The sequence below is a fragment of the Ascaphus truei genome, chromosome 5, assembly GCF_040206685.1.
Source record: "Ascaphus truei isolate aAscTru1 chromosome 5, aAscTru1.hap1, whole genome shotgun sequence".
NCBI classification, from domain to species: domain Eukaryota; kingdom Metazoa; phylum Chordata; class Amphibia; order Anura; family Ascaphidae; genus Ascaphus; species Ascaphus truei.
In genome coordinates, this window is record NC_134487.1 from 100027990 (window position 1) to 100100078 (window position 72089).

Here is a 72089-nt window from a genome sequence, read left to right on the forward strand (position 1 = left end):
CACAGACGATGCATGAAAAAACAAAATACAAGGAGAAAGGGCATACAGTGAAACTATTGGATAAGAAACCAAAGACTGTACAGATGGCACACATAATTCCCCCAAAGGGTAGGCACAGATAGACCACAACGGGTGTCACATGAAGATGACCACTCCAGACATTGTGTCTTCTCGGTGGAGGCTTGATTCTCAGTTCCAGCATGTGACGTCACTGCCAGTCATGACGTTCGTGCACCAGTCGGGTCTTAGTCTTTCGGTATCTCCACAGGCACCGATATTCTCGAAACGGAGGGTGAGTGGAAAGTCTCTTCAAGTGTTTAAACAACTAAGAGTAGCTTCATGTGTTACGCTCCTCCAGAGCTTCACCAGAGGTTATAATAGTCCGTATGTGCAGGTATCCTAATATTTATAGTCCCAAATATATGACATCATTATCATAATGACAGAAAGGGATTTGCCTCCTGGGTAAAGTCAAAATTCATATAAAAGCTATCCACTGGTTTTAGCTCTGCTGCTGAATGAAAATCTTGTATTTGGTAAACCTTGGGTGCCAAACAGACTTGTATCTGTAACTGCTGCTCTCATCAGGATCCTTCAGTACTGTAGACAGCTGTTTTGACATTTTGGGATTCACCAGTTTGAGAATTAAACCCGATGATTAAGATTATTTCACATAATATGAATGTCCCCCAAAAAACGTTAATTAGCCATGTTAGGCTATAAGTGCTTAAAGTTCATATTGTAATGCTATAGGAGATGCATTTTAAGAGTACTGTCTCTCCCTCATTATTTATAAAAACTTTCCTCCAGATTGACTCGGCCTGTACCCCATGCAGAAAAAGAGGTGTAACAATACGGTTTGACAAAAAAGATATTGTTTATTGCGGAAATAATCATTATTGATACCGTTGGCAGATACATAATTCTATCAGGAAAACTCAACGAGGCTGAGGTCATGATCGCTAACCTGTATTCGCATAAAAACTCCTGTAGGAGCTTCTTTGATGATCTGCAGAAAAAACAGAATAGGAAAAGTAATTATAGGAAGGGACTTCAACACGGTTTTTAACCAACATTTGGGTAGATCTAGCCAGAAACACATGGTCACTCCCTCTACCCTGTTAGGTGTTGCTCCAAATTGTTTATCAGCAAAGCTAAAATGCAATAAGACTGTATGGAACCCTCAGAGGTAACATGGAAACCCACAGGAGACAGGAGGCCGAAATACGGAAAAACTGACAGGGTTTATTGTTACACTAAAGTAAATAATACTGGGAAAACAAAATGGAATCTGCAAAATATGCAGAGAAACAAGCAAAAAGGTTAGCTGGAAGCATTGCAGTGCTACATGCAAAATGCAATAGTTCCAAGGGACAAATAATAAACAGTGGGCAAAATATAAGACAACAAACTCAGAGATATCTGTAGATCTGCAAAACTAGAATCCTGATGAAAATGCACAGTGAAAAATGCAGCGCTAGGGAACAAATAATGACCTGACTGCTGCCCTGAAAACAGAAAGTTGACAAGCAAAGAACTAGCAGATTGAGTGCAGATTGAGTGGGGTTTATACCAAGACTAAGATGGCAACTGGCTTTGTGAATTGTTCTGGGTCTGAATATGACTCCTCTGTGTGCCCGTACAGGTCTACGAGGAGTACTGCAGGAGGAAATCATGACAAACACTCTTGTAGACTCATGGAAGCATCTCCACCCTTGGCAAAAAATAATAAATTTTTCTCAGCTCCTCACAATGCATATTTTTAGGTCTGTTGGCCCTTCTAGCTTCAGCCACAATCCACCCCACAATCCACCTACAGTGTCAGATCACATACAGGTTCAACTCAGAGGCCTCATGCTGCCTACATCGTCCCCAATTTGGAGGCTAAATCATTCTCTAATTAATGTCCCTACGTACTGAAAATGGTAGGGTAAGACATTAAGACATCCTTAGTGAGCTTAACCTGTGCTTATCTGAACAAACAGAGAGGGCCTTGTGGTGGACAGGGTAGAAATACTATGAAAAGGGCAAAAGGTCTGATACGTTTTTGGCTAATAGACTAAGAAATAGACAAAATCAAACCCATGTTCATTCAATTAGACTGAAAAATTATTCAATAACTTCAAATCACAAATAGATTATAGAGGAAGTATATAAATTATATTCTAAATTATCTGATGGTCAGAACATTTCCAACAAAACATATACCCTCTCTAACATGAAGAGATTTCTTCTACAATGTGACCTCCTGCAAATAACAAATCCAGAACTACAAGCACTAAATAAACTAATCTCAACAGAAGAGGAAAAATTAGCTATAAAAGCACTTTAAGTGTCCGAAGCTCCAGGTCTGGACGGATACACTGGACTCTACTATAAAAAAAAGTGCATCTTTGTTAATCCACCACCTGACAAACCTATACAACAGCATCTTCCAAACAGGCAAGCTTCCTGAAGAAATGCTTACATTCACAATCTCTTTAATCTATAAATCAGGTAGAGACTCCACTAATTGCAATAACTACAGGCCTATTTCACTCATCAGCATTGACATCAAACTACTACAAAAAATATTGGCAGAAAGACTAAACAAAATAATAGACTAATATACCCTGATACACCCTGACCACGTTGGGTTTATACCTAGCGGACAAGTCATTAAATGAATACACAGAGTGAAGGATCTTAATATCCCTTCTATGCTTTTGCTTTTAGATATAGCAAAAGCATTTGATAGGGTTGACTGGATTTACTTGTTTGAAACCCTACATGCCTTTGGTCTCAATAATCAAAAATTAATCGGTGTGTTACATGGTTCCCCCTCAGCTACTGTATGTTTTACATGTGATTCATTCAAAGTATTGAACAGCACCAGACGGGGATGCCCCCTGTCCCCACTTCTTTTTTGCTTTTTCCATAGAACCTCAAGAATTATAACAATAAGGAAAGAGTCAAATATCTCGTGTAATAAAACTGAAAGCAGAAATATACTGTAAGGCCAGTTTATTTGCAGATGACATTCTGCTCACAGTAACAACCCCATTAAGATCTGTACCATATCTCTACAATGTTCTAGACAGGTCAGAAATCTGACTTCAAAGTTAACAACTCAAAATGTGGGAAGACAGTTTGCATGTTTGTTTTAATAGACGCAGCAGTTGCTTAGTTTTAAGGAAATGTAATTACCTAAGCTGTCAATGGATCTGTTCTCCCGTGATCAATCGGCAATCATCCTGCCTCCCGGGGTTCACAATATGGCTGCCTATTTCAAAAGAGCAAGTGCTGTGCCTTTGTAAATGCTAAAGCAACCCAAGGAAGCTTAATACATTAAAACTATTAAAAAGGGCACAAAGAGTGGGGAGATTTTTTTTTTTTAAATGCCGTAAGTATGATCTAATACTACACAACCACACAGGATTTTGAATGTAAGCTTAATACATTAAAACTCATTAAAAAGTTTATAAAGCGTGGGGGGGCGGAATAAAAAATTTATAATTTAATACTACACAACTAATTTATTTAAAAAAAAAACACCTATAAGATGTTGAATTTATTGTTGCTTTAAACATGAATCTCTCTAATGAAGTGGTCAAGCTCTTATCCTTACATTTTAACTTCAAATGACGCAATAAATATCCAACTTACTTACCGGTAGGTATAAACATGAACTCTTTTAGCTCCTTGTACCAAGAAAACTATATAAAATTATATACATCTCTTAAGAAAGACTTGGAGACTAGGTCTACGTATAAAATATTCTGGATTCGTAAAATTTAATCAGTTAAAATTACTTTATTGACAATAATACTTGACCTGTTTAGAACACTTCCTATCCCTCTAAGAACTGGACAGCTTGGAGCCATGCAGAAGGCAGTCAACCTCTATATCAGGGGAGGTAAGAAAGCAAGAGTTAACAAGCAGATTTGAGCCAGACCAGTTACAGGGGAGAGGCAGGGAGGGGAATGGGGTCGTTGGTGCCGTGTCGGTGGACATATTACAAAGCAGCCCAAGTGTCCTAATTGTCAGGGTGGCATGTTGTGCCATGGTTCATCAGGTGGGTGGAAATAGAAAAGGACTCATGGTGCCTTATAATATCGAAGCCCTAATGTGGGCCCCAAGGAACTATGTCCTCCAAAGCAAAATCTAACCCGGTCTTTGATCATAGTCTTTGAATCTGGGACTTGGTAAAGAATAGAAATAAACTTCAAAGCCTTAGAAACGTCCATGCAAACCCTTTTTGGTAATGTCATTTTTAAACCGGTTAAGGACCAGACACAATTTAATTGGTGGATCAAACAAAATGTCAATATAATTAAAGACTTAACTACTGGAGAAACACACATACTGGAGATCATGTTCAATCCTTTGAGGAATTAAAGATGCAATATAATATTCCTAGCTTAGAAAGTTTCAGATATCTGCAATTACGTCATTTCATTAATCCGTACTGTAATAATAAAATTACATAACCTGACCCCTTAAGCAAAGGGCTAATCTCATATCTTTATCAACCTGAAATGATTACAAAGTATAAGTACTGTACAGTATATAACAATGGGAAAGAGATCTCAATGAAACGCTAGATTTGTGGCAGGACATTTGGGGCATATCTAACACCCCTAATAACACTGTTATAAAAGAAAATGGGTACAAATTGCTGTATCGTTGCACGTATCACTCCAAAATGTAAATAAAATGTACACCCAATGTTCACCGTTATGCTTTAGAGGATGTGGGCAGACAGGCTCTGTAGAAGCATCTAGGACAATTAGCCACGGCCATCTAGCCACGGCTATTTCTCCGCCAGGACATTTGGCCGCCACAGATAATCAAACCCCTAACCCCTTACACTAAAAACAGTAACCAATGCCCGTTAAACTCAGAATAGCTTGGGGGACAATTCTTAAACCCGACAGCAAGAATCGGGCCACATAATCAGATCAGGGGAAGGAAAACAAAATATAAAAGTCACTATAACCTATGCAGACACTTTTTTCTTTATATTTACTTATTAAAAATATGTAAACGTCACTGGTCTCTCCCCCGCCCCCTCTCTCTCTCCCCCATCCTCTCTTTCCCCCTCACCCCTTTCTCTGTCCCTCTCCCCATCATCCATTTATCTATCTCTCTCATCACTCCTTTTTCTCCCCATCACCCCTTTCTCTCTCCCCTCCCACTCCCCCATTTCTCTCTCCTCTCCCAATCACCCCTTTCTCTCTTCCAAGCACCCCTCTCTCTCTCCCCCCAAACACCCCTTTCTCTCTCTCCCCCCAAACATCCCTTTCTCTTAATCCCTCTTCGTCACCCCTTTCTCTCTCTCCCAATCACCCCTTTCTCTATTTTCGTCTCCCAATACCCCATTCTCTCCTTCTCCCAATCACCTCTCTCTCTCCCTCCCTCCATCACCCCTTTCTTTCTCTCCCTGTCACCCCTTTCTCTCTCTCTCTCCCTCTCAATCACCCCTTTCTCTCTCCCCATCACCCCTTTCTCTCTACCTCTCCCCATCAGCCCTTTCTCTCTACCTCTCCCCATCAGCCCTTTCTTTCTTCCTCTCGCCATCACCTCTTTCTCTGCCTTCCGCATCACCCCTTTCTCTCTCTCTCTTTCTCCCTCTCTCAATCACACTTTCTCTCTCCTTCTCCCCATCACCCTTTCTCTCTCTCCCACTCGCCATCACCTCTCTCTCTTCCTCACATCACCCCTTTCTCTCTCCCCTTCCTTTCCCCCACTCTGGGGTGGGGGGCGATTTAGTGGGTGTGGGGGCAATCAGGGGACAATTGGGCAGGTGGTTTGGAAATGATCGGGCAAATGTGGGGGCGATTGGGCGGGCGGTTGTGGTGACGGTCAAGTGGGTGGACTCACCTGCTCACCAGCACCGCGTTTGCCAGACTCCTGGAATGCTGGCCTGCAGTGGACTGTCTGCTGATGGGGGCAGTAGACATTAAAAGACATAACCATAACCCCTTACCCTTAAAACCCCTAATCCTAAAGAGCGTAAACCGTAACCCCTAGCTCGGGAACAAAACATCAGTGGCTAAACGGTTGTGGCCAACTGTTCCTAAGCGGCTGAATGGCTGCGGTTAAACGGCTGTGGCTAATTGTCCATTTTTGCTGAAGAACACATATGGTGGAGTTGCCCGGAAATTGTGTCTCTCTGGCCTAGAATCTACTTTCTTAAAATAATTTACTCGATGCTCATCTTAAAACGGACCACTGGTCAGCATTGAACTGACCCACTTAAAATATTACCAGAAATAAACAAAAATCAATTATGCACATATTTACGCCCACTAGGCCAGCTTCCTCGAAGCAACAAGCCCCCCAGCTTCAAGTTGTTACGAATACAATTTGGCAAATCCTAAGTTATGAAAAAATAACAGGATTTCTAAATGATATTATTTAAAAAATCACTAAAGTATGAGGCCTATGGCTACAAAAAGAGGGCGGTTATAGGCTTGATACAGCACTGTTAACAATACAAAAAGAACAGTAGAACTCGATCTATGGAACGAATTACGCATTACATGCTGACAAAGTTATTGCGATTGTCAAAAATATGATTGGCGCCCAATTAATTATTATTTAACTACTGACATTATTTTGTTTTTCATTTAACGGTTTGTATTGATGTTCCCTTCCTATTTAAGTTGTCCAAATTGTTTGTGATACACCACCCTTTTCTTTTTATCCCCCCATTTTTCTTCTGCACCCCAATATATTTCTGAAACCCGAATAAAATCAAAACAAAAGAAAATGAGAACTATATATGTATGTATAATTATACTGACAGTGCTATGTGTAACAGGTTCAAACAAAGTCATTAATGACTTTATGAAAAATCAGAGAAGTAGTGTGTATGTATTTTCAAATAGTTTTTGGAAAGTTGATCATGACAATGATTGTAAATATTGTAACTCAGAGGTGACTGTGTCCTTATCTCTTCCTTATCATTTTCCTCTTACCTCATTGGCCCTCTGCTCAGATACATCTGATTACCTTTTCCCTAAGGAGGAGCAAACAAGTTTCACAATCACGTGCACCCTTCTCCTCCATAGGAGAGCCACCACTGTAATTGTAAACAAATTATTGGACTTATAAAAAAACGTATTTAAAAAAAACTCATACACACAGTACAATCTGGCCCCCGGTAGGACTACATCTTTGATACAACATTTCAGATGTTTATATTTGCATTGTTGTTGTGGTTTGTGGCGTGTGCTCAACGTGGACATACGAGCCAGCAGTATACTGGAGGTAGAGTTGCGGCCTGCTATCAAAATATCATTTGTGATACTTCAACAAAGAAAAACATGGTTTTGGTGACTGTAACACGTCTTTTGCAGTCTTTACGTATTCCTGACCTATTTGTGCTTTCATACTGACCTGTGCAAACCAGGATTGTCCCGGCTAAACAGGACATGTGGTATCATTATCCATAGCCTTTCCCAAGTTACTGTATTGGCCTGAATATAATGCTATGTTTTTTTCCTAAAAATGTCCTTCCGAAAACGGTACTGGTATTATATGCGCAGCCTAACACCTTTTATTTTCATGTAGAACACCTTCACAATGTAGGATTCGTATTACAGTATATGCGAGGTCGCACTATATTCGGGCCAATACGGTACTTTCGGCCCAGACTGTTGGGCTGTGCTGTCTTTTCTCAGAAGCCGGAAATTGTGGGGCTCTGCCTCTAAAGAAGAAAAAACATTACTAACCTACAGGGACTAATGCATTGTAACTCCCTACAAACACCAGAAATGGGTTACAGCTGTTTAATTCTGTAATTAGTAGGCAGAGAAAGCAGGCAAAATCACCTTATGAAACCTGGCTTACTTATACCTTACATGTATACAGTAGTCCCTTTCATGCATTATCTTGTTTTATGATGGTCAGAGTGCCATCTAGTGGTCTAATTTCTCATTGAAGGAACAAAATGCAAAGCAAAAATATATATGTACAGATGCAGAGGCTGCGTTTCACACACTTCACGCGTTGTATACCTCAGAATACCCATGTCATGACACGTGATTTCTTCCAACCGTAACGCCTTTAGACGCGAGTGCAGGCGAGTGCAAAAAATAGCATTTTAGTGTTCTGGTTTTTAAAAATCTGAAATTGACACAGTAGCACAGTACTGTACACATTACAATTCATTCATTTCATTGCACCCAAAGAAAGAGAATCCATGAAATTCAAACAAAGCAACCGCGATAAACACGTGTGCCTGGGGCGATTGGCCGCGTTTATGCCGCGTGGAGTACAGCACCGCACACGAAAACGGCTCCGTGATTTGTTCGAATAACGGCCGCTGCATCTGTAGGGCATACACAACAGAACAATAATATTTATTACAACATGATACCAAACAGTCCAACATTTCAGTGCCACAGCACCTCCATTCCAATTTTATGGCCATGCACTTTTTGCCTGATTAATGCCTATTTGATGCAATATCACAGGAAAGCTAACCTCCCCAAGATAGGCGAATATGAGATTCGGCTTGGGAGCAGAGGAAATAAAATGTAGGAGTAGGCCCATTTGTTTATACTGTACTGTATACTATATACTCTATACTTGTGAAATTACCGGGTTTAAATTTCCCTCCAAGAGAAAAAAAAATGGCTGCCAAATCCCGGGCCAATTGGAAGCCGCAACATCATGGGTTACGGCTCCCTATTGCATGACCACTTAAATCCCCTTTAACAATGTAACTTCACCGGTATCTCGGGAACCGGGACGTCTCCAGAGCTAAAAATATCGATGTACAGCTCCAGAGAACCCCCATGCTATAAAAAGAACTCAAAGTTAGTTAGTTAGTTAGTTAGTTAGTTAGTTAGTTAGTTAGTTAGTTAGTTAGTATTGCTGCTTTTATGTGAGCCAAACCTACTTCGTATTAGCATTGAGAAAAAGAGCATGGTAAAATAAAAACAAAAGAAAATGAGAACTATATATGTATGTATAATTATACTGACAGTGCTATGTGTAACAGGTTCAAACAAGGCCTAATGAGAGATTACTGCAAACGCCTCAGAATTAAGGCAGGGAGCATTGTGGCCAATAAATGTAATATGTATTTTCCCCCAAAAAAATATTACATTTCCTTGCTTCAAAAACAGAATGGATGCAGTCTTCCTAAAATGAATATATTTTCTTTTAAAAAAAGAAGCGGAACTGTCAGTGTGTAAATAATAAAAGTAGTTCCTGATTCCCCCCTAGCATGATCACATTTTAACCACAAGCTGAATGTAATGTAATGTTTCTGAAGCACAGAAAAAAGGGGGGGGGGGGAGGGGTTGCATTTTTTAGGGCCTCTTTGCATATAGCAACAGGTTGCATAAAGTAAAACAATTATGAGGATGATAATATAACACAGGCCACTAGATGTCACTCAAACTGTATTGTTTTTGTTAAATAGAATGTTGCTGGTATAGCAGTGGCTGGTCCAGCTATCTCTCTACCTACGTACCTTGTCATGTACGTTCTAATAAGATGTAGACAGTGACAGGCTATCCTATGGGGTTTTTCCCCTCCCCATGCTGAATTCTTGAGTGACAGGAGTGGAGTTGACACAGGGATCTGTGATAGCCAATGGCGGTACAAATACTGCGCCCTCCATCTTTGAGCTGCAGGAAGGAAGTGCCTAACTTATAGCTAAGTTCAGCCCCTTAGGGGTAAGACCGTGTGCTAGTTAGTTTTGGAGTAGGTTCCAGCCAGCCCCTGCATCGGGTAGGAGCTTGCAGTGTCTCCTCCCGGCCGGGAGTGAGACATGTGCTGAGCCCCTCATGGGCTGAGGCACTAATCGAATCCAGCCAGGCCTCACAACTACCCGCAGGCCATACCATCCAGAAGCCAGGGATCCACCCTATCTAATTGAAGCATGCGCTGCAATAACACCAGTAGTGGCTGCTGAAATAAAGAACAACCTCATTTGTACTTCGGGCTCCACTGCAGTCTGCGTGGAAGGAGGTAAATGAGAATAAGAATTGTCATAACGGGGACCCCCTTCAGTCATGCTGAAGCCCCATGTGTCTGGAGGCGCTGACACCGGGAAGAACAGAACCAGAAGGATCCCTAAAAGTCTGCCCTGTACCCCCACACCATCGCGGGAAACTCATCTCTCCTGTACCCAGCAGGTAACAAGCAGCACACCAGGCAGTCGCCTAGCCATAATCTCCCATAGGTGGGACGGGGGGGGGAGGGGACAGGACAGGGGGGACAGGACATGTGCTACAGTGGTCACAAATGCAGGCGTTTATAATGAACTTGTAAAACATCAGAAAGGGACATTTCAGACAGTGATAACTTTTTGGGGAATGTTTGCGCTTTGTTATTCTTTTGTTTGTCCAAATGAATATTATTTATAATGAAATGGGGTAACACTGACATAAACACCCACCACTAGACTAAATTATCTGCAGAATAAAATCAGCAAGTAAAACTGTTTGGCTGGAAATCATGCATGTTCTTCTGCCTTTAAAGGTGTGTTTGAAAAGAAAGAATCAAACAAATATCTTAGATACAAGTCTCCTTTCTAGGTCTGAGAGTAGTGGTTCAGAACTGCTGCAGCGCCCCTTCTACTGCTCCCTGCTTTCTCGTTTGGTAAGGTGGCCAATTGAATTGCCATTAATCCCAAAACAGGTTTTTTATACATGCCCTGTGTGAGTCCTGCGACAGCCGCTGAACTTTGGTTTATAAGGCCTCGGATATAGTGGGCACGCGACGGAGCGCGTGGCGTCACACGCGCCTGTCGACCGGGCGATCTGTGGCCTGAGAGCCACAGCGACGGGGAGGCGTGGCCATGACGTCACGAGGCTCATTCGCCCTCATTGGCTGAACCGATCGTGTGACAAAAACAAATTCTTTTGACTGCTGAAAACGCCGTCGCGCTTCACCGCGCGCTCTCTGGCCTGCTTCATAGAGGTGTGGCCTGTTGTTCACGCCGCACGCGGTCGCTCACACTATGGACGCGGCCTAAGACATCCCCCATCTCTTATGGTAGGCCTGTTAATCAATGTGGTCCTAAAGTCCCCCTTCCTCCTTACAATATAGTTCTAACAGCCCTGTGGCTACCCAATAACTGAGTCTTAAACCTAAAGCTCCTTGTGCCATGAATACCTCCCTAAGCATGCATGTTGATATTTAAAAAATATATATTAATAATAATATTTATCTCCAGGCCCACTGAGCAGTTTCCAGAAAGAAGAGTGTAAAGGTCGCACCTTAATTGGAGTACAATTGCTTACTTAGTCAAAATCTGAAAAGGCAATGTAAAGAAATCGTGCAGTAATCAATGGATATGTGAAATACAAATACAATGTGAAAGAAAAACACAATGTGAATTTTTATGTTGTTTTGATATATGTGCTAACATAGTGAACATTAAATATTAATGTGAAAAAAATGGAGCTCAAAACCTTATGGGGAACACTCCGGAGTTCTCCTCGTGGAGCAGTGTTGCAGAGTTTGGGGAATGCAGATGTTACCAAATATGAAAATTACAACATACAGTTGTGCAATATGTTCACTTGACCAACCGGAAGTCGCGATACCGAAAGTGTCAGAGACGGAGAGACGCCGGATGCTAGGCAGCGGTGAGAGTGCTGTGTCCAGACAACATTGTGCTGTATATGCTTATATTTATCTGACACTATGTAAGGGTCCATTTTTAAACACCTTTTAATATAAAGTATTTGTGGCACAGTTCACACTATGTCCTCCTCCTTCTTTTCATATTGAGATCATTACACCATATAAAGAAGACAGGCGAATTGGTTTTGGATCTATATGACACTGGTGATTCCAGGATCATTCTCTACCCTGAGAATACTTACCAAAGTGATCTGGAACATGCTGGTTTATATTTAAGAACATGTAAGTCCCCATTCTAAAAACCATCATCGGTAGTTCATGTTCAGCTGGGAATACATTGCACGTGTATTTTTGTGTTTTTCATATTTGGTGACATCTGCACTCCCCAACGTCTGTAACACTGTTCCACTGAGCAGTTTGCCAGGGCCAAAGACTCCGGCAATGACCTAGACCCGGCTGATTTGTTGATAAGGAGAGGGGGGAGGTGCCAGAAGGCTCAAAACAAACCGGGTGACATGGCGCTGGACAACTGAGCCCGATAATATGTTTTACACTGTTATAAGTGCTCAGTCCTCAGAAAACCCAAGAATGGCCATGTTTTTGGGATAACCTTGTGTCTATAGATTTTTATGCAATCTAAATGCATTTTCATGTGTGTTAAAGCCATTGGTCATTCTTGAAATGTGGTGAGGTTCCCCAAGCAGAAGGTTGCAAACCACTGCTGTAAAAGAAACAAACAAGTTATAGTGAGTAAAAAAGGGATATCATCTCCACCAGCATACAGATGCAGTAATGATAATGATCTTATGACTGAGCACATTCACATTTCAGACACATCCACAAACCTGCCTTACTCCATAATACATACACAATCTTAGCTAGCTTGAAACCCAGTCCCACAGTGTTATATATTTAATTGTGCCAGCTGGAGGGCTACAGAGCAAATTACCTCAAATATACAATAGTAAACACAGAAGCCCCAATGTACATCCAATATTATATGCTTTTTCTTCTCATAAGTATTAGGCCTGGGACATAGTGAAATAATCAGTGCGGAGGCGCGCTGAGGCTCAGGGAAAGCGGTGCTTTCCCTGGCCTTACACAGCGCGCCATCCGTGGGTGGGTCGGGGGCGAGCCAGTGATGTCACGGAGCTGGTTCACCCTCATTGGGCGAACCGCTCACGTGACCGGCCCTGCGCTCCGGCGAGTGCCAAATTTGAAAACTTGTTGAGACACACGCTTCCCCAAGCTCGCGGACGCGTGCGCGAGCCCCTGCTAAATCCGCTCTCATTGCGGCTGCAGGGGCTCAGTGCCAAGTGTGAGCGTGGCTCAGCACGGCTCAGCCTTGCTCACACCACTATGTCCCAGGCCCTAGTCATTTAGTTCAATCTCTTGTCCAAAATCTGTTAAGCAGCAACCACATCAAGGGTAGACCCTACACTATCCATGTTATAGTGTCCTTTGTATTTCCTCCACTGCATAGAGACAAGAGGAAACCAGACAATGATATAGGCAATAGCAATACTGTAGCAAAACTTACTGAGCTGATTCTGTAGATAATATAGTCTTGTGGTGGGTGTTTATGTCAGGGTTACTCCATTTCATTATAAATAATATTAATTTGTACATATATGGTGTCTATTAACAATTAGTAGCCAGACCTAACTTACAAATCTTAAAACACAAAGGTGGGGGTGTGCTTAGCATAGGCTCAACAATAGAGGAGTATTAGTACAAATACAGATAGACGTGTAGTTTAGTAACTCTTTGATTAAAACAATGGTGAACAGATCAAACATACTGCACCGACATACTTTATTCGAGCAAATACCCAGTATGTACCTGGCAGATACCTGGAATGCGCCGCTCCTCACCTCTGACAAGCCCCGTTGCGTTTGCCTTCCCAGCCTGGGTTCATGCCTGGCTGACGGGCGGCTGATCTGTTAAATGATAATGATTAGGATTTAATACACTGGCGACACACTTTATTCGAGCTCGGCTAGTCCCACGAATTCGGGTATACCCGGGTGTATTGAGGTTTGTGACTGTTTTCTGCCCGAGTGCATTGAGGTATTTTCCAGACAGGGATTGAAGCATTTTATTCCCGCTGGCTGCAATACTGCACAGTATATATATATATACTGCATTACAATTCATGAATTTATGCCATCTGGTAGACACGCGAAGCATTGCAGCCTATTAAATCCTAATCATTATCATTTAACAGATCAGCCGCCCGTCAGCCAGGCATGAACCCAGGCTGGGAAGGCAAACGCAACGGGGCTTGTCAGAGGTGAGGAGCGGCGCATTCCAGGTATCTGCCAGGTACATACTGGGTATTTGCTCGAATAAAGTGTGTCGGTGCAGTATATATATATACTGTGCAGTATTGCAGCCAGCGGGAATAAAATGCTTCAATCCCTGCCTGGAAAATACCTCAATGCACTCGGGCAGAAAACAGTCACAAACCTCAATACACCCGGGTATACCCGAATTCGTGGGACTAGCCGAGCTCGAATAAAGTGTGTCGCCAGTGTAATAAATGATAGCAATCCATCTAATGGAGAAGCATGGTCCGTAATATGTCTAGTTGTATAGCATAAGAGGAGGGTTGCAAACGTGGTGGTGGTCATGGCCATTTTGTAAGGGCACAAACATGCCAGCCCTCTTACAGCACTACCAGCCACAGATATAACATTCATGTGGGTACAGCGCTTATGTACATGTAACACCTCCCACCCCCGCTCCCATACGGGAGTTCTGCATGTTACGTGTACTCTGGTGCTGTCAGTTCACCTGCTGTAGACCAGGAAGCCTGACGGGTTCCTATAACGGGACATATCGGTACTTCCTCGGTGCAGCGCCTCCATCCTGTAGGGTAGCTGCCGGAGGCAAATAGTATCCCCTGCAGGAACCCCCTTTTCCAGTAATGACACAGAGAAGTGGAACCATTCACCTTTTATTTGCCGGGCCAGGACCTGATTCCATCTCTTGCAAGAGAGGTACTTCTTACATGACCACCACATAATATCTTCCCTCGCATGCCCAACCTTTGCTGAAGCTGTGATTGATTAAGCCACCTGTGCTGAAGCAGGGATAATCTTAAAACCTGACCTTATAGTGGCCCTTGAGGACTGAAGTTGAGCAACCCTGCTGTACTGTATGTATTGGGGGGGAGGTGTATTTATTTGAATGTATTGCACTTTTTTTCTTTCTGCACAGGATTGATACCGCAGGCCAGCGGACACCCACAGGGACCAACCGAAGGCCCTGCACACCGGGTGCGAGGACCAACCGAGGACCCCCTGGACACCTGTGGGGCCCCTGGACAACCTCTGGGAACAATCAAGGGACACCTGGACACCCGGGGACCACCCGGAGGCCTCTGGACACCCATGGGGCCTCTGGACACCCATGGGGCCCCTGGACACCCATGGGGACCACCTGGAGACCCCCGCCTGCCTCTGGTATCAATCCTATACAGAAAAAAAATATGCTTTTATGCATCTCTCAATTTTTTTAGCGAGAGATTTTATAGCCCGATAAACTTATTACTGCTTGGTGAATAGCTATTACTGGCAAAAAAAAGCGCGTTTGGCCTGTCGGTTGACTTTTTTGCCTCTGGCTGTTAATGGGTGTTAAGAAGCCATTATAGCGCTTATCACTGCTTTGTGAATAGGCCCCATAGTGTTTGTTCATGCTGCATGCATCTGGTATGTGTATCTAATGTGTGTACATATGTATATGGTGTGCGTGTTTATTGTACGTTTGTATGTGTATGGTGTGCATATATCTGTGTATGGTGTGTGTATCTGGTGTGCACCTCTGTGTATATGGTGAGCCTATCTGTGTATATGGTGTGTGTAAGTGGTATGCACCTCTGCGTATATAGTGAGCGTATCTGGGTATATGGTGTGTGTATGTGGTGTGCATCTTTGCGTATATAGTGAGCGTATCTGGGTATATGGTGTGTGTATGTGGTGTGCATCTTTGCGTATATGGTTAGCGTATCTGGGTATATGGTGTGTGTATGTGGTGTGCACCTCTGTGTATATGGTGTGTGGGCTGCCTAGTTCTTGAGCCAGTGTGTTGGGCTTCCACACAGGGCTAAAATTGTCCAGCCAGCCCCTGTAACACAGGCGTGGGAGGGAGGGTCCTGAAACACACTCCTTTGGTTTTCTTTTTTCCCCTGAAAAAAAAATATAGATGTTATGCACAATGTAGAGGCCAGTGTTTTTGGACTACTGCTACAGCAGCAGGGTCTAATGAGCCAATGCCTGCTGAATGAATAAGCAAGTGCTCAAGGCCACAAACTGAACAGCATCCTTCATGCACTCAGTCTTCAACATAGCATACTTGATTTGATTGAATAGTCTAATACTGTGGGTGGGAGGGGGTGGGGGGGAGGGGGGGTGGTGGTGATGTGGGGGGGGGTTGAGAGGGTGAATATATTAACCACTTCATGTAAAAATTGCCTAAAAAAGGCACCAGCATGTCCCCTATACATATAAATGAACAATGCATAAGAATATCACAAGAGCCCAAAATATTATTGCATTCATTATTTCATTATTCCAATATTGGCTCCTCTTATTGCTGGACAATCGCCCAAAGGTATATTAAAAATTGTTGACAACATTTCAAAGTAATACTGTGCCCCTGATGATTCAATTATAAAGTACAGCCTCAATCCCATGTAAAAATATACTGACGTACATTTCACATAAATAGTCAAAATTTTAAAGGCTAAATCAATACTGATCACTTCAAACGGTACACTCATTCTGGGGAAAAACAGCAAATGGAAAATAAAGAAAGGAAGAAAAAAAAGGGGAAAGAGGAGGAAGGGGGAGGGCAGGGGGAGATGGGGGGGGGGAGGAGGAGGGGGGATGGGAGGGGAAGAGGGGGGGAAGGGGTAAAAGAACCCTGTGCTCATGCTTGGAGAGTTGGTGATGTCACCGCTCTCCGCGGCAGCGTGGACGCAGCCTAATTTTGCAAGAGCGAGCTGTTGAAGTATGTAAGTATTTAGACTGCGCTTATAGTGCCGGCGACGCCGCCCGAAAACAAATGCATTGTCGCCGCCGTGTGCGCTTACGGGGCGACGTGATTTTTTGAAGCCGGCATTATTTGATTTTTCAGCGGCTGTCGCCTCGTGACAGCCTCTGAACCAATCAATGGCCTGGTCGCCAGCGTCGCCACAAAGCGAAATACAACTTTCGCTAGCGGCAACGTGTGACATCAAGCATCTCCTTCGCGGGCACTATACGCGCGGCCTTAGACATATTTGTATTTACATTGTATACTGTTTAATAAAGGGTTTTTTTTTCATGTGATTTTGATTACATCAGGCAGGGGGGCCCGAGAAATGTCATGGATGAAAAGGGGGGCTTGGCATAAAAAGTTTGCTCACCCCTGCTCTACAGTATCTTCACTATAAGATACTTGTATCTGAAGATGGATAACATTGGAAATTAAGAACTCTGATTCTGGGCCCTCACTGACATTACTAAGAGTGCCTAATAAGTTGTCTAATTCTTTGACTGGGCGTACATTAATTATTTAGTAAGATTAGGTGAATTTTTCTGCCACACATATTTTTTCCTTTGCTGCTGTTATGGGAGACCAGGACTCTGTTACGGGATCAAGCACCAGACAGGACACAGAGATCAAATAAATGGGTGTTTATTTCGGCCGGAGCCAACAGACTCAGCACTAAGTCACCTAACAAAGCTATACTCACTCCACACACGGAATACTGGGGGAATCCTAACAGTCCTACGTGCCAGGTGCCACTGAAATGGCGCATCTTCCACTCCTGTGTGGGATTGGGAACTCCAGGCAGCGCTGGATGCAAGTCACAGGCAGGAAAGTTTAAATCGCCTGCTTCAGAAAGGTACACAGCCTCATGGGCACAACCTCAGAGTACACCAATTAGTCCATCTACACGCCAGTCTAGGAAAGATCTGTGGAACGGAGATCGGACGCCCCTATTCTAGATTCCCGCCTCCATAGGATATCATGGAGAATGGGTGGCGACCAATCACAGCGTGGATGCTGAGTGTGGGACCAATCACAGCACGGATGCTACGTGGGCCAATCGCAGAGCGAGTTACATAGGCCAATCAGGGCTGTGGGAAATTCAAACTAACTACCCACTGAGATCTGAGTAAGTTGGGTCTTACACTCAGGGTCCAGTTTCAGCTGGATACCTCCTGTGGAGATGGATGACTCACAGTCTAAGCTGAACAATGGCCCAGCCCTCAGAGTTCCGGTTCCCCAGGTTTGCGTTCACACCCCTCCCCCTCCAGTCCCAGCAATAGCCAGTTCTCCAGACGTGGGCTGAACAAGGGGTTTCTCAGTAATGCATATCCAGAGACCTTTAAAACACATTTTTATGCTTGCAGTTACCTGACATACTGAAAATAAAGCTTCACACATATAGATTACTGGGTGTAACACAACATGCTGGCCACAGGTAGATGGGTTTACAGGGCAATCGTGTATATCTATAAGATGAATAGGGGCCAGAGACCATGCTTAACCTTTAATATGCCTGTACCCCTATCGTCACAGCTGCAAAACAAGATTTTTTTGCTGCATCAAAGAGTGCTGAACACTATGCATTCTTTATGCACCTTGTCTTTAAAATAATTGATTTCATTGTTATTTCTAAATAATTAGTCTCATCCTCCTTCTAACTAGTATCTTGTCCTGTCTGGCTTGACAAAAGCATCCTGCACTCTCTCATGCACTATGCACTTATGCACAAATAGTCTTCGCTCCAATACTTGGCAAATTTGTGAATTTCTTAAAAAGTTACAGGAATTTTCGCAAATTGGATTTGCACTTTTGGGGACTTCAAATGGGTGAGCGGAACATTGTACAATTTCACTTCAGTTTAATTAACATGAGAAAATATGCTCTTGTCCTTAGCACAGCTGGCAGGTTCATGAGGTCTACTCATTTGGCCCATTTTAAAGCTTTGTCTTTAACATTCACCATTTTTGTAATTCTTTTTGGTTCTGTCCTTTATGGTTTTTTATCTATTTTTGTGTGTGTATATATATATATATAATATATATATATATATATATATATATATATATATATATATATATATATATATATATATATATATAATATACTTTAGCCTTAATATACCCTTTTCTTTCGCCATTATTAATTAATTCTTATACTTGAGAATGTTTTACTTCTAGATACCTTTTATTCTGTAGGATTACGTCTGTAGGATTATTATTTATGGGTGAGGGGATAACGGGGGCGCACATCATTTCTAGAATTTCCATATTTAGGGGCACTGCTAGCTTTATTCAGGGCCACCGCAAAAATACTGCGAGGGTCCAAAAACCCCAACTGTACCCATGTTTACTTTTTTTTATTATTCAAGGCTCGATGTAAAAATGTCCCCTCTTTCCTGACATGGGTGTCTGCCTCTTTACACTTTATACCTGTCATGGTCCAAGATCCATAAAAGTGACAATTGGGGATTCTTGACCATTGACACATTTTAGTTGAATAATAATTGAAATGTGTTATAATCAATATAATAGGGATCCCTACTGATTGAATTCGCTTTTACCATAGTGCCACCTAGCCACTGATGTTTGCATAACCGACATATTCAGTAATCCTTCCTAACAACCTTACATGTGGGTTTAAATATCTCTATAGAATACATATGAGCCTAGCCACTTGCCACATCCTCTTATCCAATAATGTTTATCTCTGAATATCAAGGACCAGTCCAAAAAGCCCCAACTTGCAGTGAAGAATCAATATATGCAGCATGTTGGTGATGACTTTTTAATGTTTCATTGATCTAATATGTTTAACCTTCTTTACTGAAAAAAAAGATGGTAAAATGTGAAAACAATGTAAAATGTATACACATTTGAATAATACTCTGTCGGTTCAATATAGAGTTGTTCTGAAACTCATTAATTTACATGTAGAAAGAAAGTACAACTGAAGTTAAAATAGTACATTTTTATTTGTTAAATGTAATCTACAAACATTAGCTTATATTCTACATTTCTAAACATTAGGTAACCAGTTCATAAATAACATAAAACACAAAAATATGCATGTTTTTGGATAATATTGTACCTTCCCAATCATCTTCTACATTAAACTATAGTCAAGATACCACATCTCTGAGGCTGTACAAAAGCACATAAATACATAGGTTAGTTGTGCACTAAAAAATAGAAACAAAGTACAGTAAATTGAACTCACATATTCCAGTGAAGAAGTAGAATATTTATTCTGTAGAATATGTAATGCAGATATTATGACAACATTTTTCACACCTCAAACACTGTCCTTCCTTAAATGTATGAGGTCCGAAACAATGTGATCATTATTTAATATTTTGCATTGGTACGAGTGAGTTCAATCTAAAAAAATGTGTTTACTATTCTATGAACCTATGGTTTTAAATAGCATGTTAATTGCACTGCACTCCCATGCCAACTGCCAAAGACTTGAACGGCAAGTAACATGGGATCGCAGTGAGATAACCCTCCAGAGGTTAGTAAATCTTCCCCTAATGTCTGGTTTTTAATTGTTTTCATACATGGTAATGTGTCAAATAGGGTGACCACACAAACACACAGTGGACTGAGCTGCAAAAAATGGATTCATACGAAGATCACCACAGTCCTGCCAACAGCTTTACTGCGACCCAGGTGTACGCTGCAGTACTGGGCCTCCGGTAAAGCTGTTGGTGGGTTGTTGAGCAGGGAGGGTGGGGTTACTGGCGACCTTTGTGGGTGTTTGGGTGCTGCCAGCCTATCAGCCATGGGTGGGGGAGACATACTGGTGGCTTATGAAGCTGGTGGTGGAGGGTGGGATTGGCAAGCATGTCAAGCTCGGGTGGGCCACCTGTAGCACACCATTATACATGGGCCGGCGGAAGAAAGGGCCCGGATGGCTGTGGAAGTTGTAGGATCAGCAAGCCGGGCCCCCCTCCCTGCTGGGGCCAGGACACTTGCCACAGCTCTCCCCCTTTCAACGGCCCTGAATAACCATCTTTAATGTAAGTTAATTATCACCTAATATTGCCATAGAACAGGTGCTGGTTTACATTTTAACATTTATTATGATACTGTAAGTACCACAGTTAGATAGGAAAGTTATCCTATATACATGGTTCCTTCACTAGCCACCTGCATTCAGATTACCAATGCCTTTAATTAAAATGTCTGTTTTTAAGTTCATTTGCAGTTGCACTCATTACCTTTGCTAAAGACTACTGAATTCAATTTATGCGCAATTCTGAAAAAAGCCCAGTAAAAATTCGGATGTTTCCAATAATTTCTGTTCTAAGTATCAACCGGTGAATTGGTTTGAAGCCTTGGCTGGGCAAACCTGTAGCAGATACAAGGGAAGAAGCACAATCAGGTCAGTGTAACAAGGAATGGAAACCGAACTGTGAAAATTAAATGCAAATAATACTTCCAGTCTCCATATCATTTTTCATGTAAGAAAGAAAAAGTATGTAAAATTCTGAATGTAATAAATGTCTAATAAAAGCTATTTTTCATTACTATTGTACCAGCCTAGAAAGTAATTTTCTCTAGTGAAATCAGGGCAGGGAACCACGACTATGCCAGCTAGAGGGGAACCTCTAGTGTCAATAATGTACACATTCCTCATTTTTAGATTCAAACCTATGAATGTATAATTATTAAACAAATGGGAGAACACATTTGTTTCTTTGCACCTTTTAACAAACTTGTTTAATTCGCATAGTGCTCTGTTATCCCAGAAAGCTTTGCAGAGTTAAGAGTATATCTATATATATATATATGAGTGAAATAATGTTTGGATGTCTGTTTGTGCCCTGTGTGATTGGCCGGCGGACGGCAACACCTCATTGGCCTGCGGGGTGGCCTGACGTCATGGCCACGCCTACGCAGGGCGTGACAGTCATCACCCTCACACCGCGTACGCCTCTTGGACTTACTCTCCATTTGGTGACTGCCAGGACACTGCCTCCTACTCCTCCATTTCATCACTGCTACTCCTCTCTGCATGCCTCACCGCCCATCCGCCCCGCCGTCATCCCACCTGTGTTAGCTGTGGCTGGCTACCAGGGGCGCCGCGCGCCAGACAACACCTCACCACCCCCACGCCGCCGTCCTCCCGACACCGTGTGCCACCCTCTGACCAAGAGCCACCCACCGTGCCTGAGCCTCCTGGTACCATTCACCCCCGCCGCTCCACACCCCAACCCGTCCCGCTGCCTCACACACTCCACGCGCGTTGTGGGGCCGCGCTGCTCCACCGGCGCTACCTTTCCTCCCGGCGCATCCGTTCCCCCTCGGTGCTCCCTTCCCCCTCAGCACGCGGGGCGGGGGAGCAGGGCAGTGGCGGGCGCGGCTGACTGTCACCTGGGGCGGGCGGTAGGGGAGACGGGGAGCCTCCTGCTAGGATCGCCGCCTTTCCTCCCCCCAATCCCCCTCCTCACCCCACCAGCACTCGCCACCATAGTTGCGCCTCTTACTCCTGTCTGTGTGTGTGTGTGTGTGTGTGTGTGTGTGTGTGTGTGTGTGTGTGTGTGTGTGTGTGTGTGTGTGTGTGTGTGTGTGTGTGTGTGTGTGTGTGTGTGTGTGTGTGTGTGTGTGACACTGTGTGTGTGTGTGTGTGACAGTCTGTGGTGGGGGCCGGGGGGTGATGTGGTGGGGGCCGGAGGGTGATGTGGTGGGGGCCGGGGGGTGATGTGGGGGCCGGGGGGTGATGTGGTGGGGGCCGGGGGGATGCAGACGGGGGGCAGTAATGTGAGGTGCAAGGGGGGGGAGAGTCATGTGAGGTGCAAGGGGGGGGAGAGTGATGTGAGGTGCAAGGGGCGGAGAGTGATGTGATGTGCAAGGCGGGGGACACTGATGTGGGGGCCAGGAGGGGTGGAGAGTGATGGAGTGCAGGGAGGGGAGACCGCAGATGTGAAGGAGGGGGGGACGGAGCTGTGAAGAGGGGGGGGGCGGAGCTGTGAAGGGGAACGGAGTTGTGAACGTGGGGGCCAGCCAGCTGTGAAGGGGGGTAAATCACAGGCAACGCCGGGTATATCAGCTAGTGTTTAATATTGTCACCTCTGACACCAAAGGGGTTTAATTAAAACACATAGAGGTGAATGTATAGAATGTGATAAATATATAATATAATACTACACCATGTTGCTACTAATAATGTACAATTTGTGACAAAAACTGCTTCATTTTAGACAGGGTTCTGAGATTATTTTTTTTATAACAATCAATCAATACAGCATTCTAAAAATACCTTAGAGACGCAAAATGTTCTCTCTCGTTTTTCTTCTTCTGAGGTGCTTTGTGCTGAGGTCCCATCGGGTCAGCCCATGATTTTGGACAACAAATACCAGTTACACTCAGATCAACTGTGCCATCCCTACAATAAAGTTGGAAATATTATTAACCCTAGTATTTTCAGGATGCCCTACCACCATTTATTATAATTATAGAGAAGGAATGCCATGTGTATTCAAACATAGACCTAACCTTAGCTTTGATTTCCAAATGTTCATATCTGAAGGACCTTTAGATACTTTATTCATAAATATTAATTCAACCAACCCTGAGAATGAGAACTATTTCAGTGGATTTGTGCATTTGTTAACCATTGCTTTTGCTGCATTTTCTAAATATTTCATGTATATGATATGAGTAAAAAAATTATTAAATAGTTAGTAGAAATGATTGCTTTGCTGACTGGAACTCAAGTGTTCAAGGTGTGTCTTCCCTCTTCGATCACTGGACAGCTCATGCCTAAAAACAGAAATAACTACTGTAATCCACTGTGTCCACAGGTTAATATCCTACATATCTTTAAAATCCCACCAATGTATTCTGCCAGGTTTTAAGTGAAGCAGGACATGCTTATTATTACATTTTCCTATTATCTCTGCAATGATTAATGCAGAGTGCATTACATATATTATTTGTCACTTCTGATATTAAGCAGTCCAACTAGACTCTAGTATTCAGCAGCATGTAGGGATATAAGGTGGGGAGAGTCTTGCCTAACAGCTAATAGTCATACCTATGTAACCTTATAATCTCAAACTACAATATGTTCACAGCACTCATAGACATCATTGCAACACTATTTTAAATCAGTTTTGCGCACCTTATACTTTTTCTTCTTAGATATATTGTACACAAATTAGGTTGCAGCATCTGGTTGAGATTTAGTAGTAACAATGGAAGATTACCAATCCAACATTTTTAATATGAGAGCAATGAGAGGTATAGATTCCTCTAAAATATTTGATGAGGATATTTCAATTGAAAATACTGTGGTGGAGATTGAAAACCTCTCAGACAATTTTTTTGCTCTAGAAAAACTTTTAATTAAAGAATCAAAGGATTGGTTGGATATATTAGCGTTAGAACAGTATATTGCAGTCCAGAGAATTCCTAGGGGCTTAAGGCTCTTTAAAACACCTACGATTGATTCAATAGATTAAACATTTATCAATGAGTGGAATGCAAAATTAGATTCTTGTTCTTTTGAACTAATACAATTATTGGTAAGCCATAGAAAGAAATCTTTGGCTAACGTTGAAATAGAAATTAAGAAAATGGAAGTAAAAATGGAACCTCAAAGATCCAATGAGGAATTTAAGAAGTTTGAAAATATATGGAAAAGTAAAATACGAACTATAGATAAAGAAATAAAACAGGTTAAACAGAAACAATATAGGCGAGACAAAGAAGACTATCTAACAAATAGTTATAGGAATTGGAAAGAGAGGGCCAATTCCCAAAAGAGACCACATAAATTAGAGAGAAAAAAAGAACCATTTTCTAAACCAGACAATAGAGGTAAAGTATATCCATCTAACCCTACTGCAAGTGGAAAAAAACATACTTATAAACGGGAAAAATAAGAATTGGAATGATAATAAAGGTAAATCTAGAGGATTCACCAATTATGGAGAGAGAGCAAATATAGCCAGTACCTCTAAGGGAGTTACAGAAAAACAAGCAGATGTAACATTAGATCAAGGGGACTGGTTAAAATTTCAATCAGCAAATAAATTTACACCCTAAGGCTGAGTCCATGGTCAGCGCCCCGTGCTGAGGTGCGCTGACGCTTGTCAGTGAGCCCCTGCCGCCGCAATGAGAGTGGCTTTAGCAGGGGCTCGCGCACGCTTCCGCAGGCGTGCGGAGGCGTAGCACTTAATTTTTTTTTAGTTTTGCCGCTCACGGGAGTGCAGGGCCGGTCACGTGAGCGGTTCGCCCAATGAGGGCGAACTAGCTCCGTGACGTCACTGCCCCGCCCCCCGACACTCCCCCAGACGGCGCACGAACTAAGGCCAGGGAAAGCACCCGCATTCCCTCAGCCTCAGCGCGCCTCTGCACGGCTGGAGTCACCATGGACTCAGCCTTAGAATGCTCTTCTCCTTTTTTAGAGATAGTCAGGAAACCCACTTTGGGGATAGAACTGGAGATGAAGAAAGTAAACGGGAAATCCTCAATGGTAAGGAAAAGAGAAAATTCACTAGAAGATGAGGAAGAGAGGTGAAAAAACAAAAATTAAAAAAGATTGCAAATTAGAAACAAAACCAGAAGGGATCTTTAATTTAAGTAAAAAAGTACTAACACAAGAACAAATACAGGTACTTAATAAAGGTCTCTCATATGCACTATCTAATAGAATGAGTTCATTTGATACATATATTGATGTGAGCAAATTTGTACGCAATCTCTCGTTAAAAAAGTACTTTATCAAACAGAAGTTACATACAACTGTTGGACAAAGTACACCTCCAGTTGCAGGAACTAGACGTATTCAATACACTTCATTTAAAAACAAATCACTGTTTTATCCCAGTTATTTAAAAGGGGGATGTTTAGATTTGTATCAGAAATTAGTACATGATGATTTGGACAAATTAGTCAAACAAATTAAACATATTAAAAAGAATTTAAATAAAAAACAGTATGATGCCATTAATGAGTTGTGAAAGGCATCTCGATTGTAATCAAATCGGCGGATAAGGGAGGAGGCATCGTGATCGTGGATAAGGAGTGTTACGTCGCTGAATCCCTTAGACAGCTGAATGATATAACAACTTACTCGAGACTGTCCTACAATCCTACAGAAACTTTCCAATGTGAATTAGAAAATATTTTAACACTGGGAATCAATAAACTGCTTATCAGTAAGGAAGAATTTGAGTTTATAGTCATAAAAAAACCAACACTACCAATTTTTTATTATTTACCAAAGTTACATAAAGATCCCATAAATCCTCCTGGGAGACCTATTATTTCAGGTGTTAACTCTATTACATCCAACCTTTCAGCTTATATTGATCATTTCCTCCAGAAACTGGTCAAGAAACTTCGGTCTCACATAAAAGACACCACACACGTATTAAACATATTAAAAGATATTATTTGGCAGGAATAATATTATTTGGTCACGTGTGATGTCACTTCATTATACACATTTATTGATCATGAGCACTGTTGTTTAGCAGCACATCATTTTTTACATTTAGAAGACACATACACGGATGCACAGATTGATTTTATTAATTGAATTAATTAATTTATTAATTGAATTCACATTAACTCCCATTTTTTTTTTATTTAATAAAGAATTATTTTTACAGATTAAGGGCACGGCAATAGGCACTAGGTTTGCCCCTAGCTATGACAATCTATTGATGGGGATGTGGGAAGACCAAAATATCTGGTTTCAGCATGGCTATGGTGCAAACCTAGTGCTATGGATTAGCTTTGTGGATGATATTTTCTTTATTTGGCATGGTGATCACAAGAGTTTATTGTTTTTTATTATTATTATTTAAATCATAACTCATATAACCTCACTTTCACACATAATTTTAGTTGAGTCTGGAGTTTCTTGACCTGTTAATCTACATAAAAGAAGGTCAAATCCACACAAAAACTTATCATAAACCTGTCAGTTGTCTGAATTATATAGAAGCTGACAGTAATCATCATAAACCATGGCTAACCAATATCCCCCAAGGGGAATTGAGGAGAGTTAAGCGCAATTGTTCAGAGAATCATATCTATGAACAACAAGCACAAGTAATGTTGTCCAAATTTAAATCTAAAAAATATCAGGACTCTACTCTCAAAAAAGCCTATACTAATATTAATAAGGTAGATAGGAATGATCTGTTAAAATATAATTCTAATATTAATCTAAATACACAAAGTTCTAGCGATATCATTAATACGCCATTTATCACCACTTATAATCCTTTAGCTGCAGAAATTAAAAAAGTAGTTTGCAAACATTGGCACCTAGTCCAAAAGGACCCCATATTACAACCTTATCTTCCAAATAAACCGCAAATAGTATTTAAAAAGGTCTGATACTTTAAAAAAGAAGTTGGCTCCCAGTTGTTTAAAACCATCTTGCAAAAAAGAAGTGTATAACAACACATTTTTAGACACTAGAGGTTTCTATAACTGTCTGAAATGCAAGATGTGTAAATTGGAACCTCATGGTTCTAAACAGACAAAAAAAATGATTTCTACACATACGGGAAGTAGCTATAAAATTGAGCACCTCATTAGTTGTGATTCCATTAATATTGTTTCTATAATCCAATGCCTGTGCAAAAAACAGTATGTGGGTAGAACTACAAGAAAATTAAAATTACGTTTTGCCGAGCATATTACTAATACAGTATACAAAAAGGATTTATGCAACATAATTTGTCCAAGCATTTTGCTGAATATCACAACAAAGATCCTGCAGGAATTATTTGTATTGGAATAGACAAACTGCTATATAACTGGAGAGGAGGCAATACCATCAATGCAATATCTAAACTTGAGACCAGGTGGATACATAGATTGGAAACTCTTGTTCCACTAGGTCTCAATGTGGATGTTGGTTTAGGTGCCTTCCTTATTTAATATAATTTAGAAATTTTCAGCTACTAGCAAGGTTTGTTCTTTTGCACTTACATTTAATTCTGACTAATTTTTTATTATATTTGATGTATAAAATGGAGTCTTTCAGTTCCATTTCTTGTCTTTTTAATTTATATATATATATGTTCAATTGTAATAGAGCATTTTTATATCCTTTTTATATAATATTTGTATTTTTTATATAAATACCAGGTTCTTAACTGTTTTATTTTCTATTTTAATTGGCTTAGCACCTGATTATCTTAGTAGAGAGACTAGGTCTAATTTGCATAGCCTATCAGGACCTTGCAATCTACTATTTATGATGTTCAGGTGATGTTTGAGTCATGCCCCAGAAGAAGTCTAAACTCAGACGAAACTAGTAGGATGAGGGTCTCTTAGTAGATCTCCCTATTTTCTGTTATATTCAGGACTTTTAATTGTCTTTCTATTTGCTGCAAAGCCTTATTTAAAGGCTATTGGGACTGTTATATCAATCTCGGAATTGAGCCCTGTGGCTAATCTCACCGAGTGAACGGAGCCAGCGGTATCCCCTTTTAGGGGAGTGACGTCACCATTGGAGGACCCGCGCAACTGCTGATTACAGCTGAACAGTGAAGCTTCCACATCCGAGCACACAGACGGAGTGAGCGGTTCCTGAGATTATCAGCCCCTTTTGCAGCAATCTGAAAGCATTTTACTGATATGCCTGTTATTTCTGCTACATTGTAAGTAGCCTCTGTTGCTTGCGCAATCATTTTATTCATAAACATACTTCACCATATTGGTATCTTTTCCATTTATAGGTACATCTCGTTGTTGAATTCGAATATTGGACTTGTTCACGGATTTATCCTTCAGGTTTTGTATATCCATGCACCTGTGTCTCTGATTTGCGTATTTTCTTTGGGGTGGTGTACACCCATTACATTGTGGCAGCACTCATAGACATCATTGCAACACTATTTTAAATCAGTTTTGCGCACCTTATACTTTTTCTTTATATATATATGTATATATCAATTATTTTTCATCATTATCTGAAAACATCCAGAACATTTGATCGTTTGATATACATAATGTGATTCTGATGAAAAAGGAAATATATAGGTGATTTCTAAAGTAAATATTTTGGTTTATGGCTTTATATGTGGAAAACATTTTTTAAAGTACCTTGATGTGTGCAATGTTTTTCTCAAAAAAACTTTTAAAACACAGTTGCACAAACTTCTACAAATATATGTACTAACATAATATGTAATACCTTTTGGTTTCAGAGGGGAAATTGACTGATGGCTTATTGTATTGGTGCTTAGTTCCTCCAAAGCTTCTGGTCCATTTCTTCCTGGCTACTGATTCTGGGTCACTTCTTACACTTTGGACACTACGTATGCTCTTAAAACTCTTCTCACTGTGCTCATCCTCCTCTTTGGGCTTGTCATGAACGTGATGAATTTGAGTAGTGTCCTGGCATCTAAACTGAAAGACATTGAGGTTTATAGCTGGTCTGGTTATTGAGTATTCCATGTCAATGGAATGTGGCACTGTAGGAGATGTGTGCAGAGGTACGCAATGGAGACCGTTTTAAGGTGAAACTAAAATTAGGCTTTTTTGCGCCTCTTCCTTTAACACAGCAAAAGCACTCAAAATAAACAAAATAAAGGCCCACTCTGCATTTTTAGAATATCTACACCGGTACTCCGTCCCTCTCCAACCGCGTGGGTAGCTAAGCTAGTTACCACCCCGAAATATATATACATGTAACGGGTATTCCACCCCACCCAATCTCATATATATAGTGTGGGTGAGTAGAACATGTGGTGTTACCGGTGTGGTGCGTATACCTGCGGGCTCACAGGAGGTCTGAGCCTCCGCTAATGAGAGCCTGGGGTGAATCCTCTGGAACGGATCTTCTTCAGCGCCTCCACCTATGTAGGATTCTAGGGAAGTGTAGAATGACCCAACATAGGAACCCAATAAGAAACTACACACACAGTGATTATATATAACTACTTTACTTACAAATAATATAATAATAACTAGTGTCTCTCTCACGAGGAGACACTACCCGTGACGTCTCGCAGGACGATTCCCCGACACCAGGTGATCCCACCCAGTGTCCCAAGAACCCCACCCAATGTCCCGTACGCCTACAGAGATAGTCACTGGGTGACTGCGCAGTCACTAAAACCTTTAGGCCTGTTGGTGCACATGTGTTGGTATAATACCTGCCGAGCACTCCGATGCTCGGGTCAGCAACAAGCTTCTCAAAGGATCAGTCGGGCGATGCCTCCTTCTGATCCTCTGCAACCGCACTCCTTTCACTTGGACCGCTCGAGTGGTCCCACTCCGGAACAGTCTCTGTGGACCCCAACGTGGGTCCAACCGCTTCACGGGAACAACGATATTTCTCTGTGTCCCTACCTACATAAGGGACACGTGCTGCACTATAGGCCGTCCCTATAAATACAGCAACCTATAGTGGCTTGGGATACTCCTATGGGCCTAAGGGGTCAGGACCTGTCCCACTCCCCTAACTACCCACATCCCTAAGCCTCACTATTCTAACAGCCAACGTGCTGCTAACCACGGTGCCTGCCTATCAGACCTCACAGCACTGCCCGCTGTGACTCTGACAAGGCAGCACTCCAAACTAGGGGCCGCGTCCCTATCTAGGACCTCCCTATACCTAGCTACTCGCTACTCCTAACACTAACACGCCTGCAGCTGACACACAGCTCTCACCGTCCGCCTGCAGACACTCACACACGCTGCACACACACTGCACTCATTACATGCAGCGTCAACATGTAACACTCATACACCGCAGCCTGGAACCCGCAGCAATCACACTGCTCACACGCTGTGCCTATTTGCCAGTACGCACAGCACTACCCGCTGTGGCACTGCCAAACCTGCACCTTACACACACTAAGGGTGACCTTCCTATCTAGGGCCGTCCCTTATCAGTTACCCACTAACCTGGTGGGGAGTTGGGGCCTACCTGGAGGGTGAGGGTACCTATCTGGATGCAGGAGCTGCACTCACTCCCTGCATCCTTCCTTCCCCTTCAGCTCCGCTGCTCCAACTGACGTGACTCATGCAAAGCCCGGGAAAATGTATCTCTTTCCTCCAGGGCAGTCCTGCAGCCCTATTGGCTCCTATCAAGCACCTGGTGCCTGCCTCGCTATGCCTCATGGGAATTGTAGTCCCGAGGCCCCTACAATAACATTGAGGCCGCGTGCGTGCCTTCCCTCTGCCTACACAAACCTGTAATGGCCGCCGCAACCTCTCACTAACTTCCCCTACTCTCGCGCGACTCTCCTGCGCCTTCCCTGCCCTCACGCAACTGCTCCCTGCCTCTCGCAGCCTCCCTGCGCATGCGCGACTCTGCCCTGTCTCTCGCAGCCTCCCTGCGCATGCGCGAGCTAACTGGGCCACCGGGGACTCACTGCGCATGCGCGAGTTGAAGCGCAATGGCGGCGCCCTATCCGCCCGGCTCCGGAAGCGCCGGGAGCCCTGAGATGCGCGTGCGGCCTTGGCAACCGGCCGCACGCGTCCCCGGCAACCCCCGAGCCGGGACCTCACCGCCCTCTCCCCTGCCACTGCCGAACGGAGCCGCCATTGGACGCGGCGGCCCCCGCGATCGGCAGTCAGGTGAGGGGGGTGCGGTAGCGCTGGGGAGACCTGGCTACATACATATAAATAGATATACAACAGTCCAAGAAGAAAGTCTCTTATCTGTTTGTTGTAGCTGTAGGGGAAGGCCTCTGCTCTCCTGGGTCAGCACCCTTGTATGCTATGGCAAAGTCTGTGTCCAGGTATAGAGGTCTGGTCCCCTTGTCTTGCTATCAGTATACAGTCCTTCTGCAGCTCAAGACTTCTGTTCCTCTGGTCAGCCCTAGTTGTGGGCTAAGGAAATCTTCCTTTCTCAGAACAGACTTTTCCTAACACAGTCTTAATCTGCCAGGTGGAGTCTGGTTGATTGCCTGTGCAATTAACCAGCACACTGCTGGATTTAGAGTTTTTCTCAACACTGTTAAGTCCCTGTTACAGGCACATTGCTACACCATAAAGCATTAATTAAAAATGTAGAAATGTTTGTTGTGAGCCAAAGATAATGGTGAACAATTGTGTCAAAGCACTTGTGACACTCTGGTTATTCACTACTTTTTGGGTACATTTTATTTGCACTAATATAATACAAAAGTTAATGCTCTGCTCAAGGTTGTGAGAGACAGCATGTGACTTATTGAGCATTTTTTTCACAGTCTACCAAAATTAATCTAGTGAATTTTGCATATGCTGATGAGATGTGTTTGTACTATCTTTTTTATTTACAAACTATTTGCACTTTAAGATCTTCTTCAGGTAAAAGTCACATCATATATATGTTGGGGTTGATACACTTCTGTTTTCTTGCTATTTTATCATGTTCGGTTTCTTTATAGAGTATGTACTGTCTCTATATTACGGTAATTGCCTGTTTTTATTTATTTATTTTTAATAGTATATCTTCCACCAATGGATTAATTATTCATACAGTAAATTCATAGTGGGAAATGATGTAGGAAACCTTTCACATTAGCACTGTATGATTTAGCCCACGGGTGCTCAACTCCAGTCCTCAAGACACTCCCAACGGGTCAGGTTTCCAGGATATTCCAACTTCGGCACAGGTGGCTCAATCAGTGGCTCAGTCTTTCTTGGGGGGGTCTCGAGGCCTGAAGTTGAACATGACTGATCTAGCCCATCAAATCATCAATTAAGCTTTTCATTTTGAGTGCCTTCTATTAGTAGCCAGAGAAAACAGTGGCAATATACAAGCTCAGTGCTCCACAGATGATACGTCTGATAGTTTTTATCGCCATCCCCAATAGGTACTGCTGGTAAGATTGTTGTGGCTGCCACAGTTGATGTGCTCCTAGTCCCTACTGCACTGATAAACAAGTAATTTGACACATAGGAATGTTACTTTTAATATGGCACAGTAACCGAGGTGTGATTAACTTGCGTGTTCTTTGGCAATGAGGACAGACTTTGCATTCACACTGTTTGGATATTTATTTTTTGTCTTGCTCAAGAGAAACCTACAGGACTTTGTGCTATTGGTACCTGCAAGGCGTTTGTTTGTTGATACGCAAAAGCTTTTGTAATGATCTCGTAAAGCATTTCAATGAGACACAATATTTTTAATAATAAGTAACAGCCACCTCATGGAGCACAGCTTCTCTCTAATTGCATCTCACATGCTAGGGATCCTCTCTAAATTCCCCTATTAATAACAATGTTCACTATGGGACCTTCTATAAATGATACTATATTATACAAAGTACATATCTCCACAGCTTTCAGGATCCCTTAGGTTATTTTGGGAGGGGGGTGGGGGGGTTGGTAACAAAATTACCATATTTCTTGATAATGTAGAAAGCGGCAAAAGAATAGCTTGTTCTTCACAGCATATCTCCTCCTGATCTCGTCTTAATCCCGCTGTATATTCAGCCTGCTTGCTCACTAATTCACGGACACTCACAGACATTTTCCTATATGGAAATGAAAGCTTGCTTTAAATACATGTATTATTTGTCTTACATGAGCAATAAATAGCCCTATTTGGGTCCAGCACACATCAGCATGTAGTTTTGTTACAGTGCATTGGTACTGAATTAGAAGTTTGATTCTTGACTTCCAACATTCAGCATTTTCCTTCACCTCGTCACTGCACACATCTAGCTCCAACACCATGTCACATAGAAGTAGGTAACCCTGCTAGTTAAAAGCATCCCAGCATATTCATTATTCTGTGGGGTAATATTTTTGTGTACATTATACAGTACGGTAGTTCCACGTGAATGATTGTTCTATAGAAAAACACATATACATACTCCTATTGTTGTTTTTTAATGAAGCACAAATCCCTTTTCTTTGAGACCTCTGAATCGTGAAGTATTTGTCAATCTTTACCCTTTGCCCACCCTGCCCTTATCAGAAAACCAATTTATACAACGGTGGGGGAGAGAAGGACTTTGCCTGTGCAAACTCTTATTAAACACACAGTGATATCCCACAACAAGGAGTAGTCAAAAGGGGGGGAAACACCCACATCTCAGCTCATAAACTTTCACTTAAAAAGTTATTTACAAATAGTTATAGGTTATATTCACCAAGACAGGCAACAGATTTTACCCCTGACACTAATAAACTTTGGTCCTATGATGGACTGTCCCTTTAGGCACACTTAGACAAATCTGTACAACATAGCAAATTAATTACTGAATGACTATTTCCTCTCTTGAGCCCTGTTAAAGTAGGTATCAATGCAATGCTCCAGTGTGCTTCTGGCACCGAAGGGGTTAATTTACATCATGTAAAGACAATAGGTAGGATCGCAATAAGCAAAATCAACGGCAAGCTAATGAAAAATTCAATATGTTTCAGCTCCCTGTACAGTATGTGTCAGATCTAGCCTGCAGAAAGTACTTTGTTGCAGGTTTTGCACACCCTACTCACAATAACGCTCCACGGCTCCATTCTGTGACAAATGCTGGGTGCTGTTAGTCAGCAGCTGCTGCGGAACACTCGCATACTCGTAGAATGTTGAAGATAACGCACTCGAGACTTTGTTTGTAAAAAAATAAAAGGTCGTTACATTCAAATCAACGTTTAAGTGCTACTGTGTGACCACACCTTTGTCAGGACAAAACCAATAGTGATACATGTTGGGCTTTACACAGAGGCCAACTGGCCGCCCCAAAAGAACGCTAAAGGACAAGCACCTCCCCCATGTGAGATCACAAGTCAGGAGGGATGTCATGAAACGTGTGAAACATATAAAAAGAAAAGAAAGAATATTGAATATACAAACAACCAAATTAAATAACTGTATTATATATATATATTATATATATATATATATATATATATATATATATATATATATATATATATATATAAACAGCGGAAGAAAAAAAGAGGAGTAGATAAAGGAAAAAAAGAAACAACGGAGAAATATAGTCAGACAAAGTAAATAGAAATGCACACATTAACCATATGTCTGTATAATATCTGAAAAGTATTTATATTCAAGAGCAAGTCTCAGCATCTGCCAAAAAAAAAACAATTATATCACAGAGGAACACATATACAATATATTATCCCTTCTAAACAGCTCTTTGGCAATCCTCATTCCCCAGTGGTAGCAGTGTTATTTTTTCATATGAATATCCCAAAAGAGAGAGGGACATTATGTATGTATGTATGTATTTATTTATAAAGCGCCATTAATGTACATAGCACTTCACAGTAGTAATACACGTGACAATCATATAAATAACAAATAATATAAATAACAAATCATGGGAATAAGTGCTTCAGACATAAAAGTAACATTTCAGAAGAGGAGTCCCTGCTCCGAAGAGCTTACAATCTAATTACAAATAACAGATCATGGGAATAAGGCAGATATTAGACATCATAGTCCCTGTATCTTACTAAGGGACATGCTATATCCATAGTGAGGCAACCCTAGAAGATTAAACAATTACTCTAACCTGTTTGGTCACAGACCTTCAACAAGTTCAAAAAGAAGTAAGGAAGATAAACCACAAAAGACTAAAAAAAAAAGACTAAAAAAACAAATGTCAAACGAATTGAATTAGAGTAGAGACAGACTGGCAAAAATAAACTTAACAAAACAAAAGGTATATTAAAGCCAGCTCTCATAGAGAGAGATAAGTACAGAAAATTACATTTATAAAAAAATAATAGTAAATAGGCAAATCAAATATAATCATTCAAAAAAGAGATAATACCCAGGGAGATACATATCAATAGAGTGAAAATCCAGGACACACAGATTACCTAGAGAGCCCATTAGACCCCTAGTTCATGGCCATTTGACATATACTAGCACCCATTACCCATTATGCAGGATACTCTGGGTGGATATGTCATGCCAACTCCAAACCTATATGTGAGGTGAATGTCCATTCAATTTAACATATTGAAGAAGCACCACTTTGAGTGTAATCTGTTCCAAGGGCAACATGTTGTTACCTTATACAGTATACAGGAAACACATGTATCCCTGATTAACATTAAAGGGCAATCCAAACGGCACTTTCAATATGTGCAGCCTTTGATTATCTTTATTGAAAACCAGTTGCTTAAGCCAGCGGTGTGCAAACTGGGGGGGTGCGCCACCCGGGGGGGCGGGAGATTTTTCTGGGGGGGTGCAGGCTGTTGCAGAGGTCCTGTGCTCTTCCCCCAGGCATTTAATTTAATGCCGGGGGATCGCGTGAGGCCTCTGCAACAAAAAAACTTACCGGGATTCAGACGCTGTGACGCGTCTCCATGGCAACGCGGCGTCAGATGCCGCCACAGGGTCATGTGACGTGCCATCACTGGCGTTATTTCACGTGACCCTGTGACGCGACTAGAAGGTAGGAGGGGCGCAGCTTTGGCACAGGCCTGTCAGGGGGCGCAGCTGGAAAAGTTTGTGCTCCCCTGGCTTAAGCTGTCGATCGATTCATTCTCCCATAGTCGATCATCAAAGATCCTGCTTCCCAGGGTTCACTAAATGGCTGCCTTTCAGTTTCAATCAATCCTTTAGTCAGTGTAACTCAGCAGCTACAATGTATTCTTATATTACTATGGTAACATTATATATTACAGTTTGCGGCTCAAACTGCTGGGAATATTGGCAACAAATTATCACAAACAGGAAAGAGCTGCAAAGATCTTGCACTGCTGGAGAAGTGTGTTAAAAATATGCTATAGAAATCAAAGGATGCTCATTATATTAAAACTCATTAAAAATGGCATTAAGAGATGAATAAAAAAAGTAATAAGTATTATATAATACGACAGAACTCATTTATTAAAAACAAAACAAAAAAACATGTAGGATATTGTATGGATTGCTCCTTTAATACCTCTAAGTGCAAGGGCATCAAGTGTATAGATCCAATAAGCTGCTCCCTGGAGGAGACATTTCTCCCTATCCCCTTCACGCCACAGTGGCTCTATAACCTCAATCACCATTTATCTCAAGCTGTAAATGGGGTGACTAGAATATAACGACTTTTTATTGTTTACAAACAAGTCTGGAGTGTGTTATCTTCAAAATGTAAGAGATCTAACTTGCATACATTGGATGTGTATAAAATGTAACAGGTGTAACAATGTTTCTGAATGGGTATCTACATGTAACATTCATACCTTGATGTAGATGGAAGATATCTGGGGAGGCTGTGGTAGGTGTTTTGGAACTGGTCCCTATTCTTACTCGCACGGCCATCTCTTGCCATGAAGAAATCAACAAGAGCTGCCAGTGTCACTGTTTTGTTTTTGACACCCTCATGCCCAGTAACATGGATTGTAGGTAGATGAAGTTCAGATGTTGGCATTATCCTGCTTTACGTCACTTTCTTTAAATCCCTGAAATAGAATGTTTATAAAGTAATGGAGATTAATACAATAGCTTTGTTATTACATTTCGGGCGACAATTATAAAGCCACCGTTGCAATGATGAAGAAAAGTTGTCTATCTGTAAATCAGGACTGCAATTTATTTCCACTCATGTTAATTCAGAACTGCCTGCACACGTCTCTCACCTCGGATAAAGGAGTATCTTGTATTTTCTTCCAGCTTCTGCCAGGGAGCAGTTATCTGGTGCCAAGAGAAAAAGAAGTGTACATCGAATTCAGACAGACATTACAGACATCAATCACAGCCGCTTCTCCACCTGTGTACTAAGTTTGTATTGTACCTAGATTATAAGATCCTCAAGGCAGGGACTCCTTTTCCTAATGTTTGCTTCTATGTCTGTAGTAGTTTTCCCAATTATGTCTCCTATTACTTTGTCACATGTATTATTGCTGTAAGGCGCTATGTACATGGATGTTGCCATACAAATAAAGATATACATGTATACTTCCATTCAGATTGTGAGCTATTCCAAGCATGGACCTCTTTATCTATTCTCTCTTATTCTTCATGGTATACTTTTGGTTCCTATCCCTTTGTTATTTTACTTTACTTGTCCCTATTTTCTGTTTCCTGTTGTCCTAATTGACAATAGATGATAAACAATAGTAATTCAATTATGCAAATATGGTCTCTGTTAAAGACTTTTAAGGGTCTATTTACTAAAGTCTCTTGACTGCAAAACCGGAGCAAGTACAGCACCATATTTAGCAAAGAAAACAAATACCATAGGCGGTAACAGGATTTGTATGTTTGATAAACTGGGTGCAATGCTTTTGCACTGGTTTCCCCCCAGATTTGCAGCTAGGAGACTTTAATAAATAAACCCCCTCCCCCTATGATGCCAGATCAGAGCTCTTCAACTTGTGATCCCCTCTGCTCAGTAATCATTTTTTTTAGACCACATTGTTTTTTTTTTACTGTTTTTAATTGCACTCTAGCTCACATACAGTACAGTCCATTCAGTGCTTTTCTGTTATAACCCTTACGGTATTTCTGATGTTACACACTCCCTGCTATTGTTTCTAGCATTGTGCTGTTTAATCTTTTCTCATGAAGTGGTTGAAATATGTAGGATACAATTAAACATTGGTAGCATAGGGACCTGCTGAGAGTGTCTACATTGACAAATTAGAAGTCTTACCATGTTGTGGTCAAAAGATGTAATAAAATGACCATTATTTATTCAAATGTATTATGAATGTAATATTTAGTTAGACATATTCAATGTCTATTGGAATTTGTTGTCTTTCTAGAGATACACTATGGATTTACTAAGCTTCCCTGACATGGGCGTCTATGGGTCCATAAAGTTGTTCTAAGAGTCCAATCCATAGTGAATCAAGCAAAATTTTTGAAGTACAGTACAGTAGGTATTTATGTTAGGCAAACCAATCTTATGTGTTATAGTCCTTTTAGCCCCTGCTTTCATTCTCAGGAGGGACCCACCGCTGCTCCTATGGGCTGCAATTCTGTTGTAGGTGAGTGGTAGGATTTCTGGTTTATTGGTTGAAACGTTTTCTACCATTTTCCAAGCTTCCTGGATAACAACTCCTAAGGATTCTTTCACATGGCGTTTCCTCTTTCTGCTAGCTTCAGTGACTCTGGGCTTTCCATTAGCCTTTCTGGTAATTTGCCTTCCATGTTTGAAGAGATCATAACATGAAGCCTACAAACCAGAGCATGGTTTGACCAGGGAGATTGATCCTCAGAGTACTGCAGCCATTACACCACCTCCACGAACGGGCTCTTTTTGATCCATCAGTAGCACAACTGTACTTTTTGGGATACCCTGACTACCAGCCATTCCACGGACATATCCTGGGTACTATCCTTAGGCATCAGTGTGACGATCTTGGACCTGCCTTACCTGTGGGCACACCAGATGACACCTTGCTGGAGAGACCTGGTCCTGCTGGTTGGTGCTTGGGTAACAATACCCCTTGAATTGCTGTTTTAACTTCTCTTTGATGTATGCAGACTACCTACCGTGTATTGTGTTAATCCAATAATATTTTATTTCATGCACTTTGAGCGTTGTGCGCTGTCTTTTGTGTTTTACAAACCAGAGCACCCTGCCAACCAATTCATTACTACTCCAGAAAAGCAAAAAAAAACACACAAAAAATGTGGCTTTCTGCCTGGGAAAATCCTGAACAAGTCCGTCACCAAGACAAGGTTATAATCATCTAGAGAAGTAGTTCTCAAATCTCTTTCATAACATTCTATTTATATGCAAATTAAGTTAATTCACCTGTTTGCAAATGCTTTGGTTAGTTCTAAAACCCAGTGTGGCCAGTGGTGCACATGGTGAGGTTTAAAATACACTGATCTGGAGGCATTAACTCTATACTTTAGGTCCTAATGTTTAGGAAGTCTACAGCTAGGCTATTGGACTATCCAATGAACTACTTAACACAATGCTCTGTAAACTAACGTGTAAATACCGTATGTATCTCATATTAGCCACTACTGATCATTATGAATGAAATAAAATATCAAGTAAATGGAGTGAGTGGCCTTTTTGACCTCATCATTATTTAGTAAATCGTGTTTGCAGGTGTGTACTACAGTCTCCTAATGAGTAAGTTGTAAAATATTCTCTAATTGAAGATTTTGTTCGTTTTTGATGTGCTCAACTACAAGAAGATGCTGTTTTGAGTAATACTATAGAATAACACATGGATTTAATATCATTATCTAAAAAAAAGTCATGAACATCTCCACCAAATTATGGAGTACTTGTATATAGCATATTCTGGTTGACCTGTTGAGTCGGAGTTAAATATTAAACTAGAAGTGAATGCTTTATTTGCTACAATGATTGACCATTGTGTGAAGAGTTGATATGTAGCTGTGTGGAAGAGTTACCCTGCATCACAAGCTTTACACATACTCACCCATACTCTAGCAATGGGAGTAACAGCTTTGCCTTGCTGATTTCTGGGTCACACAATTCATTTACTTAAGGTCAAATAGCTCACAGTTTATGAACTAGTATAATGGGCTGTTTATCCGTCCATGAAGCCAAAGCACAATATTTGTACCATTTTCCACTATTCAATTGCCTCAGCTTTTGTTACTGGGGCAGGAAAGTTAAATCTTAATGTCCTATTAATTACACATTAATTACACATCCTGCCTGATTCATTGTCGTCAAGGTTACAGTAACGTCTTAGTAAATAAGAAGTGTTTTGTGTGGAAATTGTCCCTGCAAGATATCGTTTTTAAAAATGGATACATCAAAACATGTAAGAGAGACATTATCAAAACTAAAAATAATTCTAAGCTGTTTGAATAGATCAAATAGACTCGGTGATAATATATCCACTGCCAGTTATTGCAGAAGAGAATGGTTACCAAAAAGTACAACCGAATATTTTACTGGTTAAATATAGAATTTGTAGTATCCCGTCGATCCTATTCCATAGGAAATAGTCCTCCAATGATCTCAGCAGAATCAGAAATTCAGTAATACTCTAATGGTAATAAGAATATTTCATGATGATCATATCTATTATCCAATTAATGAATAAAATATTTGTAAACTACGTTGTTACAATAGCATGTTGATTTGCACCAAACAAATATTACTAACAGTTTCCATTTCAAGAACATAATGAATCTACCTTTATCCTATTATACAGTATAACGTTACAAGTAAAAATACTTTTTAAGACTACAAATAGATTACATTTTTTTCTTTAACATTTCTTGCTTTTCAGTCAAATGCACATTTCTAAATCATGTACTTGTGAGTAATATCCTTAAAAATATGCCAGCTGTCTACAGTATGCATATTGTACTGCAATGATAAATATTCCAGCAGTGAAACAAGGGGGTTGGTTTATATATTATAGACCGTTAGTTATAGTTGTCATCTAATATGTACAAATGTTTCAATATACCCTTGTTTGTTCATTGGGGAATTAAATTAGATAATAGTTGACAAGAACACTCTTGGCAAACACATAGGCTACATTAATGTGTAGTAACAGACACAAAGAAATGGAGAATGTCTTTTGATAATTAGAATAGCATTACAACAAAGAGAAATAAGAGGATTTAGTGATCCATCCTTGGTGGTAATCATTTTATCGCAACCCACTTGCCGCAAAACATTTTTTAAATGAATGAATAACCTAACTAATAAAATGTATTATGATATAAAGTTGATGTACTCCTAAATATAAATATGATAACTTACCATGCAGACATTCAACCTGGTTTGCGAAAACCTCCTGGAACCGTATGAAAGAACAGGCTCTATAAATGTCTCACATGTAATACTCTTAACAAATAAACTACACTGAGACATAGAATGTTTCCTGTGTCCACTTAAAGCTCCATGCCCTAAAGGTGGAGCTAAAGAATAACTAACCCCCCCCCTTCCCCACACCCCCTTTAAGGTCATCCAACAACTCATAGGAGACAAATCAACAACAAGGGAAACCACTTTTAAAACCATTACTCAACCACAAAACAGAGAAATACATTTTTTTTTCTTGTTTCAATTCAGATTAAATTGCGAAATGAATGGCAATCATTCTGATACTTTACATGCAAAACTGCAGAGAGATGCTCTCCATAAAATGCCAAAACAACCGGCAAGAAGACATGGGTGCCTATGTACAAAACAGCTGTTTTGGTGCAGATTTGGCACTGGGAAATCTCACTTTAAATTGCCTTTGTGTGTGCATTGTACTAACGCCTTTTTTTTTCTTAAGCTACATTATATATACAAAAAAAAAACATATATAGTAGCGCCAATTAGGAAATATGTGTAATGAATTAAATAAATTTAAACTGTGTGAGTGAAGTGAATATTATATCAAATAACTATATCAATTTCTGTGAAATAAAAAGTGATTAATACACGGGCACAATTATTAATTAGCAATATAACACAACAACTATGAATGTGCAATAGAAAAGAAGATATAAGAACCAGTCCTTATGCAAAGTTCATCAGGTTAGATAATTATTTCCGGCGAGGGGGTATTCGGCAGCTCTCAATAGGATAAACAAAATCCAAGTTGAAACCTAGAGGAGAAAGAGAAGAGAGAGCGCACACCCCATAGCGTAAAATAGTACATTTATTGGTAAGGGAAAGGGGGAGGAATAGCACTCAGAAAGGTAGGTTTAAAACAGGCAATTTGTGAATCAATATCACCACCAGTCAGGTTTCTCCGCGTTTGTGAGCCGCAGTCAAAGTCTCATTCCAAAAACAGGAACGCAGACTGTCCGCTGGAATTGCTGGAAATAAACACGTTTGAAGCATCCGCAAGAGTTCCGTATAGAGCCTCCTTTGTTGTTTTTGCCTCCAATCTGCTCCATGTGCGATCCGGCCTGAACGCTTGACTGTGCGATGACGCAATGTCGCGTGGTCTCACGTAATGACGTACCTCAGCGCGTTTCATCGCACACGGGCGACTTCCCCAAAGGGAAAGACTAGAGGTTCATTGGCTACATATTTAAGCCCGATTGGTTGCTTAGCAACCCGTTACAGCCCTATTCATTGGTCAAACAATTAAACACATTAGCCAATGGACATAAGGTAGGAGGGATTTCAGAAAATGTAAACAAATCCTCAATATCAATACTTGAAAAAATACTACTAATAATAATATTTGAAATCAATGCGGTTCAGCTCCGGAGACCCCATGCTACAATACTCTGGTGTTAGAATTTTAATAAACCCCCCCGCGATTGCCTGTGAGAGGCGCGCAGTTAGAGTGACTGATTTAGCCTATCACTTACTGCACGTCTCTTACAGACAGGCAGACCCCGGTAGGGCTCACACAGCAGGGACCCCAGCTGTGTTCATCCGATGGGCCATTATGTCTGCAGCAGAACATCTCGCAACACCACGCAGCATAATGCATGTTTCAACGCGTGAAATGTTCCAATAACGTCCGCTGCATCTGTAGGTTGGTGAAGCCGTCAGGGCCTGGGGTATTGACTGGTTTTACATTTTTTATTACCTTATCTATTTAGCAACATTTTCACATTTAATTGGGATAGTTCCTAGGTTGAGACTTTTGGGAGGTTACAACTCCTCGGGAAGTCCCAGGTGTCAAGAGACAGGGGATTTGGCCCGGGATTAAAGGGGTTACACCCCATTGGGCCACCCTCTACTCTCACCTGGGAAGCAAGGGGTTAACTGGACTGGGGTCCAGTAATGTGTTTTTGCCTTGCTTCAGCCATCCAACTGTTTATTCACCTGCATAAATGTATTGTTTCTGGGCCAGTGTCTGCACCACACACACACTGGGGCTTAAGGGGTTAATGAGCTGCAGTTTAGGAAAATACATTAGGATGCGTGGTGTCTTTTCAGAAATATCTGGGCTTCAAAAGGCTTGATTGAAGTGGGCGTGAAAAATACAGAGGGGGTTTGGTCTATGTTAACACATCTGGCTGGTAGACAGCTAGGACCCAGGCTGGGGCATTGGGTGTGAAATATAGCACCGGTGACAAATGTTCACTACACAGGAGTCCCTGCTTCAAAGGATTTCTTGATGGGGGCCAGGGGTGCAGTTACGCAAGGAGATATCAGAATGAGTGACCTTATTAAATATAAGAATATTATGAGATGTCCTCGGCTGAACGTGCTAAAAGCTACATATGTGTATTCGTGGGACTGATTCGCACATAATGATTACAGACACATGATGTGTAGCAGGTCCTAAGCGACAGATATTAATATCTCTCTTAATTTTAGTATTACATGGTAATATTTTAGTCTTATTGGGAGCGTCATGCGTGCCGGAATGTATTAATATGTCTCGCGTGCCAGTAAGTATACTAAACTGAAGTTATGAAGTTATTTAGATAGGAAAAGCAGTTTTTAAACGTCCTTGGGTGGGAGGAGTTTCACTCTGAGGGAAACTGTCAACCTCACCACTGATTTATGAGAGGGGCTGGGTTTAGGTTGTGTTCAATAGGAAATAATTGTATAAGAACCAGGCTCAGCCTATGGCTATTGTCTTCATGGGTCTTTCGTGTCTTCATGCATGATCTTCATGTATTGCTGTGATGTCAACATCTGAAACTGAATTATGGAAGAATTGGCCCATCCTGTATCCTGATGGCTTTCTTGTCCTAACCTTTAAGTAAGTGTCCATATTTTGGCTGTTATTTGTATATCTCGTGTGTTCACCTTTTTCAAGGAATAAATTATATTTTATCATATCTAAGTCTCGTCCAGTTCAACCCAGTTATATTTGGTGTTTATTATTATAGCCTGTCTCAAAGCTACCGTCACACCAGGTCTTTTTTGCTATGATTGGGGAATCAACATGATTTTTATTTAGATTATATAGATCTGATTAGTAGTAGTTATAGAAATGTTTGATATTTGTGAGGGATTATGATAGTTTACCATTTTTATTTTTAAGGGCCAGGATATTCGAGTGATTCTGTATATTTTTTAGTTTATTCGCTAGAAGTTGACTTTATCATAAAATAGTTGTTTTATCCATGTAATGTCTCTTCCAACATCTTCTAATTTAAGTTTTCTCAATTCATCTCTGGTTGCTGTTAGTCTCTGGAGGACTTTTTTTTAGGAGTGATTTTGTGAATTTGTTCTAATTTTTACATTTTAAAAATTTATTTTCTAGGTCTAGAATAATGCCCAGTTTCTGCTTTTTCTTATGGGAGGCAAAGGATATCAATGAGCCCCTAATACATGCTTTGTGTGCCTCCCAGAGGGAAGAAGTAGAGACAGAACCAGCATTAAGTAAAAAATCATCTTTGAGATTAGAATGGATTTTCTTATAAACCTCTGGACAGTTCAGTAGTGAGTCGTTTAGTCTCCACCATGTCGGGGAGGCCCATTTCATTGAGAGGGGGAGACAATTTGGATTGGGGCATGGTCAGACCAGGTGATTAGTCCAATATCGGATGCAAGAATGGAAGGAACTAGATCTGGGCTAATTAAAAAATAGTCAATTCTGGAGTATGTGTCTTGGGGGGAGAGTAGAATGAATAGTCACTTTATCCTTGGTGTTGTGCCCTCCATATATCGGTTAAAGGAAATCTTTTGATAAGATTTTCAAGTTTTTTGGATAGGTGTAAGGTTCTGAGGGCTTGGGCAGGGTTGGGGACTGAATTAAATCTCCTCCAAGTATCACTGATTTGGGATTAAGATTGGATAGTCGGGAAAAAAGGTTTTGGTGGAAATCCTCATGTTTATCATTTGGGGCATATATATTAGCGAATGTAAGATCTTCGCCAGCCAGAGAACCTGAGATTATAATATACCTACCATCTTCATCTATTTCGACTTTATCGATTAGGATCGGGACATCCTTTTAAATAGAATAGCTATGCCAGCTTTTCTAGCTGGCCCAGAAGCAAAGAAACGTTTAGGAAAATGTTTGTTAACTATAACTGGGGGGTCATTTTTCCCCAAATGAGTTTCTTGCAGATACAGTTAGGTCCGTAAATAATTGGACACTGACACAATTGTCATAATTTTGGCTCTGTACGCCACCACAATAGATTTGAAATGAAACAACCGAGATGAATTTCAGCTTTAATTCAAGGGGTTGAACAAAAATATCGTATGAAACGTTTAGGAATTGCAACCATTTTCATACACAGTCCCCTTATTTCAGGGGCTCAAATGTAATTGGACAAATTAACACAATCATAAATAAAGTGTTCATTTTTAATACTTTGTCGAGAATCCTTTGCAGGCAATGACTGCTTGAAGTCTGGAATACATGGACATCACCACACGCTGGGTTTCCTCCTTTGTGATGCGTTGCCAGGCCTTTACTGCAGCTCTCTTCAGTTGTTGTTTGTTCGTGGATCTTTCTGCCTTAAGTTTTGTCTTCAGCAAGTGAAATGCATGCTGGATCAGGTTGAGATCAGGTGATTGACTCAGCCATTGCAGAATATTCCACTTCTTTGCCTTAAAAAACTCCTGGGTTGCTTTCGCATTATGTTTTGGGTCATTGTCCATTTGTAAAGTGAAGCGATGTCCACTCAACTTCGTAGAATTTGGCTGACTCTGAGCAGACAATATATCCCTATACACTTCAGAATTCATCCGGCTGCTTCTGTCTTCTGTCACATCATCATTAAACACTAGTGATCCAGTGCCATTGTAAGCCATGCATGCCCATGCCATCACACTGCCTCCACCGTGTTTTACAGATGATGTGGTATGCTTCAGGTCATGAGACGTTCCAAGCCTTCGCCATACTTTTTTCTTCCCATCATTCTGGTACAGGTTGATCTTAGTTTCATCTGTCCAAAAAATGCTGTTCCAGAACTGGGCAGGCTTTTTTAGAAATTGGCAAAGTCTAATCTGGCCTTTCTATTCTTGAGGCTTATGAATGGTTTGGACCTTGTGGTGTACCCTCTGTATTTGCTCTCGTAAACTCTTCTCTTTATGGTAGACTTGGATAGTGATATGCCTACCTCCTCGAGAGTGTTCTTCACTTGGCTGGATATTGTGAAGGGTTTTTTCTTTACCATGGAAAGGATCCTACGATCATCCACCACTGTTGTCTTCCATGGACGTCCAGGCCTTTTTGTGTTGCAGAGCGTTCTTTTTTCCTCAGAAAGTACCACTGGCCACTGCTAATCTTCCTGCTATCTCTGATGGATTTTTTTTTTTTTTGCAGCCTAAGGATGCCCTGTTTCACTTGCATTGAGAGCTCCTTTGAGCGCATGTTGTGGGTTCACAGCAACAGCTTCCAAATGCGAATGCCACACCTGGAATCAACTCCAGACCTTTTACCTGCTTAAAGAAGAAAACTGTCCTGCGCTCAAGCTGTCATCCCCCACTTTTGGACTCTCTGCTTTGCTTGAATACACCGTCTCATTGGACATCATGTTATCCTCCCCAGACGATGGACAAAAGTCACTCTCTGAAAAAGAAACTATATGCGTGATATGATCACTGCCCTTAGTAGCTTTAAGTATAGACTTGTTCGCCACCCCTTCTTTCTTAGACTTTCTATATTTGTTGGGTTTGCCTTGACTTTTAGCTGTAGGTTTTTGCCAGGCATAAATTTGTTTGGCTTCATAATCTGCCTTGTCTCTTTCGAATTTAGTTTGCTTGGTTAACATTATAATTTTCTGATGTTTATTTAATTTGACTGCCACCTTAGAATCGAGATCCTTAAAGTTCTCCATTTTGCAAAAGGCCTGCAGTTTCTTCTGTAAGTCATTTACTTGTTTAGAGACCAGTTGATTTTCTTTGGCTTTATGCTGAACAATAAGATCCATTAATTTAAAGGAACAGTCATCTAGAATTAGGCACCATTGACACTCAAAGTCCCCCTTGTCAAACCCAAAAGAAGGTGTTTTTGTATGGCGTAAGCCTCTTGGTATGCATTTGACGCGACAATAATTCTCCATTGTGGTTATTTCCCACCATACTCTCTGTCGGTGTAATAAACATCTTTCCAGTTTAGAGAAATGCACTTTAAGATCCGCTGTGTCCTCGCATAACAAATCAGTGGTGTTGTTAAAAATAGCCTCAGCCCGGTTGAAACGATGAGATGTGTTGCAACAGCTAAAAAAAACATCTGAATCTGAAGCAGGTTCAGTATCCATAGTGTTGTAGCCTGTGTATTGAATGTAATGCCAATAAGGTCAAATGACAAAGTCCTGTGCTCTTCGCGCTATGTTGGTACCCAGCATGAATATGTTTACTGCTATAGCCTCTGGATGCAAATCTATTGCGCATCTCTGCAGCCCTAGATTCAAAGCATTCCTCTGTGGAGCAATTACGTTTCAGCCTCAAAAATTCGCTGCGAGGAATGCCCTGAATCTGATGATGCATTTCAAATCCATTGTGGTGGCGTACAGAGCCAAAATTATGAAAATTGTGTCAGTGTCCAATTATTTCCGGACCTAACTGTATATATATACACAGTATACAGGCATACCCCGCTTTAAGGACACTCACTTTAAGTACACTCGCGAGTAAGGACATATCGCCCAATAGACAAATGCCAGCTCACGCATGTGCCTGTCTACACGTCCTGAACAGCAATAACGGCTCCCTACCAGCACCGAAGCTGTGTGCAAGCAGGGAGACTATAGAGCCTGTTACAAATGTGTTCTTTACATCAGTTATGCACGTATATGATGTTTGCAGTGCAGTACATGTATCAATAAGTGGGGAAAAGGTAGTGCTTCGCTTTAAGTACATTTTCGCTTTACATACATGCACCGGTCCCATTGCGTACGTTAATGCGGGGTATGCCTGTATATGTATTCTATACATACTCACACCCTAGCACATACATATCACACACAGGGGGATCTGGCACCTTTTGAAGGGATTAACAACAAACTCCGTTTAATCCGCTGATTATAAAATTATTAGGAATAGGAGAAAAAAAAAATTCCCATCAATTCTTTATGAATTATTTATTGTAGATTAGATATAAATACATTTTTCTTTTCCAACACCTTTTTCCCGACAGAAAGTGTTCTGTAGCTTTAAGGAATCAGCTCTCTTGTGACCAGACTGACAAAGGGTTAATGAATCCTGCTTTCCTGGCGCGTTCTGATAAAGGGGTTTTGTTTTGAATAGTGAGAGTGCGCACACGAGTTGGACATTGCACGGATCTCGCGGACGCTGTCCCTTCCGACTGGTTTTGTTATGTAGTTTGGTTAGGTTTTATATTCTTGTATTCATTCAGTTTATATCATTGTAGTTGTTTAAGCTTATAGTTATCTTTGTTTATATACATATATATTTATTTAAGAAATATTGTATGAGATAGTATTACATATATTTGTTATATTTTATACATTTATGTCATATTGTTTTCTGTAGTTAGTCCTGGCTCGCGGGTAGATTTGCTGCCATGCTGTTCCTTTAAAGCTGCAGTTCAGTCAATATCCTGCATGTGTGGGTTTTTTAATAAATCAGTTCTGTAGTAAAAAAAATACTTTTAGCATTTTCTGTTTTTAAAAAAACAACTTTGAAAGACCAATTTTCTTGTATTCTATTTTAACAGCCATTTGCTAAGGCACTGCCCCTTCATGTCCTGTCACAAGCCCTGGCACACCCCTTTGTCAGCCCTGCCCTCCCTCTAGCACATGTCAGTGCAGGAGTGCTCATGAATATTCATGAGCTTCCACTGAGAGACAGAAGCAGAAGAAAAACAGATCCCCTCACTAATTATGTCACCAAATTTCGCCTATCAATACATGGAGAACAAATTGACCGGCAGCTATACAGTTCAGTACTATACAGTACAGAAACTATTGAAGTAAAAAAATAAATAAAAAAATAAAATAAAAAAAAAGACTGAACTGCAGCTTTAACTGTGTTGGAAATTAAATTTGGTGTGGAGAGTTAACAAGTTATACATTTATAATTTGCTGAATACTTCAGCAGCAGTAGAATGGCCTTCAGCCATGGGTGAATTCTGCTATGTTACTTTGTTATAATGAAGCTGTGGTCTTGTTTACACCAAATATTGACGCTTTGTTTATTTGTCTGAAGGGGGTTCTATTCTGGGGCATGACTTGTCAAGATCTCTGTGCGTATGCATACGTGCAAGCAAAATACTATACAAGTTAATACAGTTGTTCTCTGTGATAAAACTGGTGCTATTTTTTTTGCCTCTCTCCCTCTGTGCTCCCCATGTCTGTCTCTCTCCCTCTGTGCTCCCCATGTCTGTCTCTCTCCCTCTGTGCCCCCATGTTTGTCTCTCCCTCTGTGCCCCATTCTCTCTCCCTCAATGCCTCCTCATGTCTCTCTCCCTCAGTGCCCCCTCATGTCTCTCTCCCTCAGTGCCGCCTCATGTCTCTCTACCTCAGTGCCCCCTCATGTCTCTCTCCCTCAGTGCCCCCTCATGTCTCTCTCCATCAGTGCCCCATCATGTCTGCCTCTCCCTCTATGCCCCCAAATGTCTGTCTTTTGCTCTGTGCCCCCCTCCACCCCCCCCCCCCACCCCCCATGTCTGTCATTCGCAATGTGCCCCCCATGTCTTGCTCTCCCTCAGTGTCTCCCCATGCAGTGTTTCCAGTTCCTGGAAAATTTGACCCCTGACCGGGATTTAATCTCAAATAACCGAAAATCTGGAAATATGGGGGAATTGGACAACTCAAAAAAATAGGGGAGCCAGGGTGGGGGGAGTGAAAGAGATGGGTGGGAGGTAGTGAGAGAGGGGTAGGTGGGAGTGAGAAAGGGGTGGGGGGAGCATGTGAGGTAGAAGATGGAGTGAAGGAGAGCATGTGGGAGAGAAGCTAAAGAGGGGAGCTTGTGTGGGAAAAGCTGGTGAGGAGGGGAGCATATGGGGGAGAAGCTGGTGAGGAAGGGAGAAGCTGGCGAAGCAGGGCCAGTGCAACCAGTAGGCTAATTCAAAAAGAAGTGATTAAGGCGCTCCTCTATGAGGCAAAAAACAATATGAATATGAAATGAATATAAAAATAATAATTTTTCTTGTGTGTCCTCTTTTAATGGTTTGAGGACGCTGGGTGCTAATTTTTGTTTTAAATAGCTTGCCTTTGTAAAAATTATATTTGGTTGTGACGGTAATGTACTTCCGAGAACAGGATCATTTTGTAAAATGTGCCAATGTTTGGTAATAGCTTGTTTTATTTTATTAACATAAATAAATAGCATCTTTATTATATTTTGTCATAAAAGTGGTTGCAAAGTCTATTTTACTGTTTTTCTTTTATTTTATTTTTGGTGGAGGTTTTATTAAAAGTTTTCTGTCAAGATTATCTGTTCTTTCTTTTGCTTCAATAATTGTTGTCTGATTATACTTTTTTTGTTTAAATTTATCCATCAGCAATTTTGATTGTTCTTCATAATTCTCAGATTTGGAACTGTTTCTCTTTATTCTCATCAATTGACCGTATGGAAAATTAGAGATCCAACGTGGGTGATGACAGCTATTGTTTAATATGTAGTTATTGCTGTCTACAGCTTTAAAAAATGTTTTAGTTAAAATTTCATTATTTTCTATATAAATAACCAGATCTAAAAATTCTACCTGAGTTTTGCTAAAATTGGATATAAAACTTAAATTAAAATTATTGACAATAATATACTCTAAAAACTGTTTTAAATTTGTTTCATCGCCGTTCCAAATTAAAAGCACATCATCGATAAAACGCTTCCAGAGCACCAGGTTTGCACCAAACTGATGGGGGGACCAAATATGGTCTTCCTCCCAGATGGTCATAAATAAATTAGCGTAGCTAGGTGCAAACCTCCCCATTGCCATCCCACAAATGTGTAAGAAGAATTCATCATTAAACCAGAAATAATTTTTTGATAAAATAAATTTAATTCCCTCTAAAATAAATTCTATTTGTTCTTCATCCAATGATTTATCATCTGATAGAATTCTATATACAGCCTCCATACCTTGTTTATGATCTATAGATGTATATAAAGATGATACATCACATGTTACGAATAAATATTTATCCTCCCATTTGATTTCTTCTAAAATCGATAAAACTTGTGCTGTATCTTTAAGATGGGATTTCGCATTAATAACATATTTTTGTAAAAATGTGTCTATATATTCTGATAGGTTGGAGCTCATGGAATTTATACCGGAAATAATTGGTCTTCCGGGAGGGTTCTGTATGTCTTTGTGGATTTTTTGTAAAAATTAAAAAATTGGTATTTTAGGTTTTTCTATCCATAAATATTTAAATTTTTCTTCTTTAAGGATCTTTTTATTTTTACCTTTGAGGAGAAATATTTCCAAATCTTTGTGAAATGTTGTGGTGGGATCTTTGTTCAATTTTATATAAGTTTTCTTATCTCCTAATATTCTATTTGATTCTTTAATATAATATTCTCTACTCATTACTACCACACCTCCTCCTTTATTGGCCTATTTTATTACCAATTCTCCATCATCAATTAATTTTTCTAGTGCTTCTGTTTCCTTTTTTGTAAGATTATTTTTAAAAGATTTTTTTATCATTGGCGATTTCTTCACATTCTTTTTCCAACATCTGGTAAAAACCTCCAGATGGTGGCCCTTCTCAAAACTTGGATAGAATTTTGATTTTAATTTTAGATCTGTGTGTTTATATTTATCAACCTCCGGTGGATCAATAACTGTACTATTTTTTTAAATAGCATTCTGAATTTTTCATTAAAAAGAACTTCCTGACAGTCAACTTTCTTAAAAACTTGTTAGCAATCAGTAGGCTGCCTAGAGTAGAACATTTTGGGGGGTGGTGGCAGGTGATGGCGGTGGCATGACTCGCGGGAGGCCGGGAGCAGAGCAGTTACAGAGCGGAGGAGGAAGCGTTAACTGCAGAGGGAGAGAGTAGCGTCTGTAGCAGAGGACACCCCAGCGCTCTGACCTTGGCGACCTGGAAGAAAGTGAAAACTTCCGGTTCCAGGGAGGACTTCCACAGTCAAGTAAGGAATTTTAACTGAGGGGGCAGGTCATGGGAGGGTAAAAGTATGGGAATTTAAAATAATGAATACCATTTTTTATTTAGCCCTTTCTGTAGAGTTCCGGTCTTTTCTTAAAGCCACCCACCAGATCGTCCAATAAACTCGGGCATTGACTCTGCATCATCCAATCTGTCTCAATGTATAGACTACTTTTTACAACAGTATGTCGTGAATATGCCCTCATATTTGAAGGACACTACACAGATTATAAATATTATGGAAGATCTAAAATAGGAAGAGGATTTCATCATAACCACTGTTGACGTTTCTTCACTGTATACTATTATCGATCCCTCTCAAGGATGCAAAGCAATTAGGAGAGTATTGACTAGAGTTAATAAACTGAATGAAGCACAAATAGATTTTTTTAATCGATAGTATTTAATTTATTTTAGATCATTATTATTTTTGGCTTGAAAATCAGTTTTACTTCCAGACATGTGGCACCGCCATGGGAACCAAGTTTGCACCAAGTTATGCCAACCTTGTCATGGAGGTTTGGGAGGAAAATTTTATTTTTAACAACAACCCCTTTGGTGTGAACTTGGTCCTAGGGCGTCGCTACATAGACAACATTATTTTTATTTGGAGGGGAGATGAGACCCTACTGCAAGACTTGTTAGTGTATCTCAATGTTAATTAACTTAATTTAGGTTTTACTTCCAATTTGAATAAGACACAAATAGCCTTTTTAGATTTGCATATATATATATATATATATATATATATATATTGTGACAGGGTCATTGACTCCGTGTATGTGAATAGGAGATGGCAGTATGCATGCTATCCAGTAAACAAGGGGTTAACTCAGCTTGTTAAGCAGACCACAGGTGATTTGAATTAAGCTCCTTCACCTGATTGAAAAACAGGAAGAGGAAATGCCTCTGGGGCGGCAGTCTCTCTCTCTGAGGCATAGAGGGAAGACAGAGGAGTGTTAAGACAGCCACAAGCTGCCCAAAGCGATCCTGTCCCAAGAGGGAAGAATAAAGCTCCCAGGTAAGGAGCCAACTGCGTTTGCTGTACTTTATTGGGCTGGAATAGGTTAGCTAGCCAGCCAGATAGTTAGCCTGCACTTTTGTTTAGCTAGTAGCCCAACCGGGGTTAGGATTTGGTTTCATTTCAATTTTAAAGGGACAGTGTACCCATTGTTTAGTTACCGTTTTTGGACAAATAAACCCAACAGCATTATTTCACCGGAAAAGACGTGTTGTCTCCTCACTTACCACGGCAAACCTGCCACACGTGGAGTCAGAAGTGGGATGGCGAACACCCTGTAAAAGGGTCGGAGCTACAGATTGCGTCTGGTGGAATCTGTCCACGCGGTAGCTGCCACTATGGAGGACGTTGTGAAGGCCTTAGTACACAGCACCGCTGTCCAGCAAGAAGCTAACAAACAGGGACAGGACTGCACGGCTGCACAACGCGAGACGAACCGGTTATTTGCAGCCCAGCTTGACATTGTTGCAGACACACAGAAGCAGCTGATTGAGCAGCTGGCCCAGATTAAAATGGCCTTGTCAAGTACGGCCCCGGCGCGGCCCGTCCAGGCAAAACGAGTACCTGCAGAAAATGACGCCGCACGATGACGTCGAGGGATACCTCAGGTCCTTTGAGCGAATCGCTTCCCGGGAAAGGTGGGCCCGCTCCAAATGGGCTGGGATTATCGCACCCTTTTTACTGGGGGAAGCCCAAAAAGCGTATTGTGACCTTGACGAAGAAGCCGCAGCAGATTATGACTGTCTGAAAAGCGAAATCCTTGCAAGGATTGGTGTGACTCCCGCAGTTTGTGCGCAGAGGTTCCATAAGTGGAAATACCAGGAACAGAAGCCGCCCAGATCCCAGTTAAGGGATTTGATTCACCTAGCATCCAAGTGGCTAAAACCAGAAGAACATAGCCCGGCACGGATCCTTGAGATGGTGGTGTTGGACCGCTTCATTCGAGCGTTACCCCAGGACCTTCAACAGTGGGTGGGGCAGGGAGATCCCCTCTCTTGTGATGCCATGGTAGGCGCAGTGGAGCAGTTTCTGGCTACCCGTGAACTATCACACCCCACTCGCACAAACTACAACCCACATCCCAACACGAACAGTAGAGGCCAGCGCTGGCGCCAGGACCACGTTTGAGGGCCCCATTGATCCCTATGCCTATTATTGAGGTCCCATTTGAGAGGATTGCCATGGATATAGTGGGTCCCTTGGAGAAATCTGCCAAGGGTCATCAGTACATTCTGGTGATCCTAGACTATGCCACTCGATATCCAGAGGCACTACCTTTACGTAACACTTCCTCCAAAGCTATAGCTAAGGAATTGTTACAGGTGTTTTCACGACTCGGGATACCGAAAGAAATTCTGACAGATCAGGGTACCCCGTTTACATCTAAACTTATGCGAGACTTATGTGTAGAACTAAAAATACAGTCCCTAAGAACCTCTGTGTACCATCCACAAATGGACGGACTGGTAGAACGATTCAATAAGACGTTGAAGATGATGTTGAGAAAGGTAGTCGCTAGTAATGGGAAGAACTGGTACACCTTGTTGCCTTATCTCTTGTTTGCTATCCGAGAGGTACCACAGGCCTCTATGGGGTTTTCCCCATTTGAACTCCTGTATGGGAGATGCCCAAGAGGGATTCTGGATAGCCTCAAAGAAGAGTGGGAGCAACAAGCTGTGCCAGGGAAAAATGTCGTCCAATTTGTGGAAGATTTGAAAGACCGTATTGCGCATATTACCCCCATAGACAGACAGCATCTAGAAGAGGCACAGAGAGCCCAACGGAACCTTTACAACAGACAGGCTACGGTTCGAAACTTCCGACCAGGGGACCGAGTAATGGTCCTTGTTCCCACGGCCGAAAGCAAGCTGTTATCACATTGGCAGGGGCCATATGAGGTTCTAGAACAGGTCGGCCCGGTGAATTATAAAATTCGACAGCCAGACCGGAGGAAGGTAGAGCAAATCTATCACATAAATCTATTAAAATCCTGGAAGGATAGAGAGGTATGCCTGTCGGTAGTAGCTAACGAATCCAGGAAAGGGGAGGAACCACTTGTTCAAATATCGGCAGAACTTACGCCTGAACAACACAGAGAAGCTGTAGATTTGGTGAAAAGGAACAGAGATGTCTTTTCCAGCGTACCATGGAAAACTAGGATGATTTCTCATGATATCGTCACCAAGCCAGGGGTAGTCATTAAGATAAGACCTTATAGAATCCCAGAAGCTAGAAGAGGGGCTATTCAGTCGGAGGTAAAGAAAATGCTAGATCTAGGCATAATTGAGGAGTCCCATAGTCAATGGTCCAGCCCTATTGTTTTGGTACCTAAGCCAGATGGGACAATACGGTTCTGTAACGACTTTAGAAAGGTAAATGAAGTCTCGAAGTTTGATGCCTATCCTATGCCACGGGTAGACGAGTTAATTGAGAAGTTGGCGAGGGCTCATTTTCTAACCACTTTAGATCTTACAAAGGGTTATTGGCAAATCCCCTTAACAAGGTCAGCAAAAGAGAAAACGGCCTTCTCCACACCTGATGGTCTATTTCAGTATACTGTTTTACCCTTTGGTCTTCATGTGGCGCCTGCAACCTTCCAAAGGTTGATGAATAAATTGCTACACCCACACTCGTACTACGCCTCAGCGTACTTAGACGATGTGGTAATTCATAGTCCAGATTGGGACTCACATCTACGAAAGGTTGAAGCAGTGTTAAGAACCTTTCGGGAGGCGGGTCTTACAGCCAATCCAGCTAAATGTTCAGTCGGCCTAGCAGAGGCAAAATATCTTGGCTATGTTGTGGGAAGGGGGACAGTAAAACCCCAGCTCAATAAAGTTGAAGCCATTGAGAGTTGGCCCCGTCCCCTAAAAAAGAAACAGGTTAGGACGTTTCTGGGCATTGTAGGTTACTACAGTACAGGCGATTTATACCCCATTTTGCAACCCGGGCTGCACAGCTTTCAGATCTAGTAAAGGCAAAGGCACCTGATGTTGTAAAATGGAACAGTAATGCGGAGACCGCATTTGTAGACCTACGCACAACGCTCTGTAGTCACCCAGTCTTGGTAGCCCCGGATTTTAAAAAGGAGTTTTTTTTTACAAACGGACGCCTCCGAAGTAGGTCTCGGAGCAGTACTGTCACAGTTTGTAGGAGAAGAGGAACACCCGGTCCTCTATTTAAGTCGCAAATTGTGTCCCCGCGAACAAAGATATGCCACAGTAGAAAAAGAGTGTTTGGCCGTAAAGTGGGCAACAGACACATTGAAATATTACCTTTTAAGCAGATCTTTTACACTCGTAACAGATCATGCACCACTACAGTGGATGCACAGAAATAAAGAAAAGAACTCGAGAGTTACCCGTTGGTTCCTGTCGTTGCAACCTTTTAACTTTACGATCCAACATCGGCCAGGCATACTGCACGGTAATGCTGATGCACTCTCTAGGGTGCACAGTCTCGGTGCACGGGCCGCTCCACTCGGTAACGTTACGCTGGGAAGGGGGATATGTGACAGGGTCATTGACTCCGTGTATGTGAATAGGAGATGGCAGTATGCATGCTATCCAGTAAACGAGGGGTTAACTCAGCTTGTTAAGCAGACCACAGGTGATTTGAATTAAGCTCCTTCACCTGCTTTAAAAACAGGAAGAGGAAATGCCTCTGGGGCGGCAGTCTCTCTCTCTGAGGCATAGAGGGAAGAAAGAGGAGTGTTAAGACAGCCACAAGCTGCCCAAAGCGATCCTGTCCCAAGAGGGAAGAATAAAGCTCCCAGGTAAGGAGCCAACTGCGTTTGCTGTACTTTATTGGGCTGGAATAGGTTAGCTAGCCAGCCAGATAGTTAGCCTACACTTTTGTTTAGCTAGTACCCCGACCGGGGTTAGGATTTGGTTTCATTTCAATTTTAAAGGGACAGTGTACCCATTGTTTAGTTACCGTTTTTGGACAAATAAACCCAACAGCATTATTTCACCGGAAAAGACGTGTTGTCTCCTCACTTACCATGGCCATCCTGCCACAATATATATTGAAAACTGTGCAGTTAATACAAAGACCTACTTCAAATAAATTGATTGCAATAATTTTATTCTAAATAGTAGCTGTCTTACCCATGGAGACTGTGATGGCAGCTACAATAGATATCTTTAAAAAAAGGTTAGACATCTTTATAGAAAGGAAAGGTATACAGGGATATACCAAATAAGTAAACATGGGAAGGATATTGATCCATAGAATAATCTGATTGCCAATTTTTGGAGTCAGGAAGGAATTACATGTTTCCCCTTATGAGATAATAGATGATATTTCACTGGGGTTTTCTGTTTGCCTTCCTCTGGATCGATATACTGTAAATAAAAATATAGGATAAAGTATCTGTCGTCTAAATTTAGCATAGGTTGAACTTGATGGATGTATGTATTTTTTTTCAACCTCATCTACAAGCCCTTACTTTTACTTTCTCCGCGCAGGTTTACAAATAGTATAATTGGGATTAGTGTCCATTTTTTGAAACAGAAAAATAAGCCTCTTTCCAGCATCTTTTGGGCAACCTAAAGCTAAAATGAAATGATTAAAGACATTAAATCCTGAGAGCCTCTAACATTAGACTAAGCAATAACTGATTCATTTCTCAGATTTCATTAAAATAGTCTGAAAGCAAAATGAAGGCTTAATATTAATCAAACTAATCATCTTACCACCTTTGACCTTTGTTAAGGTTATCAAGATACTGTGGAACAGTGATTATTAGCTATCACCACATTGCCAAAGGACTATACAAAAAAAAATGCAAATTACACGCTAGACTGAGCCCTTCAGATAATAACAGAGTCACCTTCATATTGTATTTCTGAAGATATTGATCATGGAAAATGTAAATGTAACACATTCTCTGACATGGAAGAGATTCAAGCACAGTCACATATTGGGCCTGAACTTTCTCTTTATCATTCAAATTGCATTTTTTAATTGAGCAAAACTATTGTAAGTGTAACTGTATATGCCAAAGAAAAGTTAATGTAACATGTATAGTTGTGTGAACTACTATATAGTTGGGTAAATAATATGGAAGCTTAAATCTCTTGAAGCACAGGAGCCGACAGGAAGGTGCGACTTCATTCGTCGCAGTTTCTTATTGATCCGCATAACGCACGGCATTTAAACCTCCAGGAAGAACCGGCAGTTCCTTCGGAGGTAAGTTTTTCAAAAAGCCAGGGGTCCCCAGAGCTGAATTTAACGTGGTTCAGCTTTGGAGAACCCCTTTCTCTCACTTTTTTTTTTTTTTTTTTTTTACAGGGAATGCTACTTTAAAATGGAAGGTGATCACACTATGTTTGTGCTTTCCTTTCTTATTTTCATACTATAGTAATGCACACAGATCTCATTTCACAGGAATGTAAGAAATGGCTTATATTTTCTTTCATAGGAATTAAGGGTTTGAGGTAATGTGTGCAAACTTTTCCCCATGTACACCCCTGCCTGCTCTCCTCAGTGCCTCGTGGGGGAGAGCGGAGGACCTCTATAACTGCTGCGGCCCCCCCAGAAAATCTAGTGTCCCTCAGTTTGCACACCCCTGCTGTACAGTATACAGTTAGGTCTGGAAATAATTGGACACTGACACCATTTTCATCATTTTGGCTCTGTACACCACCACAATGGATTTGAAATGAAACAACAGAGATGCAAAAGAACTGCAGATTTTCAGCTTAAATTCAAGGGGTTGAACAAAAATATTATATGAAACGTTTATAATTGCAACCATTTTCATACACAGTCGCCTTATTTTAGGGGCTCAAATGTAATTGGACAAATTAACACAATCATAAATAAAATGTTAATTTTTAATACTTTGTCGAGAAATCTTTGCAGGCAATGACTGCTTGAAGTCTGGAAAGCATGGACATCACCAAATGCTGGGTTTCCTCCTTTGTGATGCTTTGCCAGGCCTTTACTGCAGCTGTCTTCAGTTGTTGTTTGTTCGTGGGTCTTTCTGCCTTAAGTTTTGTCTTCAGCAAGTGAAATGCATGCTCAATCGGGTTGAGATCAGGTGATTGACTCGGCCATTGCAGAATATTCCACTTCTTTGCCTTAAAAAAACTCCTGGGTTGCTTTCGCAGTATGTTTTGGGTAATTATCCATCTGTAAAGTGAAGCGCCGCCCAATCAACTTTGCTGAATTTGGCAGAATCTGAGCAGACAATATATCCCTATACACTTCAGAATTCATCCGGCTGCTTCTGTCTTCTGTCACATCATCAATAAATGCTAGTGACCAAGTGCCATTGTAAGCCATGCATGCCCATGCCATCACACTGCCTCCACTGTGTTTTACAGATTATGTGGTAGGCTTCGGATCATGAGCCGTTCCAAGACTTCTCCATACTTTTTTCTTCCCATCATTCTGGTACAGGTTGAATTTAGTTTCATCTGTCCAAAGAATGCTGTTCCAGAACTGGGATGGCTTTTTTAGATATTGTTTGGAAAAGTCTGATCTGGCCTTTCTATTCTCGAGGCTTATGAATAGTTTGCACCTTGTGGTGAACCCTCTGTATTTGCTCTCGTGAAGTCTTCTCTTTATGGTAGACTTGGATAATGATATGCCTACCTCATGGAGAGTGTTCTTCACTTGGCTGGATGTTGTGAAGGGGTTTTTATTTACCATGGAATGGATCCTACGATCATCCACCACTGTTGTCTTCCGTGGACGTCCAGGCCTTTTTGTGTTGCAGAGCTCACCAGTGCGTTCTTTTTTTCTCAGAATGTACCAAACTGTTGATTTGGCCACTCCTAATGTTCTTGCTATCTCTCTGATGGATTTTCTTTTTTTTTGCAGCCTAAGGATGCCCTGTTTCACTTGCATTGAGAGCTCCTTCGACCGCATGTTGTGGGTTCACAACAACAGCTTCCAAATGCGAATGCTCACACCTGGAATCAACTCCAGACCTTTTACCTGCTTAATTGATGCTGAAATAACGAAGGATTAGCCCACACCTGTCCATGAAACATCTTTTGAGTCAATTGTCCAATTACTTTTGGTCCCTTGAAAAAGAGGGGGCTACATATTAAAGAGATGTCATTCCTAAACCCTTCCTCCAATCTGGATGTGAATACCCTCAAATTAAAGCTGATAGACTGCACTTTAAGTCCATAATCGTTATTTAACTGTAACTTGAATTTATTTTGGTACACAGCCGAAATAACAAAACTTGTATCAGTGTCCAATTATTTCCGGACCTAACTGTATATGGATTCCGGTTTTAACCAAACAAAAACCCACTTACTGATCATCTTGCACTTTCGGTTAAAACAGATATAAAACAGAAAAGAAGCATCCTTTCCTATTACTTTCCACCTTTGTGGCAGCCGGCCACAGATAAAAGAAAAAGATATCACAGGGGAGTATAGAAACTAAAAAAAAGTGCACCGATAAAACACCAATTTCAATTGCTTGTCAATTTTTTTTCATTGACAACACTGATTTTTTAATCAAATGAAAACAACCAACCCCCCACCCCCAAATAAACATTGATTTCTGAAAAAATGAACTCTGACAACCGAAGTGTTTGTGTGTGTGTGTAGCTATGTGGTAGTGGCACACTACCACATCATACCACTAGTAAATCTAATATGTATGGTTGATGGTGGTAATTAGGGATGTAGTGGTTGATGTGCGAAAGGTAGTATGACTCCGTAGATACAATGACAATATCTCACAATGTCAGCAAAACACGAGCAGGTACTGGGAACCGCCCAGCACAGTCTTTTTCTGCAACTGCAGGCAGTTCTCTGGTGTAGGTCCCAGGCCAGAGCTGCGTGTGAGGGATTCTCCTCTCCGACCAGTGTTTCTCGTCTGTAACGTCATCAGGAAGCTTCTGCATCTGCTTCGGGTAGCTTGGAGCCTCAAAGTGCTGAATGTGAACCAGGCAATGAAGGGAAGTTGAAATATATATACTGTATATATATATATATATATATATATATATATATATATATATATATATATATATATATATATATATATATACAGTGTTCAACAATCATATACATTTACACGCCCGGGGCGAGTGGATTTAACCTCCGGGCGAGTAAATATTGTCCCAAGCAGCACACTTGTTTTTTTAAATTTCCCTGCTCGCGCTGAAATTTTCCCTGCTCGCTCTGAAAAAAAAACAAAAAACAAAAAAACTCCCCTACCTGACTGCTGATTGGCGCGCTCTCCCAGGCTTTGTGGGCGCGCGGCCAGGCCCTATATGAGCCCGCCCCCAACGAGCGGCCATTCTTTTACATGGAGGACACAGTAAGTACCCTCTGTGCCTTCTCCCCTGTCCCCGGCGCTCCCACTGCCCGCAGTTATGGAGGTGGTAGCGGGGGTGTTGTCCTGTCCCTGCTTCCCCCCGTGTCAGCCCGTGGGGCGGGAGATGGGAGCGGGATGTCCCTCAGGTCCCCGCTTCCCTGATCCCCCCCCCCCCCACGTCCCCGGTGCTCCCTCTGCCTGCCGTGCGGTGGTAGCGGGGGAGTTTCTTCCCCCCACAGCCCCGGTGCTCCCGCTGCTTGCCGTGTGGTGGTAGTGGGGGGGCTTTCTTCCCCCAACGTCCCCAGTGCTCCCGCTGCCTGCCGTGCGGTGGTAGCAGGGGGCTTTCCCCCCCCCCCCCTGTCCCCGGCGCTCCCGCTGCCTGCGCGGGGTGGGAGGTTGGCGTGGGAGGGGGGATAGCGGGGTGGTGGTGCTGGTCGCGGCCTTTCCTCTCTTCCGACCCCCCCGTGTGTGTAGAGTGAGAGAGAGTGTGTGTGTGTGTGTGTGTGTGTGTGTGTGTGTGTGTGTGTGTGTGTGTGTGTGTGTGTGTGTGTGTGTGTGTGTGTATGTATGTATATGAGTGTGTGTGTGTGCATATATATGGGACAGAAAGTGTGTGTGTGTGTGTGTGTGTGTGTGTATGGGAGTGTGTGTGTGTGTGTATATGGGAGTGAGTGTGTGTGTGTGTGTGTGTATATGGGAGTGTGTGTGTGTGTATATGGGAGTGAGTGTGTATATGGGAGTGAGTGTGTGTGTATATGGGAGTGTGTGTATATGGGAGTGTGTGTGTGTATATGGGAGTGAGTGTGTGTGTATATGGGAGTGAGTGTGTGTGTATATGGGAGTGTGTGTGTGTGTGTATATGGGAGTGTGTGTGTGTGTGTGTGTGTGTGTGTGTGTGTGTGTGTGTGTGTGTGTGTGTGTGTGTGTGTGTGTGTGTGTGTGTGTGTGTGTGTGTGTATATGGGAGAGTGAGTGTGTGTATATGGGAGAGTGTGTATGCATGTGTGTATGTCTGTGTGTGTATGGGTGTGTGTAGGACACCAGAGGTACCCCCCAATCAGTCACCCCACCTAGTCAGTCAAAGTCACCCAGTCAGTCACCATCTCCTCACCCAGTTCCCCCCCATCAGTCAGTCCCCCCCCCTATCTCCTCTCTGTCTCTCCTCTCTCTGTCTCCTCTCTCTATCTCTGTCTCCCCTCCCTGTCTCTCTCCCCTCCCTGTCTGTCTCTCTCCCCTCCCTGTCTCTCTCCCCTCTCTGTCTGTCTCTCTCCCCTCTCTGTCTCTCTCCACTCTCTGTCTCTCTCCCCTCTCTCCCCTCTCTGTCTGTCTCTCTCGCCTCTCTGTCTGTCTCTCTCGCCTCTCTGTCTGTCTCTCTCGCCTCTCTGTCTGTCTCTCCCACACTCTCTGTCTGTCTCTCCCACACTCTCTCTGTCTCTCACCCACACTCTCTCTGTCTCTCACCCACACTCTCTCTGTCTCTCACCCACACTCTCTCTGTCTCTCACCCACACTCTCTCTGTCTCACCCACACTCTCTCTGTCTCACACCCTGTAAGGAATCCGCTCCTCGGTTTACTGTTTGCCTTACCTTGCAGACTTGTGCAGTCCTGGAACACTTCCCCTGATATTTACTGCAGCCTGGATTCACTCACCAAAGCAATACTGCCACACGCCCCTTCTGCCATTGGTTCTCTGACCTTTAAGTACTGCTTTCCCACAATGCTCCCTGCCGAGCATAGTCCTTCCTGGATGTCTCTGTGTTCTGCCATAAGCCTTGTCTTGTCTGTCTCCTTGGTTCCTGAGACCGGCTGCTAGTGTCACGCAGCGGTCTGTTCCTGTGCTGAAGCGGAGTACTCTCCTTGTTGTCTTCAGCTCCCTGGTTCCTGTGACCGGCTGCTAGTCTCATGCAGCCGTCAGTTCCTGTTTCCTGTGCTGAAGCTGAGTACTCTCCTTGTTACTTCAGCTCCTTGTTTCCTGTGACCGGCTGCTATATTCACGCAGCGGTCTGTTCCTGTCACCTGTGCAGAAGCGGAGGTTTCCCCTGTGTTTCTTCAGCTTCCTGGTTCCTGGGGCCTGCTGCTCTTTCCCTATTGCAGAGGCCGTGTCCTGGTTCCTGCGCTGAAACGGAGGATTTCCCAGCCCGCTCAGGACTCTTGCGCTGAAGCACTGGTTTACCAGTGCAGCTAGGCGGTGTGCTACTCTGGTCTGTCTACCACCTCCTGAGACCAGTACCATGGGCCATGGTCGCCGCATGCGCAGAAGCCACTCCTGCGCTCCTAATCTGAAGCAGGGCTCTCCTGACTACCTGTTGCCGAACGCCTGCTTGAACAACATTTACCCTGATGTCTCCAGTCCTGACCCTGGCGTGTCCACCGACGATGCTGTCTTCTCCTATCCTGATCCTGCTACGTACGACTACGAACTGCGCAATCCGGATCCGCCTGCGCGGTCTAAGGTCGGTGCTTTTACAACCCCACCTCAGCCACGCAGTCCGACCCAGGTTTGTGGCGAGCACAGCCGTGACACACCCACACTCTCTCTGTCTCACACCCACATTCTCTCTGTCTCACACTCTCTCTGTCTCACACTCTGGATCTGGATATCTTATTTACCCTGTATATCTTAACTGCCCTATACTACACCGAAATAACTTATACTGCTTTCTTCCAGATCTGACTCAAGCTTCACGCAGGAAACATCGGAACCCCCACTAATGGAGGGGAAGACAGGTAAGGAACACCTTCCCCTCCAATGTATAAGATTGCAGGAATTAAGGTATCTGGACATTGAGAGACTGCGGATCAGGTAAGATCCCAGGCGGGATTGCTGCTTTAGATATTGTGAAGTGGGGACATCCAGACACTGGTTAAGGGGTTAAGGAAACTAGTCATTCACATATGGCTTTTATTTCTAGATCCAACATTTACACACACACACACACATACACACACACACACACACACACACACACACACACACACACACACACACACACACACACACACACACACACACACACACACACACACACACATGTAACAAGGACTAATTGTAGTATAATGTAATACAATAAATACATTTATGTCAAAAACGAATGTTGTTCTGGCTAGGAATTTATTAAATGTATTTTATTTATATATTTTATTTTAAAGCGGGGTTGGGGGCGGGACTAGGGTTGAGGGCGGTAGTAGGGGCAGGGTTTGGGGCGGGACTAGGTGGCGAGTAGTTTTTTTGGTTGGGCGAGTAGATTTTTGGGTGATTTGTCGAACCATGTGTATATATATATACATATATATATATATATAACAAAAAAGACTGCGCCTCTTGATATCTACTGCAATAACGTCTATTAAATCTATGTTGTGATCTCATATAAATAGAGTCACTAGTATATACCCATAAATGATGATCTAGCATATAACATACAAATAAAATAAATAAAAATGATGATTCTAAATATTATGAACCAGTGTAACCAGTAACTAAAAACAAATCCAATTTAAACAAATAAACATGCATGAATAAATTAATAAATTAATAAAAATGAATATGTTGACATAAGTGGGAAAATATGATTAAAATAATCAGATTAGAGTCCAAAAAGCAACCATTAGATGTAGTCCTTACGATGGAAATAATGGATATTGGCCCTCTAAATAGGATACTGGCAGCCTTCTGAAGGAAACAACGACCTCCCAATTGAGCTATGAAAACGAGAAGAAAAGAAAGCGCCCGATCCTAGTGTAATATGTTAAGATACACGATTTAATATTCCCAATAAAACTCCAACAAATGCAAACTCACAAACAAAGAAATAAATCGAGCATGTAATGAGTAATACTCATTCACCAGACGCTCTAATCTGCTGCTCCGCTCACACGTCCTGCTCCCACGTGTTGTTTTGGCACCTCTGAGCTACCGTCCAGCAGGAGCCCCAGAGGGCATGCAGCTTCTCCTGGTGTTAACTGGAAACAAACTGAGGTGAACAGAGGTTCCGGATGGGAGGAAGGGAGATGGTAGGACCATGGGGAACAAATCGTCAGTGCGGGTCAGCGTCCCAGAGTCCCAGCGTCTTAATAAAAGTCCCAGGTATAGATGAGTCTGGTGCAATGACCGTCACTAGCTTGCACTAGTATCCCTACGCGTTTCTTCCTACTTAGGTGATTTCATCAGGGGATAAATGACGGATATACGTCATAGGTATTTATATTTGTATGAACCAATCAGAAAAGATCTTAGCTAGTTAGGTATTTGCATGAATAAATACAATCAGTTAATGGCTGTTAGGCCCAATAAAACCATATTACAATATTACAATATACAGTATATATTTATATTTTATCTCTATGATAAATAAGGAACAAAAAAAGAGCAAGCAATTTTTATTTTTTATTAATATTATTATTCAATCTTATTGTCTCAGTTGTTATTTTGATGATACAGCTGTAACAAGACTTATTGCTCCTCTGATCGCGTGAAACCAAGTGTAATTCCTTGGTATTTCCTTGCATGTTGCGTCCCCTTGCCACAGCTGCCAAATTGTGTCTTGCGACTGCCGTAGTGTAACGCGTAGCTCACCACAAACGAAGCGTGACCGCGGTGCTGAGGTAGGGAATTGGTTAACGCCGACCCACAGCCATGCAGGCGCGCCTAGGATGTAGAGTAGTTGTTCAAGCCAGGTCAGGGTTATAGATTGGAGAATGGTTAAGGTACTTGCCAAGTTCAGTTGTGGAGAGTTTCAGATCATTGTAGTTCGTAGCCAGGTTCAGGATTGGAGAGTATCGGATAGTCGGGGTACGTAGCCAGGTTCAGGATAGGAGATTGTCGGATCGTTGGAATACTTAGCCAAGGTCAGGACTGGAGAATCGTCATACAAGCCGGATCAGGAGTAGAGAGAAGCTGAGTCCAAGGAGCTAGCAACAAGGGGTTAACAGCATACAAGGCAAAGCAGGAAACAGCAGCAATGATGTGGCAAGGCACAACGTCACAAAGATTATGCTCAGCAATGACTGATTGCAGACTGAGGTTATAGGAGGAGCCTCCAATTGCCAGCCAGAGCAGAAACCGGAAGTGAGAGTCAATTGACTGCTGGTGCACACAGGTGTGCCCTATGATGCAACCTAATCAGGCTCGAGGGTGGAACTGCTCACGCGCCATCCTGCGCGCGTCACAGAAGCCAGGGGGCGTAGTTTAGAGCGCACGCCACTCCCACGCTGTTTCCTGGTACCAGTGGGGGAGGAGCCAGTCGCGCGCCGACCCACGCGAGTCACGGAGGTTAGAGGGCGGGGCCTGACTCGCACGTCAGCAGGGAGGCTGGGCGAATGTCCATGTCGTGTGACAGTGATGGGGACGGGGTCTGAATCCGCGGGCGGTTGCACAGAGTGTGCAAGATCCGTGCGCGCGTACTGGGACCATGAAACCGCGCATGCTGGGTATCCGTCACGGAAGGCTTGTTGAGGCGAGGAGACGGTCTGCGACAGCCAGGATGGCGAATCCTCAAACGTAGTACTTTGCAGTAACGATAGGTGGTGCTAGTGGATCTTTAACGAAAATTCAATGCATAGTATTTTGAGGCTATTGCAATGATGTACATTTTGTGCTGTTATGCGTAATGTAACCCAGTCCTTATTCATATACACTTTTTTAATGCTAGAAAACGTGAGATAACAGACACAATCAGTTTTTATAAATGATTATATTACCAAAATTAGAGAAAGGGATGTGTTACCATCCACCTCCCTAGCTAGAAGCCAACTAATAGATGCACTCCAGGGCTATTAAAACATAACATTTATTGTATCAATTAAAAAAGATCTACACATATATAATGATCATGAATCATGAAAAATAAATTGTGAAGTGAGTTAAAATGAGTAGGAGTAGGTGTGGTACTGGTGAGGCTGACTATCAGGTGTATAGCCCTAGTGTCGAATATTATAATCTTAGACAACCACAGGAATATAATTGCCAATTAATCCACCTATAGAACCTAACTATATGTAGAGCAACTGATCCTAATTAGTGTAGCTACTTGGTATATATTAATAGTAATGTGCTCATTGTGTGATGAGATGTTAACACTAACACGGTCTCGGTGCCGGGTATTTCCGTCATGCTCTTCTCCCTCAGTCCTCCTTTTGGAGAACGGCAGGAGTAGAGCAGGAGAAGAGACTTATCTGCAGCTGGCAGTGGAGGGTGAGGAGGATGACAGCGATATCCTGGTCGTGGTGGGAGCAGAGGAAGACATCCTTCAACCGGTGGGAGCAGAGAACGACATCCTTCAGCCGGTGGCAGTGGGAGCAGAAGAACATGTGACCGGAGCAGGTGCATTACTAGAGGAAAGCCGGGGAGGAACTGCACTGTAGCAGCAGCAGCAGACACCAGAAGTCGGAAGACTTCCGGGTCAGACCGCTGGGGCGTGCTCCTACCCGGCTGTCCTGTAACGCCCCTGCTCCTGTCACATTCTTCTGCTTCCACCGGCTGAAGGATATCGTCCTTTGCTCCCACCGGCTGAAGGATGCCGTCCTCTGCTCCCACAGGCTGAAGGATGCCGTCCTCTGCTCCCACAGGCTGAAGGATGTCTTCCTGTGCTATCACCACTACCAGGATGTCGCCGTCGTCCTCCTCACCCTCCGTCGCCTGCTGCATGTACGTCAAAACTACCCGTCCGGATAATTATTTATTTTTTTCTTCTGGTTACCCAGTCATTTTTTGGACCCAGTACATCCCTACAATGTACTTTAGAGTCTCACTCACCCTTCATTATCGCTGTATAGGCATACCCCGCATTAACGTACGCAATGGGTCCAGAGCATGTATGTAAAGCAAAAATGTACTTAAAGTGAAGCACTACCTATTTTCCCACTTCTTGATGCATGTGCTGTACTGCAATCGTTATATACGTGCATAACTGATGTAAATAACGCATCTGTACCAGGCTCTATAGTCTCCTCGTTGCGCACAGCTTCGGTACAGGAAGGGAGCCGGTATTGCTGTTCAGGACGTGCCGACAGGCGCATGCGTGAGCTGCCGTTTGGGCAATATGTCCTTACTTGCGAGTGTACTTAAAGTGAGTGTCCTTAAACCAGGGTATGCCTGTATTTACTTTACTCACCTGTTCTTTCCTTATATTCCTCCACCATATTAAAATACAGGAAACAAACGAAAACGTCCAAACTTATTCACTGAATGCTCTTAATCCAACTTTCCTTTTTTTTTCTATTTTATTGATTCTTGTACTGCAATTTTAGATGTACTGTTGATCTGGGAAACTCATCCCTTTTTCAGTTCTTCAGAATATGCATTTATTGTTAAGCAGTGTATTTTATATTTTAAAAAAAATAACTTTTAGTTCTATTTTCTCAAGCAAGAAGGAACATCAGTCTATTTCTCTTCACATGGATTTCCCGCATCAGGAGTAGGAGGGCCAGACAAATCTGCACTAATAATGAGCAGCGGGAACTGCCAAAATACTGTCGGGTTCAGTAATATATTCAATACACTTTATTCAGTAGACGGAGTACATTCGGGACTCTCACTGATGCGTACCACACAGTGATTACGCCAGTTATTGATACACCGAATATATCTCCAGCCCCAGAGACATTTGAGCACTCAAGGCTAATACATCCTCCTCCTCCCTTGTTGAGATCACAGCTTTATCTGGTGTCATACCTATATCTCTTATTATATGTATTGAATAGTATTTTGTATCTGCTATCTGCTAGCGGGCATAGGTTGTACTATTTTTAATAAATAGTTTTTTACATTGATATACGCACTAGGAGTGTGCACGCTTCCTTTTCGTTTCTACAAATGTGCATTGGGATTGGGTTCAGTCCTTGAAGAGCTGCCTTTCTCCCCAGCTTGATACACTCCTCTGTTCATTGCCACCACTAGTTGGCATATTTTTGGGTAATTAATCCATTCCATTTGCAGAATATTGATTCCTCCATATTTATAGATTTGTGGTATTACATATGTATCACCAATTGAATTATTCATATTGGTCTTTTTTGTGTGTGTGTGTATATATATATATATATATATATATATATATATATATATTACAGTGTTCGACAAACCTATACATTTACACGTCCCGGGCAAGTGGATTTAACATCGTGGCGAGCTCCTATTGGCCCAAGCAGCACACGTGTGGTACTAGGTGGCGAGTAGATTTTTTTGTTTGGTGAGTAGATTTTTTGGTGATTTGGCTACAGCTAGTGAATGTGCATAAAGGGAGTGGTGCTGCGAGGGGCAAATAAAGTGATATACTTGAAGGTGGACAGAACCCCTGTAGATAGCACTCTTTTCCGGTGTGAGATTATGATTAATTTAAAATTACTATCTTTATTAAACAACTTTATTAAAACAATGGGGTTAAAACAATTATTAAATGGTACCAAGTTCTACCAACTCTTGGAATTTATAGTTCCAGAGATGTGTATGGTTTATATTAATATTAATGTCCAATGTTAGGATTCTCACTGGCCCTAGTGTCCCTCATATAGAGTGATATACTAGAGGTTGGTATGATAGTAGGAACGGTGATTAGGACCACATATGTAGTGCCACAGTAATTAAATACTAATAGGTGCACTAGCACAGTACCTCTACTTTGCTGCTATTGTTGCAGTCAGTAGTATGATATTGATTTGTGAATTGCAAATCTAGGTTGATATGCACCCAATGATGTCCTCTTACACCAACAGTAGAATTGGTGGTTTATCGGTGCAAGATTTATTGTTGGCTCTGATTACTAGCCTTGACAAAGCTTATCCGCGAAATGCGCGCGTCGGCACCACGTGACTACGTGCACGCGCGGAGCCCATGTTCACAGATGCTGACTCAGTGTACCTTAGGAAAGTCAGCGTGGCTCTGCTCCTGCACAATACGGGCTTAACACAGACCCGACGGTCTAATGAGCCAATTTTAGGAACGGTAAAATCTATATCTGGCAGTCTATCACATATCAATATAAGGGGTACCTAAATGCAAGCATCCTGTTATAGCACTGAGCTCAAAGGATACAATTTAGCTAGCAAACGGCACCCCATCCAGTTATTAACCTCTGGAGTGCCAGTTAACCACCACATATGGCAAAGTACTGCACCCACTAGGGAAAGGTCTTATTTAAATGAACAGTATATTTACCCGTTAAGGAGGAGCACCTAGCAGTTAACTCTGTATCTGTATATGCAGGAGTTTTTGCAGTGCCACTACTCTCACCAGTAATTTATCAATACTAGTGTTTACTATAGATCTGATACCACAGATCCGGGGTTCACACGTCACAATAATAAACAATAAATCTTGCACCGATAAACCACCAATTCTACTGTTGGTGTAAGAGGACATCATTGGGTGCATATCAACCTAGATTTGCAATTCACAAATCAATATCATACTACTGACTGCAACAATAGCAGCAAAGTAGAGGTACTGTGCTAGTGCACCTATTAGTATTTAATTACTGTGGCACTACATATGTGGTCCTAATCACCGTTCCTACTATCATATCACTCTATATGAGGGACACTAGGGCCAGTGAGAATCCTAACATTGGACATTAATATTAATATAAACCATACACATCTCTGGAACTATAAATTCCAAGAGTTGGTAGAACTTGGTACCATTTAATAATTGTTTCAACCCCAGTGTTTTAATAAAGTTGTTTAATAAAGATAGTAATTTTAAATTAATCATCATCTCACACCGGAAAAGAGTGCTATCTATAGGGGTTCTCTCCATATATATATATATGACCCATTAAGGTTGAAACATGTCTGTGAGTGGTTTGACTTGCTTTGCTAGTCCCATGCTGTGCTTAAAAGCTGTGTGAATGGCGATGCATTTGCTTATATGGGCTCCATGTGAATGGATATTCCAGGCAAAAAGTGACACATAGTATGCTCATTTGCATGTCATTTCCCAGAATCCCTTGCTGCAGTGGGAGCACTGTATGCTAGGTGATAATGGTTGAAAGGCAAAGACAAGTGATAATATATATATATATATATATATATATATATGTAGCGGTCCTGTAAAATGCCTACAGTCATCTCTCCTGTTGGCAGTAAGGCCTGGTAAGTGTGGGCATGCCAGCAGTAATTATGGAGGTTTCCCCTCACACCCTGGTGGGGTGCTCTGTGTATGGCTGGGACTGGTCACATGCTCTGACTCCATGGTTAGTGATGTCAGAGATGTGTCAGCCTCAGAAGCTTACATAAGGCACAGCACTGTGTCTAAAAGTTAGTTGCTGGAAAGTTCTACCTGAGTTGGTTGTTAGTTGTTCTGCTGAGAAAGGAGTTCCAGCTCTTGTCAGAGCTGAGGAAGGAGTTCAAGTTCTATCAG

At 41.9% G+C, this 72089-nt stretch overlaps 1 protein-coding gene across 1 annotated transcript; it reads right to left on the reverse strand.

Annotated features, from left to right (window-relative positions):
* Nucleotides 1-19668: 19668 nt before the first annotated feature.
* Nucleotides 19669-41328, reverse strand: LOC142494414 (uncharacterized). The gene is made up of 7 exons (XM_075598945.1): nucleotides 41231-41328; nucleotides 37152-37206; nucleotides 36756-36974; nucleotides 32944-33079; nucleotides 28801-29015; nucleotides 22894-23019; nucleotides 19669-20982 (listed from the first exon to the last, which is right to left on the reverse strand). Exons 3-7 carry the CDS (start codon nucleotides 36941-36943, stop codon nucleotides 20937-20939), a joined length of 711 nt encoding a protein of 236 aa, XP_075455060.1. The 5' UTR covers nucleotides 36944-36974; nucleotides 37152-37206; nucleotides 41231-41328; the 3' UTR covers nucleotides 19669-20936.
* Between the last annotated feature and the right edge of the window lie 30761 nt (nucleotides 41329-72089).

Coding starts and splice junctions, on each gene's coding strand:
- LOC142494414 (XM_075598945.1), bottom strand. CDS start 36,943: ATGCCAACATCTGAACTTCATCTACCTACAATCCATGTTACTGGGCAT. Junction 29,016..32,943: donor CTACATTATCAAGAAATATG/GTAATTTTGTTA, acceptor AATGTCTTTCAG/TTTAGATGCCAGGACACTAC. Junction 20,983..22,893: donor GAACATTTTGCGTCTCTAAG/GTATTTTTAGAA, acceptor TATCTGCTACAG/GTTTGCCCAGCCAAGGCTTC.